Source organism: Echeneis naucrates, chromosome 24 (genome assembly GCF_900963305.1).
Source record: "Echeneis naucrates chromosome 24, fEcheNa1.1, whole genome shotgun sequence".
NCBI lineage: Eukaryota > Metazoa > Chordata > Actinopteri > Carangiformes > Echeneidae > Echeneis > Echeneis naucrates.
The window spans coordinates 666,801-720,699 of NC_042534.1; the positions used below are offsets into that span (position 1 = coordinate 666,801).

Below are 53,899 nucleotides of genomic sequence, written 5' to 3' on the forward strand. Positions count from 1 at the left end.
TGTTATATTTGTTCATTCAAATGTGAATTTTGGGGATTCACTTCCAACAACAGACATTTTTATTCTACATTAAAGGTAATAAACCACAAAAGCTTTTGTATTTATTTCTGACTGAATAAAGTGATTTCAGTCTAATTTCTGCTGTATTTTTATTTTCTTTACTTTTTGGATAAATATGTGGATCCTTCTTTTTCCCTCCTTTATTTTTATTTATTAGGTCTATTTCTGTCACAGTGCTGGTTTTTATTTTCATCATAAACGATGATAAAAGAGTCCAGCTGAGTGAAGAAGACTCAGATCAGTGACTGAAAGATGTAAATGTCTCTAATCCTCCATCATTAAACCTTCCGCTTCTCATCCTCTTGACTGGACCCGCCCCCAACACACAGACACACACAGAGAGACACAGAGACACACACAGACACACACAGAGAGACACACAGACAGAGACACACACAGAGACACACACAGAGAGACACAGAGAGACACACACACACAGACAGAGACACACACAGACACACACACAGAGACACACAGACCGAGACAGACACAGACACACACAGAGAGACACACACAGAGACACAGACAGACACACACAGAGAGACACACAGAGAGACACAGACAGAGACACACACAGAGACACACACAGACACACACAGAGAGACACAGACAGAGACAGACACAGACACAGAGAGACACACAGACACACACAGAGACACACACACACACAGACACAGACACACACTCTCTCTCTCTCTCTCTCTCTCTCTCTCTCTCTCTCTCTCTCTCTCTCTCTCTCCCCCCCCCCGGTCCCCCCCCCGGCCCCCCCTCCCCCCTATTGTCGCCGTTAAATGCTCTCCTCTCCGCCGGTGCAGCAGCTCCGCTCTCCGGCTCTTCATGGACTCAGAGCCCCCCCGGAGGACTCACACCTTCCCCCGTCATGTCTTCTGGCTCCAACGCAAAAACCGGATTCTCCGTGCGGGACCTGCTGGACCTCCCGGACCCGCTGGGCTCCGGGACCGAGGAGACGGAGGAGGACGACGCCGAGGAGGCCTCCCCCTCCTCGGCCGGAGCTGCCGACCTCCAGCTCTCATGTGAGCAGAACCTGGTCCGACCAGATCTTCATCCTGGGTCTGCTTATAATGACCGAACCGCCGAAATCTGACAGGCCTGGTTGAGTTAATTCAACTTTTTAATCTAATAATAACAGTAAACTTGCTGGTTCTGGTTTTCGGTCTCAGGTGAGTCCGGCGGATTCCTCCCAGTTCGGTGTCAGAGTGAAGTTTGGTCCGTTCGGGTCTGAAATCAGAGTGTTCCGGTCCAGACGGTAATCAGGTTCCTTCTCATCTCTTCCTGCAGTTCGTGGTTTCTCCCTGAGGTCCCGAACCGGGTCCAAATCCCCGGACCTGTCCCCGGATGAGTGTCCGGACGCGCCGCGGAGCCGCGGCAGGAAGCGGCGGGTTCTGTTCTCCAAGGCCCAGACCTCCGAGCTGGAGCGCCGCTTCCGGCAGCAGCGCTACCTGTCGGCCGCGGAGAGGGAGCACCTGGCCGGGCTGATCCGGCTCACGCCGAACCAGGTCAAGATCTGGTTCCAGAACCACCGGTACAAACTGAAGCGCGCCCGGACGGTGCGCAGCCAGGAGGCGCAGCAGCTGCTGCCGGGCCGCCGGGTCACCGTCCCGGTCCTGGTGCAGGACCTGGAGAACCCCCTGAGGACCGGACTGGGCCTGCCCCTGTGCGCCTACTCCGCCCTGCTGCACCCCGCATACAGCACCGAACCGGCCGGCCTGCAGCAGCAGCTGGCCCACGTATACCACTGGACCTGGTGAGCCCGCACTGGACCAAGAGACTGATCCGGAGTGGACCCGGACTGAACCCGGACTGGATCCAAAAGACTGGACCCAGACTGGATCCAACTGGATCCAAGAGACTGATCCGGAGTGGACCCAGACTGAACCCGGACTGGACCTGGACTAGATCAGGAGACTGGACCCAGACTGGACCTGGACTGGGCCTGAACTGAACCTGGACTGGACCCGGACTGAACCTGGACTGGACACGGACTGGACCCAGACTGGATACAAGAGACTGATCCGGACTGGATCCAAGAGACTTTTCCAAGAAGTCCAAAAGAAAAAGTGAGCTGGAACATTTCAGGATTGTAAAAAAGGACAAATGATCCGAATGTTCTGGTCCAGATTCTGGTTTTCTTCTCAGATTAAATGTGCTGGTTTTATTTTGAATTCCCTTCAGAGCTGCTTCCTGTCAGCACGCGGACAAAAAGCCTGAAGTGATCAGAGAAGTCGAGCCAAAAGTTTGTTGTTGTTGTTGTTGTCGTCACTTTTACTGGCAGAAGATGTTTCCTGTGTTTTATAAATCTATTTATGATGTTGATGTGAGTTTGTTTTGTAATAAACTGGATATTAATGATTGAATTCATTTCACATCGATCCGGATCAATAATGTCCAAAAACACACCTCAGACAAACCAAACAGCCATTCATCAGGCCTGTAGAGGACCGGGACCAGGACCGGGACCAAGACCGGGACCAGGACCGGGACCAAGACCGGGACCAAGACCGGGACCAAGACCAGCACCGGGACCAAGACCGGGACCAGGACCGGGACCGGGACCGGGACCAGCACCGGGACCAAGACCGGGACCAAGACCAGGACCAGGACCAGGACCAGGACTGGGACCAGGACCAAGACCAGGACCGGGACCAGCACCGGGACCGGGACCGGGACCAGGACCGGGACCAAGACCGGGACCAAGACCAGCACCGGGACCAAGACCGGGACCAAGACCAGCACCGGGACCAAGACCGGGACCAAGACCAGGACCAGGACCAGGACCAGGACCGGGACCAGCACCGGGACCGGGACCGGGACCAAGACCGGGACCAAGACCAGGACCAGGACCAGGACCGGGACCAGGACCAAGACCGGGACCAGGACCAAGACCAGCACCGGGACCAAGACCAGCACCGGGACCAAGACCAAGACCAGGACCGGGACTTCATCCAACATCAAAATCAACTTCTCTTGAACTCAGATTAAAATTCCTGTTTCGTTCAGTCAGAAGAAGTATTTTGCTGTTTTAAACGATCATGAACAGAATTTAGTTCGAACTGTGTTCTGTATTAATGAAGACCAAATCAAATTTGGTTCATGAGTGTTTTTTAAATGAAGCTGAAAGAGTTTATGTTCTGGGATCCACCTCGTTCACGCCGAACATCCCATCCTCACGTCCAGACTCCAGTTTCCATGGTAACCTGATCCCGCTCTGGTCTCGGTCTTTGGTTTCTGAAGAACACAGAGACGTTAAAGACTCTGAACTTCAGTTACTGAAAGAAAACATCTACTGTCAGCTAATGTGTGTGTGAGGGAGGGGTCAAAGGTCAGCTCATCTCAGACATCCGATGACAGGAAATCAGAGCAACGTCTGATATTTATATTTTAGTTAAAAGTCCAGATCATGTGATCTGATTTTCTGAGTTTACTTTTATTTCTTTCTATTTAGAAATAATTGAATGAAATGTCATGAAAGCGGCTCTGCTGCTGACCTCAGAGCTGCCAGCAGGTGGCAGCAAAAGCCTGAAAACTAAAATCACACACCTGATTGTGTCAGCATCCGGAAATACTTCTGTTTTTCTGGAACTACTTTCACTGGCGGATGAATCCCCATTTGGTTCATGAAGACAAGCAGATTTTTCTGTAAAAGTGTGACTGAAATTAAACTACAACTTACAAACTACAGAAACAACAACAACAACAACAACCATCAGGTGTAAACAGTCAACGAACACTGACCTGGATGAGGTGACTTCCTGTTAGGAGGACGTGACACCGTTGCTAAGGAAACAATAAGAACAAAATAATAATAATAATAATAATAATAATAATAAGATGTGATTTAAAAAAAAATATTTAAAATATTACAATTACAGACGACAGCAATATTACAAAGACACACAAATAAAGATATCATGATTAATAAAAACAGTCAAGATAAAAAATATTATTCTCAAGATGAAGAACTTTAAATAAACATTGAGATCAGTTCACTTGACAAACCTCATGATGGCGCCGAGGAGCTCCACGATCAGCATCAGCGGCAGACAGCAGGAGGCCACACACACTCCTCCATGTTTCTCATGTTTCTTAATGCGTCTTTAACTGCCAAGTGGTGCAGAGGCGGCGCCTTGACCTTCGCCGACCTGCAGACCGAAGCACTGAATGATTTCTGAAGAACACTTCTGGACGTGTGACCTCTGACCTTTCCCTGCACGCCGTAACCAGGCAGGTCAGCGCGGAGGCCTTTTATGGACAGAACTGATTTGTGATTTTATTCTCTCGGCGCCGATTCTTCTTCTTTGTATCGTCGCTGTGATTTCCTGCAGCTGAATCAGAAAGGGGTCATTAAGGAGTCTGCAGGACTTGTTACCTTGACAACGGGTCCAGTCCAGGTTCCAGCCTGAGCAGACTCCCAGGTAAAAAAAAAAAAAAAAATAGAGCAATGCTAAATGCTAAAAGCTAAAACTGGACTGTTTTGGTTCCCAGACGTGACGTCACATCGGTCAGTGAATCTTTGTTTCAGGGGCCAGGTGGTCTGGATGGCCCCTCCCTCCTCCTGGCTGGAGTGGGCTGCCGTTTTCAAGAGGCCCTCAGGGGCCCCAGCTGCTTGGCCTCATGCTCCTCCAGAGGGCTGCATTTTTAAGTGTGGGGGGGGGCAGAGAGGACGGAGTCTGCTGAGGCCAAATGAAAGGAAACGAGGAGGAAGGAAATAAAGAGGGAGGGGAAAAAGAAGAGATGTATACAAATAGAGGTTGTCGTGAATGCCCCCCCCGATACCCACAGGTGGTTATGGCTCAGACAACCCGGCCTGAAAAAGTATTCACCAGGTGAAGTTTTCTGTTAGAGAAGAAACACTGAGACAACTCAACAGCTGACCTTAAGCCGACCAATCAGAGCTCACAAGGTGTTTTCCGATACAGCTAGCTCCGCCCATCTGGGAAAAACAGAGAGGAAAAAAGGGCCAAGTTGTTTTTGTGAGGCAGGAAGTCGCATGTTCAAACTTTACTGCTTATTTATCCAAGTTATTTATTAGAACAACTGAACCACAGCAGCTGAAAGTGAGAGAGAGAGAGAGAGATAAAGGGCGGAGCAATCAGGCCAGACAGAGGAAGTGGTCATAACCCCCCCCCACCAAAGAAACCCTCCCCCATAACATAAAAAATTAAAATTAATTGGTGATAGAAAATTCTTCCACAGCTCTGACCACTGGTGACTTAGAAGAGACGAAGTGGCGGGGGGGGCCCATAAACTCATCAGGAAAACGTTTACTGAGGAGCAGGAGGGACATTTTCCCATAGACTTCAATATAAGGGAGGAGGAGAAGGGACATTTTCCCATAGACTTCAACATAAGGGAGGAGGAGAAGGGACATTTTCCCATAGACTTCAATATAAGGGAGGAGGAGGGACATTTGTTACTCTCTTCTGTCCGACTCATTTCTCGACTTCTTTAAATCAGAATTTTGTTGTTTGTGTTTTTGTCGTCCAGAACTTTGTGTGTTGAGCTCAAACACCCGCCTTTGGTCTGAGGAGGGAACGCCACTGGACCACAGGGTCAAAGGTCAAATCTGGACTCATGCTGTTCACAGAGTGAACGCTGAATATTTGTTGTTTCACTTTACTTCCAATTTAATTCTGACAGTTTCAGGATTTTATTTTATCGAGAAGAAAGTTCCTGAAGGAGAAATGTGTTTTAATTTTCTGTGTTACTGAAATATTTTAAAGTTAACCAGATTTAAATCGGTGGAGCTCAAATCGACACCTTGGACCTTCTGAGAAGATTTCAGTGTTTCACTTTTTGATGGGGGTCCTCAGGGAACCCCTCCAGGACCCCTCCAGGACCCCTGCACCACCGTCTGAGAACCACAGGTCTCCACAGTAATCCAGATTCTGATGCTGTATCCGGTCCAGGATCTCGTCGGTTCGTTATAACAGCGGAGAAGAAATAAACCTAAAGTTCGACTAAACTGAACTGAACTTAAAGTAAATAATAAATTAATTAAGGTAGAATCGATGATTATTCATCATTTGGCTAAAATAATAAAAGTCTCTGACAGGATTCATACTCAGCTGTTACAGCAGCTCCAGGTCTGATCCAGGTCTGGATCCAGGTCAGCTGCCCTCTAAAGCATTAGCTAGGTCCGGTCCTGGCCCGGTCCAGGTCCAGTCCTGGAGCTGGGCTTTAACAGAGAGACTCACTTTTAATTGGAGGATGTGAAGTGATGTGTCGGCAGGTCAGCAGGTGATTGGCTGCTCCGACTGTTTACAGTCAGCGGGAGGACCGGACTGGACCGGACTGGACCGGAGCTGCAGGTTTTAAGGTGGATTCTTGTTCAGATAATGACAACTCAATTTTTAAACAGTAGAAGTCTCCTCTGTCATTAAATAATGAAAAGTCCTAAATGTTCTATAAAGAACTGAATCCAAAGTTCAGATAATTCTTCTTTCTTTCATTCTTCTTAAATTACAGATTCTAATAAATTAGTCAGTTAAATATCTGTAACCAACGAAAACCAAAATAAATCAACATTTGATTATCATCTGATACAAAGTTCCTCTTCGGTTTGTTGAGTTTTATCTGAGCTGAAGGTCAAAGGTCAGGGGAAACTTTTTACATTTTGCTTAAATAAAATAAAGGTGAGAAAACATGAAGCTGAAACTGATCCGGATGAGGAGGCCGCAGGAAGGCGGACCCCCCCGGCAGCAGAGCCGGGTCCGGACCGGTTTGTCCCCCGTCAGTCAGCCCGCGTCGCTCCGCCCCCTGGACGGGATAAGGACCACTCCTCTTCCTCAGCTCCTGCAGCCGATCAGCTGGACTTCTTCCCGGGGAGGCACAAGCAGCAAGAAGCCGGAGGGAGGGAGGGGGACGCAGGCACAGATCCAGAGACAGGCAGCAGCGGACCGGAGCGGACCGGACCGGACCAGAGGGGACGGGGTGGCCGCACCATGTCCTTCAGCCCGAAGCACTCCACCCCCTTCTCCGTGTCTGACATCCTGAGCCCGATGGAGGACGGCTACCGCCGGTTCGGAGGGATGGAGCCCGCCGCGGGGAGCCTCGGGCCCCCGCTGGGCTCCTACCGGCAGCAGCAGGTCTCCCAGCCCGGTACGCAGCACCAGCAGCAGCCCCAGCCGCCCCATCTCCACCACCATCACCACCACCACCACCACCATCACCTGTCCTCCTCCTCATCCTCCTCCTCCTCCTCTTCCTCAGCCTCGGCCGCCGGGCTGGGACCCGCCGGGCCCTACCACGTGGCCCCCGGAGTGCCGCAGTTCTCCGGAGCCGTCGGAGGATTCTGCAACGGCGGCATCGGGAACGTCGGAGAGCTGCCGTCCTACCAGGACACGGTCCGGGGCGGGGGGGCCGCGGCGGCCTGGTACAGCAACCCGGAGCCCAGATACCCCACAAGTAAGAGAAAAGTTTGTTGGCCTGCTGCTTTGACACACAACAACACAACAACACAACACAAAATAAAACAGGAGCCTGTCTGACATTTCATTTAAAGCTGGTTATTATTTTAAAGGACATTTTATTTTTTTAGAGTAAATTTAAATCACAGAAAAGATTCTTTCAAAGGCTTTAAATGTTTTTGTCATTTTAAACTCAGTTCCATTAAAATGTGATTTTTTATGAACTGTATGTGAAGGTGGTTTATTATAATTATGATTCACGCCGACATGATTTCTCTTCCCTCAGTCTCCAGGTTCATGGGCCCCTCCGCCGGGATGGTGGGGGGTCTGTCCGGGATCGACTCCTCCACCAAGTCCATGGTGACGCTGCACGCCGCCCCGCGCCGGAAGCGGCGGGTCCTGTTCTCCCAGGCTCAGGTGTTCGAGCTGGAGCGGCGCTTCAAGCAGCAGAAGTACCTGTCGGCCCCGGAGCGGGAGCACCTGGCCGGCCTGATCCACCTCACCCCGAACCAGGTGAAGATCTGGTTCCAGAACCACCGGTACAAACTGAAGCGGCAGGCCAAGGACAAGGCCGCGCAGCAGCAGCTGCAGGACGGCAGCGGCGGCCTCTGCGCCTCCGCCCGCCGCTCCTCCTCCGCGTCCCCGCCGGTCCTCACCAAGAACGGGAAGAGCTGCCGGACCGACTCCGACGTCTCCAGCCAGGCCATGGCTGCGGAGCCCCCCCAGCAGCAGGTGAACCAGCTCTCCTCCACGGACGGCCTGGAGGATCTGTCCCCCAGCCCGCCGATGGGACTCCACGGGCAGATCAACATGACCCAAACGGACGCGGCGCTCATCGAGTACACCAACAGCATGATCGGCTCCAATTTACTGTACGGGAGGACTTGGTAGGGACGGGGGGAGGACGGGACCGGGTCCGGGACCGGGACCGGGCCTGAGGGATGGATTGTTTTCAACTTTCGCTGCGTAAAGTTCTGGTTCTGGTTCTGGTTCCACGGAGCGCTCCGGGACTCAACGGACCCAAAAACAAAGTGTACATGACGGACTGAAGCTGATCTGTTCGGTATTTTTCTCTACGTCTGAATTTCTTTTTGTATTTTTTGATGATCGCTGCTGTTTTTAAAAAGGTCATGAAACAAAAACGACGAAAATCTAAATGAGAGCTTTGATTCTGACAGCTAATTAAATTATTTCAGGTTCATTTCAGAAGTCAAATCAAAGTGAGGCAGAATAAATGATCCTGCAACCTGAGAAATATTTTCTTTGTTCCAGCTGACTTTAATTTGTTTCCGTTTGTTAAATAAAAAGGTATTTTCACTTTTTCTCCCCCTTTATGAGGAAAATATGTAAAAGTATTTTGTGTCTTTTAAAATTAAATTTGGATTTGATCAATTATTTTGCATAAAAGCTCAGACTGATAACCAGAAAACCTCCAGGGTTCTGAATTCTGCAGAAAAAAAATAAAAAAAATCAGCCAATTTTAAGATGTCGGCCTTCTTATTTTTTAATGAAGAGGAGTTTAATATGAAAAAGCATTTCCTTTCCCTGAGGACATGAAGCTCTACATCAGTGTTGCTCTTATTTCTGAAACACATGGAGATTCCTCTCACAAAGAAACAGCCAGGACACTTCGTCCTCCGCTCGCTTGTATTCACAGACTTTTCCTCTTAAAAATCACAAGTTACACAATTAGTTTTGTTTTTTTTTGGAAGTCGGGTAAAAATGAAAAAACTAAATTTCATTTGAAGACAATAAAATGGGAAAAAAAAGATGACATTTCTCCTAAAAATATCCCCGCACCCCCCAATTATTCTGTTTTTTGAGTCCCACATTAATTAGTTTAATTCCAGTTGTATCTCCTGGAGGGGGGAGGAGGAGGGTAACTTCGGCTGGAGCTGTAGCCCTGAAAAACAAAATTTAACATCAGCTCAGTATTTCAAACAGAACAGAAATTTATAATCAGGCCTGTTATTTAATTCTCCATTTCATTTTTACTGAAAAAAAAAAAACCTAACTAAAATCAATGTTTTCTTCATTTATCAAATATCATTTAGAAATCCTGCATTTTTAAATCTGCATAAAAACATAAAAGGTTTAATGGATTTGAATTATTTTTGCTCCTAAAACGACAAAATCATACTCATTTGTTTTTTTCCTTTTTTAAATTAATGTCCAAACTTTTTATGACTCTTTTAGATAAAAAAAAGCTTAATTAAAAAGGTTAATTCAACCAAAATTAACACAAAAAGAAAAAGGTTTTATTTTTTTGTTGCTGCTTATTTCTTTAAAATGTGAAAATAAAACTAAATAAACAGAGAGACTGATATGAAAAAGGATTTTTGCTTCTTAAATATTTGTGTGAATTGACCCTTCAATGTGCCTGAAACCAGTTCAGTGGTTTGTTTTACTGGTTCAACTCTGATCACCTTCACTATTAGAATATTTATCATTACATTAAAATCCTGACAAAAGATTAAAAAAATAAAAATAAACATGGACTTTTACCGAAGCAGGAAGTCTGAAAGAAAACTTCAAATTCAATCAACTTAAAGTCACAAATGTTGAATAACTGAATCTTTATTATTTTGAAATGCTTCCTGCTTCACGTGTCTTCAGATGAGTTAGTGAATGAAATAAAATAATTGTCGGTTTGATCTTTTTATAAAATGTTTCTGTTTTAGATTTCTAAATCGAGTGTCTTTTTGGTTTAATAGGATAAACACGAAACTGAGTATTGAGTTAAAAATTAAACCGATTCTGTTTGATGAAACTTTTACTTTGTGAGAAAAATGACTTTTCTTTCATTTTAATTCTGAGCTGCTGGTGAACACGACACCCTTTAGCCCCGCCCCCAGCCCGGTTTGCCGCCGTTACCTGATGCTGCTGGTTCCGGTTGTCCCTTCGATCGTGCCAGTCGTCCCTGCGGTGATCGAATCGCTGCTGCTGCTGCTGCTGGTGGTAGCCGCCGCCGCCGCCGCCGCCGCCGCCGCCGCCGCCGCCGCCCGGCCCGGCCCCTCCCTGGCTTCGGTTCATGTTCTGCTGGTACGCCGAGCGCTGCGACTGCATGGACCGGTCCCAGCCGTGACCGCCGCCCCTGTACTGCTGCTGCTGCTGCTGCCTGGAGACACACACGCATGACAAAGCTGGAAAGTGGAGCTCTCACTCGTTCACGTCGTCTCTACATGAAAACAGATTTTACAGGTTCCGGCTCTCTCAGCTCCGGGTTGTGTTCTGGTCTGAAGTGGATGTAAAGACCTTGACAGAAGAAGTACCTGCACTCCAAATGAAAAATGAACCAGAGTGGACCTGTTAATGCAGCTAACGCACTTCATCACTGGATAGGAAGCTCCAAATAACACTTTATTCTCTTTTCATTATCTTACATTTTCAGGTCATCACAGAGTGAAGTCAAATACTTTAAACAGGTTAAAAACATTTCGGAGGAGCAGGCCTCTACAACCTCTTTATTAATTTCTCCTTTATTCTGATAGTTTCACAGAGTCAGCTGGACAAAATGAAAGCTGAAGCAGCTCTTTATTTCTGATTAAATTCAGACAGAGTTCCTGCCTGCTTTGTTTACAGGTCCGACTCTGGTTTAAATATTTCTTACTCATCTGATATGCGAGTTTGGGCTGAAAAAAAAAAAATAAAATGATTCATTTATATTTTCTTCATCTCAAGCTTCAGTATTTAACAATTAGAATGCAGCTGACAAAATAACTGACCAATTATCTATTGCCTTATTCATAAATTTAGACAGTTTCAAAGAGAAATGATAAATAACCCGCTCTTGTAAAAGTTATGGGGCTGCAAATCATGATTCTCCTTCATCCTCCATGAATGCGTTCAATAATTCCATTCATCATCAGGAAATTTTCTAAAATGTTTCAGATCCTTAAAAAGGTGACATCCTAAAATGTCTGCCTGATAATTTACCAAAAACACAAAGAAACTGATCACAGAAGACAAAGACAAAAATATTTAAAATATCTCCTGACTCTAAATGATTAATTGATGTTTCTGTGATTTAAAGACATCAGCCATGTTGCTGTTTTCCATCTCATTGATGGACAATTAAAACAATTCATAACAATAATAATTATTAGTATCAGCTCTGAAAAGAAGCTGGAAGGTTTGATTCAGATCTTCCATATTAATTATTAATTTTTAATTATTTTTGCTACCTGGAGTTTTTATTCTGTTAATTAGGAAATCAAACTCTAAATGTTTTATTTCATCACTGATGTGTTCAGATTTCTTCACGCTGGGTTAAGGGCTCTGATGATGCTGATCCTTTAATGCTGCTTTCCAGTGACCTCCCTAAAACCCCCATCGACTTGCGTTTGCTGAGGGATCGAGCTCTCAAAGAGATAAAACGGGCTTTCCTCAGAGACGATCGAGCGTCCGCGCACATGAAAGGGCGGCGAGTATGAAATGGACCATATTCACATATGGCCAGGATCGCCCCCGTCCCCAAAATCAGAAGGGCCGCGTCGCATCCGTGGGACCCGGCCGTTGAGCCGGCGCACCGAGGCCCTCCAAACACGCCGCCGGACAATGTGTCAATCCGACGGCGATATTAAAAGTCTCTTCTGAGGAACAATGAAGAGAGAAGGAACTGAGAGCGGCAGCCCCATCCCTCATTACTGAACCATGTCACACTCAGGCCAGAGCCGGACTTAACTGAGCCCTGGAATCCATAATCCCCACTCTCCAAGTTCCTCCTGCACTTCATTTGGTCCAGTCCTGAGTAGTTAAAGAAACTGTTTTCAGTTGCTGCTAATAACTACTGACCCGAGGTGACATGGAGCCACAATGGGCCTGAAAAGTTGAACCAGAGAACCTGATTAGGACTCTGGAGAGGCCCGGAGCCAGAATCAATAGCCGGTCTGTGCGGACTGGGCAGCATCGGTGCGGTGAGACGCCGCTGCCTCCAACAGCATTAGTGATGCCTCATTAAGTTGCACAAACCTCCTCAAGAGAAATTTGTTTTAGACTGATGGGGAAAATTCTTAATTCAGCAGCAGTGGCAGCAGAGCCCCCCAAAGGAGGGACGGCAGAGCGCTTGTGTGAAAAGGCTGGGGGGGGGGGGGGGGGGAGAGCACAAACTGAGGTCCCAACATGTTTAAGTCTACCTGTGACTGGAGAAAGGAAGCACACGGGGCAAGTGGGAAGGACAAAACCAGAGAAGGTAGATAAAGATAAAGCTCATTTTATGAACACAGGAGGAGCTGAAGAGGGAAAGGGTGTGTTAACCACAAACATTTACCTGTAATAACCAGAACACACAGGGCAGCCGACTCACCTTGGATACTGGTGCTGCTGGAAGGAGGGAGGCGTTCCCAGCAAACCGCTCTGCCTGGAATCTGCAGAGAACAAAAGACGAGATGTTCTGAAGTGGTTCTGCCCAGACGAGTTTGGAGTGTTTCACCCTTTTAGAGCCACATTAGAGATTTTCTGTTTCTTCACTCCTTTTTTCCTCATTAACTCGTCATTTTTAATAATGTCTGCACATATTAAGAAGCAGCTGATTCTGTCTGATCAGTTCAGACTTTCTTTGTTCTGTAATCAGGGAGAGAAGCTCAGAAAACAAGAACTAACTAAAAACACACTGAATGTTTCCTTCTTCTCCAAAGAAAAGTTCCTCTCATGTGTTTGGGTCGTTTCTGTCTTTATCTGATCAGGAGTTCTGAAAATTAATGATGAAAAATCAGCTCCAAATATCTGATTGTCTTTATTCACACAATAAACTCAGAAACAAACAGGACTGATCCAGAGACTCTGATTGGCTGTGACATCACCCACCGGAGCCAATGGGAGCATCTGATGTAGAGACGTGACTCTAGATGTCACCATCAAAGATGGAGGATGAGAACGGACGGATAAAGACACAGAAGGAGTCAGAGTCGGACTGATCCAGATCAGCTGATTCTGTTTCAGGAGGAAACTCTTCCTGTGGACTGACGACGGTGAGAGAAATCTTTCATCTCTGTTTTTACTGCAGCTGTGATGAGAAAGTTTTATCTCAAACTTTTAACACAGCTCAGTTTAAACACTCAACCGGGTGACAAAGTAGAGAGATATTAATCTTTCACATCATCTGAGGTTACTTTTATTGCCTCAAACTGCTGTGAGACTGAAGGGAATCCAGCAGTTTGACTGTTTAGAAACAAAAAACAATGAACGCGACAGACAGGAAGACTAATTAACCCCGTTCGTGTCGACTTTAACCTCAGAGATTAAGAAGAGAAAGAAAAATATCAACTATTTCATTTTAGTCGTGCATTCTGAATGAATCAGTTGTCATGATAAAATTAAGTTCTTTCTGAGGAGTGGAGGGGGAGGGGGGGCGTGGACGGGGAGGGAGGGAGAGAGCAGGAGCTCCACATTTGCATTTTTGTTCAGAAAATGAAATAAGCATTCAGCCGGCAGCATTGTGGACACCTCAAGTACCGCGGTTCCATTGCTGCAAGCCCTTCACAAAGACACACTCTTAAAAAAAAAAAAAAAAAAAAGAGAAGCGGATGGCTTCTTCCAGATTCACTGTTGCCACGGCAATGACCAGCTGCAAGCTGCGGACTTGTTTGTTTATAGGGGCAGGATGCTGAGTGGATCAGCTCAGGGTGGGTGAAGGGTGCCCTGAAAAGGACCGGAGCCTCGTGTTTACAAACCGGAGGAGGAGTCAGTGTAAAAAACAAACAAACAAACAAACAAACAAAAGAAACCCGAACCTGATTAATGATTGATTTCAGTTCACATTTCAGGGACAGTAAACTGAAAGTCGAGTAAAGAAATATGTATTAAGATACACCGCTCATTGGAGTCCCTTTACCTCCGAAGAAAATTAATTTGAAAGGACATTTTCCCATAGACTTCAATAGAATCTGCGTCCTGATTAGGCAGAATAAAGGTTTAGGCTTCCTCAGTATTTACTGCTCAGCCAATAATCTCTGTGGTTGTGTATGCTGAATGAGATATCTGGTATTTATACTGTGTGAATGGCCATTTAGCCAAACTGAATATTACAATCCTAAATATTTTAATAATTTGAGATCCCAGATCTTCGACAAAAACAGAAATTACCTGAAAACGACCTGAAAATAAAACAAAACACACAAGTGCATGTAATGAATCTGAAACCTGAGTTTTAACTGTATAATAAAAAAAATATGAGCTTCTCCAAAAAACATTTTTACTAAAGGAAAGCTGTTTTGCAGTTTTTCAGTCGATAACCTGAAGGGAAGTCAAGTAGGAAATTTTCCACCAGTTCTCTGCTGCTGCTGCAAAAAGCCACAGTTACCAGCCAGCAGGCGGACTGCTGTCAGTGCATTATCATTTTATTTTTGTCATTCAGTTTTCATGTTTGATTATCTCCTCCACCAACAAACCTTAAGTGGACCACCCAGTTGGGCTCCAATTATAAACTCCACAACACTCTGCTCTTCTTTTCCTCATCGCCAGGAGTGACTCAAAAGAGAAAATTACAAGTGGACACCTGTCAATCTCCTTAATTAACAATGATCTGAAAGTGTATAGACCTCCAGTCTGCGTCGGACAAAAGCCAACGAAGGATTACGCTTTAAATCCTTAAAACACGCTGTGTCCACTGTATAATGCAGGGATTACAACCTCGCTAAACAACTAAACGTCTCTCCCCACCTCTTTTCAATTAGTTCAGCGACTATTTGACTCAGCTCCCGTCCAGTCGGTTCAGGTCTGAGGACAGAGCCAGGACACCAACTCCTCTGTCTGCCGGACAAAGACGGCCAACAGATCCTCAAATCTTCATCACCTTCCTCCTTCACACGTTTCACAAACCAATAATCAATTTCAGGAAAGATTAAAACTCCTGAATCAGAGACAGTTGAGGGAGATGTGGCAAGAACATTTTTCTAATCTTGAAATATTTATATCAAAGAAATTAATATTTCTCTCTATAAAAATGAAAAAGTGTAATGTAAACAAAAGTAGCAATGAGATGGTCAAAATTTGCCAAAGTTGGATTTAAACAAAAAAAAGTACTGAAGAAAAGGATTTTTCCTTATAGCGGAGAAAAGTTTTGTGAGGATAAAACCCAAACAGCTGTATATGGTGAGTCCTTGATGGAGCAGCCGGCGTGAGCAGCTATTATGTGCAGTTGTTACTCTGAAGTGGCTGGGGAGTTGGGCCGCTGCGGCCGCTGCATTAAACCGTTACTTTGCTGCCCCAGTTAAAATTTGGTGTCACTGTGTGTAAAGACAATAATGGCCACCAGCAGAGACTCCCCGGCTGGTTATTAAACACCAGCTGGTCCGGCTGCAGCACACAAAGCCCCGCAGCATGTTTCAGAGGCGGCGTGTTGACACATCACCGCAGGAGGTAGCTGTGCTGTCAAAGGGGGAAGTTAACTTTGGTTTCAACCCTCTTCAGAGTGCATCGCACACCCGATCAAATGGGATCCTCCCGGATGCTTTTATCAGAGGGGGCCACTGTGTCCAGCGGAGCCACTCCACAGTCTCATTACTGGCCCCGGACTCCCACAACGCTAATCAGCTACCACCCCCCCTTAACCCAAAAATCACAAAAGCCCAGCACAGCAAAGCCTGTAGTGATTACTGGCCGAGCTGAGGATTGGCCCTGAGAAAGTGTTATCTGGACAATAGCTGCTCCGGGCTCCTGATACAGAATAAGGCCTAATTGTTTAGCTAATCACATTCCTCGGGCTGCCAATATCACAGTCGGTCCACGCTAAGTCCCGTTGTTATCAATATCACACACACACCTACTGAAACACGCTCTGGGCAAGGCCAGGTGTAAATACAGAATTTGGCTGGACCATGTTTGGGTTTATGAACATGTGAAAAAGAAAAGGAAAATAAACAAAAAACAACAGACTGACTGAGCTGCTTGTTCATTCGCACATATGGACGACGTCACTGTTTGCAACTAAAACAACAAACATGTTGTGTTGAAGACTACACTAGAGACCATAAACTCATCAGGAAAATGTTTACTGAGGAGGAAGAGGGAAATTTTCCCATAGACGTCAATACAGTCTGACTTCCCCCTGGATGGTTATTGAACAGAATGCAGGTTTAAGGTATTAAAGCGTCCACTTTAACATTAGCAGGTATCCCTTTCAGGGCTCTGTGCTCAGCCATTTTTTTTTTTTACTTTAAAAATGGAGCTGGTAGACTTTTTCTGTTAGAAATCCAACCAAGAGCAGCACTTGGCAACAAGTGGAAGAAAAACTTTCTTTAAGAAGCAGAACAAGCACTACACCCTCGGAAATGCTCACTCAGTAACAGCTGATGTAGCTGTGGCTTGCGGAAACTAAATAAAACATAAATTCTACTTTCCATGCTGACACACTTCAGCTGATAAAATAAAAATGTGCTCTGTCACAGGATCACAGATGACAGATTTCCAATTATTAAAATAACACTTTCTTTGTGAATGGCGAAAAATATGTATATATTTATATGTATATACAGAGAGAGCGAGCCAGTTAGATTAAAAAAAAGTAAAAATAAAATAATAGTGTCCTGGGCTGCTAATTGGAAAGTTTAGCATTAAGAACAAGCAGCAGAGGCCAGGAGAGATGTTGCTGCAATCTGGAGGAGCTGAAAACCTCCATTTGCATCAAGTGCCACCACAATAGCCACAACTCCCCCGCACACTATCAGTGGGCAGGAGAGATTATTCATCTACTTGCAAATTGGCACATCAAAGTCAAACTGGAGAAGAGCTGGCAGAGGAGCAGGGCTGAGGCCAGGGCCAAGCACAGACCGTGATTAGGAGCCGGGAAACAGATTCTGTCTCCATATGTGACGAGGCGTTCGACCGTCCCTCATGTGACCAACAAAAGGGAACTGTTTAAATCATACATCACTTATCTGAGCCTGAAGGACTGCTTTTCCATTTATGATCGTCACAGTTGGAGTTGGGAACATTTTGCTTAATTCAATGAACAATCAATCAATTATGAGAAAATAAGACCTTAAATGATGACTATTGTTGGTTGACTTCTTCTGTGGCTGAATCAGTGATTAGAAACTAGTAGAGAAGAAGCTGATATTTCCATTTTTCCTGTGTGATTTCTTTTAGCAAACTAGTTTAAAGCCAGTAAATTGAAATTAGAGAAAATTAGAGAATCATTCATATGGTACCACAAAATGTAACTTCACTGTATTTTAAAGTATAAAAATCTGATAAAATTATTTGAAAATCCAGTAAAACCAGATCAGGGAGACAATTAGAAGAGAGATTTCCTCTCTCAATATAAAAACTCAAATATGACAACTGTTCTTTTCACTGCATTGACATGATTCAAATAATATCTAATCTTAATTTGAGAACGAGTCGAAATGTGAATCAAATGAAACTTTGATTTGCACAGCTTCAACAACACAAAATCATTTTGATGCATTGTTCATGACAAGGTTACAACACTGACAATTCACCCGATAGCAAAGTTCCTTTATGACAGCTGAAGTTCAGTCATTTTTAGAAAAAGCTAAAACTAACTCATGCCACACTAGCATCTGTTAACTGTATAAAAACTATAAAAAGCAGTCATATCTTATTGAAGTCTATGGGAAAACGTCCCTTCAATACATTTTTTTTTTTTTAATAAATAAAATTTTTAAATAAATGGGGGTAAGCTCCACCTTCCCTCCACTTTGTTCTTAAACTTCGGCCTCAGCCTTATACTTAACTGGATTTTAAGACACTCCTGCTTTGACGGTTTCACGTTTAAAATTCTTTACCTCATCAGTAGTGATCATCTAGACTGGACTCGCATTTCCTGCAGTAGTGAGGCCGACTTACGTGGGAAAGGCTGGTGTCCGCTGCTGTGTGGAGGTCGGTAGCCTCCCTGCTGGTAGGCGTTCGGTGGTGGAGTGTTGCTGTACTGTCCTCCGCCGTGCTGGTTCCTGTTCATACTGTGGCTGCAGGGTAGAGGAGTGGAATCTGGTTTAATTTGTCCTTTAAACAACCAAAAATGATCACCAAGTACTTTAACATGAAGGTGCATCAGATGCTCCATCTCTTCCAGGCCCAGGAAGGTGCTGAGACCTGGACCTGGTGTGCTCAGCCTCGCCCTCTGTTTGCTGCCCCGTGTTGAGCCAAAGGTGAGCCGAACTTTGCCTTTGGAATTGTTTAAGCTGAGCGTGGGGGCAAATCCTCTTTATTTACTGATCATTCCAGCAAAACTAATTGATGAGGTCACTGATTTCTGAATGAATTGACCAAATGTTTATGTAGTAACCTGCCCCTTCGGCTCCTATAATCTACTTCTTTGCTGCTGTAACATGTGATGATGTTGCCGGTCAAGCATCAACTATTAACGAGTATAACACATTTGTCGGCTCGCCCACCCAATGTGACCACCAGCTGTGACCGCAGATATCACGTGTCAATAAATCTTCGCTTGAGTTAAAATGGCTTAAAAGTGAATTCTGATATTTGCGTGATTTGAGTCGACAGTCCTGCTGATTTATGAGGGTTAGATAACGTGGACACTTTATTTTGCAGCTGTAATGAGAGACCGCCCTGGATGATGATCTCTGCTGTCCACTCCATTATTCGGCCTCACACTACATGTCATCTAATTTTAAAATCAAAGCTACACAGAGAGAGAGAGAGAGAGACAGAGAGAGAGAGAGAGAGAGAGAGAGAGAAATCGAAGCAATTTTCTCCTGGTTTTTCTGCTCAGCAGCCTCAAAGCACCTGCCTGTTTGGCCCCATCAATGCACATAACTGCCTGAATTACTGAATTGACTCAGAAGGAAGACAAAAAAAATTGGAATACATGGTTTTTCTTCAAATCACTGCATAATTAATTCCCAAACACGCCACAGTCGGGCCGAGCCAGATGTTCAATTATTCACATTTCCTTAATGATAATATCAATGTGTGGAGGAGAGAGCTTAGATCATAATCAAGGATGGCTGGTTAATGGGGACTGTTGGGGAGGGAGGGAGTGTGGGGGGTAACAAACATTTAAACTCATTTTCCATTTTAAAATACTGTACAAATCTGAGTCACTGCAGAATCAGGAGTCATTGTTTCACGCTGCTCACCAGAATATCATACAACACACAGCACCTTCATCAGAGCAAAGGCTTTAAACGACTGACTTTCAAAACACTTGACAGCAGGAGGAGGATGATGAGATGATACTCAAAGCTGGAACTAACTTTAAGTCGAGGAGCTTTACATTTTTTGCAAATGTATTTGCAGCTTTATTCGTCTCAACAGAAACTTCATAGCAGGAGACAATATAAATGTAAAAGATGTGACGTCTCCACTGAACACTGACAGACTTACTTCAGAGCCCTGAAGCCGGACTGGCCCAGGTGAGCCTGCTGCCTGTTGGGATTGAAGCCCAGCTGGGGTCTCCATGGCTCCCGGTTCCCCTTCTCCCAGTCACCTGGTTTGAGGACTTTATTGGGAATCCTAAAAACAAACAAACTGAGTTAAAGCTGCACTGGAGAATACTTTTCCGTTTTTATATTATGTTTTAGTAATTATCATGAAGCGTTAGGCTGATCGTGCTGATTTCGGTGGCTGTTATTTTCAAATAGCCAAACAAAAATAACATTACTTCTTGTTTGTACACATTTAGAAAAAAATTGAACTATATCTTTTTAAAGATTTAATTCTTCACTAAGAACTAATGTCTTTGGAGCTGAAAGCAACAGACAGAAGGAGGAGGTCAGAAACCGCTGCATGACAGAACTGGTATATAGTTGGTTTTTAAATGATTTCATGTGATTGTGGGACAATTGGACGAAATATAGGCTAATACCAGACTCGTCCTCTGACAATATGGAGTGGAAAATGAAAGAACCGTTAATGTTTAGAGAAGAATTTCTGCAAAAAATAAGAGTTGAAAGAAGGAAAAAGCCTCACTTGGCTCCAGGCAGGAGGACCGCCTTGAACACAAAGCCATCTGCATACTGTGGATCCTTGAACTTCACTCTGGAAAATAGAGGAAAAAATCATTTTCAACGAGTCAAGAGTTCCATTAGCTCACGTTTTAAAAGAGTTTTTTTTTGTAAGGGGAAAAAAAATCTCCCCTTCAACACAGAGATTTTAAGTTGGTTATGTTTAATGTCGAGGATTATTCTGTGATGAAGTGTTGTGGTCTTCCTCTGAACTACCCTCGCCTGCTTCACGCTGTCATTTTCCTACATTACTCCTGAATGTCTTTTCACCCCGGCTGAATGGCTGCACACTCCTATTATTGTAATGAAAGGGGGCATGCAGATATAGAGCCCAATGCTACGATCTAAAATTTATCTGTTCTGAATCACCAGGAGAGACACAAACCACATCCAAAACCTGGTCTGAGGCTGTTTGTTAGGCTTATATTTTGGAAGGTTTGTTTACTTTGATAGTCTGATCATGTACATTAAATACCACAAATTAATATGCAGCTGACACCAGTTCTTTGAATTACAGGATTCATTTCCTCTCATTTGTGCTTTTATATATCTTTCAGCTCAATATCAGAAACCATTTAATTATCAGATTCACTCATTAAAGTGATGCTGTAGTTATTTTAAACAAGTGTAATGAGTTTGTGTTGTCTATGCTGTGACGCTGAATTGCCGATGCTGGTTTGTTATGTAGATTTCCAGCTGGTGTTTGTCAGATTATGACATCAGCAGCATCTCAAGGCTCCCAGATGTACGCGCGCTCAAAGTTCAATGCTTTCAAACGTTAAAAACAGGCATCCTGCAGACACTGAAATCAACTGAAAATATTAAATATACACTCGGTTCGAAGTTTATTAGCAACAATTAGCTAAAATGGACGTAGTGTAATACAACAAGACTGCAATCCAATCTATGCAAATAACCTTTATGATTTTTTTTATCATATTTATATTGTATAAATGATCCTTTTTCAGCCTTTACTGTGTGAATGCTCTTTGTTCATATATATTTTTGAATATAGCAAAGATTAATAAGATCCAGTGATCTGTCATTAAATCAGAAAAATGTATTAATTGTACCTCTGAAAAGTTGGAAACACAATCGTGTTCTACATCAGCTTCTTCTTTCCTGTTTTCCATCTTTTGTTAATTTAATTTGTTCTTCAGTTCGACCATCAGTGATTATTTCATGACAGATTCATAAAATGATTGAAATATCAATTCTCACCCTATTGAACTGTTGTGGGAAATGTCCCGTAGTGTGGGGATGGGGGATGCCACCGTCCTGAAGAGAAAAAACAAACATTAAACCAAAATGAATGAACAAAGTCAAGTTGGACTTATCACACTGGGCCGCCTCAAAAACAAATATGGGACAAATTGTGAAAAAGAGAGAGTAAAGCAGGTGTTCCTTACTTATCTGGTAGAATGGGGTTGTCATCAAGATTTAATTCACCTTGGATTCCATGGCACAGCTCTGCAGGGATCTCAGTGCCCTGAGGAGACAGAGCTGCTCACTGACCAATGTTGGGATGAAATGATGATGTGCATCAAAACCCCCCCCCCAAAAAATACTTTTTGTCCTGCAACATCCAGACTGTGCTCATCAGTTTTCTGTAGTGAACATATGATCACCATTTCCATTGACATCATCACTGTAACTCCTAAAGAGTCATTTCACATCTCAAGTCTAGTTGCTTCCATTTTACACAGATGGGCCAAGACTGCAGTCAACATACAGCCTTCACAGGCCGAGTCAGAGCAGCACGACTTAGGTCGTCCAGTTTCTGTCCTTTCCCTGATCCACAAGGGATCCGATAAGTGGATCCTCTACAGCCAAACATATCCCAAGATTCACCGCGCAGCAGCACAGAGTCTCGTATTAGACTTAAATGTCAGTATCGGGTATCTGCCAAAGATACAACTACTAAAACTAAAATCCTACTTCCACCAGTATTGATATCTTTTTATCATATATTTTCCTTCTGCTCTATTTGCGCTATTGCTTTATCTTGCACTCTCATGCAACAGCAAAATCTTTGTGCAAACTTTCTGCAATAAAACTGATTCTAAAACTTCAAGTTGTTCTTGGAAAGGAAAAAAATAAAAAAATAAATAAAAGGCTGGTGGGGATTTCAACGTAAGGTGGAACAGATCCACACTGAAAATTTTTCATTTTCATTTCACTGCAGTCTCCACGGTCTACGATGGGAACATACTTTGTCGTTCAGAGGGGACTTCCTGTCTTTGACGACTGTCCTGTATCCATCTAAGAACTGGAGACGGTCTGAAAACTTATTCTCAACTGTAGTTTGTTTTTGGCTTACTGCTGCTCATGAAGACATTTTGACTCATTAAATAAAATAAACAAATGTATAATCAATATCACAAAATGCAACACCTGCAAAACCCAAAAGCACATCTGCAGCATAGCTGACTGATTGACTGTGTGTGTTTGTGTGCGCTACATCACAGTTAATACATTTCCTCCACCAAACAGTCAGGTTGTCAATGTGTCCTTCCTGAGTTAGTGTTGGAAAATGATCACGGCAGTGTTTCTGGAGAACTTTAAGATGATCTCTCAGAACATCAGGCCGTCAGTCTAATTCATCACTTACCTCGGGACATTCTGTGCGGTACAGCTCATGGATGAAGTCAAAGAGCGGGTGAGATTTGCTGATAAACAAAATGTCGCTTCCCAGGCTGTTCCTCTTGACTGCAACAGAGAAACAGAGCAGCTGGTCAGGGAGGGAAAACCAGGGAGAGGAAGGAAGCACCAACTAAATTTACCAAACAACTGAATTTTAGACATTCCTCAGTAGACACAGTAGTAAAAGAACTTTATAACTGATATTAAAGTACAAATATTAAACAGCAGTGGCACAAAACAAAAGTTGAGTGAACAAACATTAATTTTTAGACCTGAACCTCCTGACTCAGACTAGGTTTAAATCTGTGATTTTCACAAACAAAGAAGCAGAGCTGTGAAACACCAACTTTAATTAAAGCTCCAGTTAACTGTTGGGGCTGCTCTCACCTTCCTCGGCCGTGAGGTCGGCGTAGACATCCGCCAGAGCTGCCCTCAGTCGTTGTTCATCCACGAAAGGCAACAAGGCAACACCTTCAAAACAAAAACACACACAATAACTGCACTCGAAGTGACTTCTGAGGGTTTAATATGCCTGGAAACAAAACTGAGTAAAAATTACAATGCTCAAGTGTTTTTTGAGTCTGGATTTGATCTTCTCACCCTGTTGATGTTTAAAAGAGAAAAAGAAAAATTTGAATTTTTTTCCTCCTGTCAGAGCCAAAACCAGAAGAAAAATATAGCAGCTCATTGAGAAGCTGTACAAACACCGACAAATTAAATTGATTTCGACTTGAGGAGCAGTCAAGTCAAGGTGTTGATAAAGCAGTTTGAATAACAGTCCTAACATCATGACGCATAATAGAGATCTCAGTGTCAGACTCACCTTGCCAGGCGTATTTCTTGCCATTGAGATCAATGGCGAAGTCGTCAGGGTAGAAGTCAATGATGGAGGAAACCTGTGTCAAAAAAGAGTTTAACAGAAGCTGAAGAGGCTGACAAAATTACAACTGGCTGCAGTGTACTTTATATGTGGCAGAAGACAAATCGATTAGATTAGAACTTCAATTAATCTTAAATATATAGAAGAGGAAGAGGTCAAACATACAATCTTCATATAACATTTCATTGCTTTTTTCCCCCCAACATTTTTATCCATTTCTGACGCGTCAGTCTCTGGGCCTCGCCTCTGACTCTGGACTCTTAAAGGCAGACCTCCATGTGCTCTTTGATTCTCAATCAGCTCCAGGTTCTGTGTTAATCCAGTTAAAGTCTCAGAGGTCTCTGTCCTCAGAAATGCTCACAGCCTGGATTCAGAAACTGAACCTTAAAACCAGCTGTCAAGACTTCTAGAACTTTGTGATGACAAAGAAGCAGTAACTGCACCTGAGCTCCGTCTGAACCCACGAAAACAAAAGAGCTTGAGAACTTACTGGGCTGGTCATGAGGGTCCTCCATGTTTCAGGCAGGAAATTGCCGCTGGCAGCAGGAAACACTCCCATCAGCTGCTCCAGAGGCTTAAACTGCACACAACAAACACACACCAGGTATTTACACTCATTTGGAAATGGTACGTAATGGTTGTCAGTATCTAAAGATTTAAGTCATGAATACTTCACCAGCCAGTTTATCCCTTTTCTCTATAACCACACAAAATTCAAGTCAAGTGAGATCACAATCATTTGATAGATTAACTTTGATGTTGAACAAAACCAGTCCAAGACCGGTGAAGGCCTCTCACCGGTTTGGTCCCCTTCTCGAACTCGGTAAACATGTCTTTGATGTCTTTGAAGTCGGAGGCAAAAGGGGCGTAGTGGAACGGGAAGTACCATTTCCAGGAAGCACAGCCCTGAAAATCAACAGAGGTACTGACTTTAACACATCAGGAGAAATCCATCCACCGTCCTCCACACAAAATACGATCCCTGACTTCAACAGACGTTTCCACACACGAGGTTACATCCATGAACTCTTTTAGGGCCACAGTAAGGCTTTTGCTTTTTCATTGTTTTAAAAATGTATCCACATATTCAGAATGATCAGATTCTATCTCTGACTCAGTAAAGACTCTCTGTTCACTGTAATCATCACCTGATCATTTTATGGTTTTAGTTACTCAATGTTTCTGCTTCAGACATGATTATTTTTGACTGAAGAAAAACAAAACTTCTGTAATTTCACACCTTCATGATCTGTTTAGAAAATGACCAAAGATTAATAGAGAATCAGTTAATTCATTAAACAAGTTATTTCTATAAGATGAGGCAGAGTGAATGATTCTGCTAAATTAATCCTGGTGATGACACAGAAACTATATTTTTTAAATTGTTTTACAATGACCTTAATTTAGCTCATCAGATAGGAAATAAAATCTAATTTAATATGGAGGTGAAGGTGAGCACGACTTCATTTAATGTTCTGCCAAACTACTCTTTATTCTTTAAAGTGAATAATCGGAAGCAAAGCTTATCATTAAAAAACAAATGATTACTTTATATAACATAATAAAAACACAAAAACAGGAAATTTGAGAAGCTGGAGCAGAGTTACACACTTCAGCTTATATAGAATAAATAAAGATGAAGAGACTCATCAAAACTGCTGGTGATTCAGTTCATCTGAATATATTTTCTTCTATTTGGTGCATACTCAGTGATTTCTTCTTTGTACTACAGGACATTTTTATTTCACGAATCAGAGGTAAAGTCCCAACTAAGAAGGTTGTTGGACAAAATAAAGAAAAAAAAAAAAACCACAGAAATGGAAAGAAAAGCTTTTCTTTGCCCTTTCTCCACCAAAGTTCTCCTGCAGCACAAAGCTTCAAATCCAATCTGACATTTAAAAACCTGAAGGAGCCTGAATCTTGATGAGACTCCAGAATTAAACAACCGTTTGTTGCCACTGCACTTGAAACTACGATGGAGAGAAAAAAAATAAAGAAAAAAAATAAATAAATAAATAAAAAACGGCCCAGAAGCTGGAAAGAGACAGTGAGGTGGAACACTGAAGTGACAAGTGAGGAAAGCATAGCATGTGACACCTGCTGAGCAGGTTCTCCACCTGAGAAATAACCTTGCGGACACAGCGTTTCAACCACTTATACTTCCTGAGCAAACACACATCAAACCAAAGGACGACCTTCACTTCCCACAATCCACCTCTGCAGCGGTCCTCTGATAAATCCACCAATCTACACATCTTGGCCAATCTCGTCTCAAAGCTCACCACCACTCTATTATTAAAGATGGTCATTCAGATGATAATATGGGACTTTACCATGATAAAGAGGTGGAGGAGGCTCCCGGCTCCACATTCAAATAATGGCACAGATCATTTATGGTAATACGATGCCGCGTTTTGTCTTGAGGAGAAACTCATTTATGACTGTCGCCGAAGGGTCAAAGACCACAAACCAGGACAACACCAAAAATAAATTAATTAAAAAAAGTATGTTTCATTTACTGTCCTGTTTCAAAACAGAAAAAGAAATAAAGCTGCTCCTTCGGGTTAGATTTTACCAAATCCTGGTTTTATTTAGTCTGAGTCAGGATGATTATTTTTAGATTTTAATTTCCTTTTTTTTTTTTAAAACACTATAAATGTGATTTTTGTTCCTCCCCGTATAAAGAATATTTATCTTTATAAATACAGAAAAAGAAAACAATAATAGAATAAATAAATAATTGTGGCATCTGTCATATGGATACTGGGCTTGGCCATGTCGAGATTTTAGTAATGTTCAGATTAACTGTTCAGAAGCCATTTTAGCTTATAAAGTCAGAAAACTGGGGGAGAAAAAAAAGACCCAACAATCAACCCCCCTCCTGTGTTTATTATGACAGTGATTTGAGTGGGAAAGGTTATTTTTGTTCATATTTTCACTGATAAGACAACTATTGTCTTAGATCGATAGGGTATTTTGGGGACTTTTACTGAACAATCAATTTTCTGTACCGTTTGTGCTGCCAACAAAGCGGAGGGTGAAAACAAAGTGGGGAGTAATGAGTTTGTTAATATGAAGATGATGTGACAGAGGGACATCAGAGAGGAAACTGAATGTGATGAACGGTCCAAAATTGTGGTCAGTTTTGGCAAATATGTGGAGTTGAGAATGGAAAGCTGTTGTGGAATCAGGTTCAAACTCTGGGGTTCGATACTCTCAGCCATTGGCTTCTTACCTTTACAAGATAAACATATCCAAGAGCCAATTTGGTGTGGGTTTGATCAGTCTACTGCTGGATTAACACACTGACAGCTCCACCCATAAAGGATGCAGCATGATGCTGTTTGTATTCCATGAACTGAGCTTTCCAAGCACCAATGAGAGTAAAGAAGCAGGAAAACTCCTCCAGTTGTCGGTTAAATCAGTGGCAAAGTAGATCTTGTGTGACAAACAAATCCATGATGAACTGAATCTGTCTTCTAGAAACATGTTTTTAAGGCAACAAATGTTACCGTTGTCAGGGTTGCAAAGCGGAAAACACAAAAGGCCTGACAAAGTGACGCAGAACGAAGCGTAAATCTCTGTCACTCCGCTCTTCTGTGTTTGGTATGAACCCAGCTCTCCCTTCCCTCGTCACTTGGCCAGAGGTGTGTGTGATCATAACTCTGCAGCAGCAGACAGAACCGTGAATGTGTGGCAGCAGAGCGCAGACACGTCTCCGTCCGCTGAGGGCTTGCTAATGAATTCATCCAGAGCAGCCCCCTGAGACGGGCTTCGGCTTGGCGAGCATGTGGAGTCGACGCGGAGCGAGCCTAGACGGCGAGCACAATCAGCCTGAGACAAATCCCCCCGGCTCAGCCTGAGGCGCCCCGGCTCTTCTGGAGAGGGCCTGTGGCTGATTATTTCATTTCAAGATAAAGATCAATATTTTACAACAGTAAAATGATTTAGTGTATAATCGCATCACAAACACGGAGACGCCAGGCGCTTCAGGACAGAGGAATATCCACATGGAGGAATTCTTGACTTTTATGATAAAAAAAAAAAAAGAGAAAAACCTGTCGCTCAGTTGATGTCTGTTCTGTATAAAGTTGTTTTAAAGAGGTTTCTTTCACACATGATTCTCACTGTAATCAGGGATAGTAGCTCAGAAAACAAGGAGAAAAAAAAATATTTTCCAGATAAAAACTGTCAACTAAAGTTGAACACAAAGTTCCTGAGGTGTTTGGGTTGTTCTAGCTGTTCAAAGCTGATCTGAAGTTTCTATCTTTATCTGATCAGGAGTTCTGCTCATTCTTTGGAGCAGTAATTACGACAGCTTGGCTTCAATGTGGTCTTTGATTCTGAATCAGGTCCATGTTCTGTATTAATAAGAGTGGAAGTATCAAAGGTCTCAGTCCACAGAGAAATACTCACAGCCCATTTGAGGGGTTGAGTTTCAGTGTGTGTTCAGCTTTCTTGGAGGAAAGTCAGTACCTGGTAATAGTAGCGCAGCACCCAGCAGAGCCCCTCCACATACGACCGAACCACCTTCTTCCTGAAGTCTTCGTCCATCACGTCCACATCAAACTTGGTCTTGTAATATCTCTGCTTCCAGCCCTCCTCCCACAACCTGGAGCACAGACACATGGTTAGATTTCACAAGATTTTGTTCAGCCATTTATTTAAAGCTCTGACATCAACAACAGGATATATCAGTTGCCAGATTTCAGAGAAACACAAAAGAACAGGCTGGGACTATTTGAGTTGGTATGGCATGCACAGTTGTGACATCATAAAGTCCCAGGAGTCCTGATGGCTGAATTTAAGACTCTGAATACAGCCTGTGAGAATATATTTGTGGACTGACACCTTTAATCAAGTCCAATCAAGTTCTCTATTAATACTGTGAAAGTGCCAAAGACCACATGGATGTCGACCTTTAACATCTACCTTTAGACCCTTTAATTCCCTCTAACACATTTGATGAATCCAAATTCAGTGTTCCAGGTTTTTTTTCCTCCAGACTTTAAGAAACTCCAACTGATGCTGATGAGCTGACCAACCATCTAAGTCACAACTCCAGAACCCGTGAAATCCACCATGAACGACAACGGGGTGACTCTTATAAACAGGGAGACACAAAACGCTTAATCTACAGCTTCATGGTTTAATGAAAAAGAAGCTTACATTTTTCACTGGAGTTCAAGTCAGCATTGAGTGTGTAAAAAGCCGTTTTCAGCACACAACTGTGATGATACTGTGGCGTCAACGTGATAACTACACATACTGCACTGCTCAACATAATCAGTACTTACTGGATGAGACAATCAGATGACTGTTGTGGAAAATCTAAATGGTTCATTAACATGAACAATGTTCATGCATTGGCTATATATAAAAACTGCTTTGACTTCCTCTCTGCTGCTGGAATAGTTTAATGGCTTTGACTTCTTGGTAGATTTGGGGCAGCAGCGGCGTTCTGCTCACATAATCAAAGCTGTTCGGCATCTGTGTGGTGGATCCTCAGAGCGGTCTGCAGGGAGCGCTGACTCCTGAGAGGAAAGCCTCCATGAATACCAATTTGGCCCGACGGATTTAGCAGCTTTGACGTGCGCATCACAGAGGAATTTATTCGAATATTCCTGCTTTCCATATTAATCACGTGCAGAGGAAGGTGGGAGCTGTTCAGCAGAGGGCTGAGTGTGTGTTTGAGTGTGTGTTTAAGTGTGTGTGTGTGTGTGTAGGGGAGGTGGCAGGGAGTTAAACAGCTTGTGGTGCAGCCCGGTGGCATTAATGAGTACTTCTCTCTGCTTCTGTTTGTTAACACCACTTTCACTGACGGAGGCTGGTCTCCAAAGATTCACTTTTATTAACACACACCTATACACACAGCACAGACCCAAATGTCAAGAGTTTCTTTGTTCTTATCACCCAAATCTGGAATACCAACCATTTGAGGGAGTCTCTTGGCCGATTAGAAATATCGACACAATAAATTACTGATTCACAACTGGTTCGGTTAAAAACAAACAAATGTCTGTCTCGTAAAACTTTTCTCTGTTTGGCTCTCAGCCCCAAATCAATCAGACCATGTGGTCTTTGATTCTAAATCAGGTCTAGGTTCTATGTAGTCTGCTAAAAGTCTCAAAGGCCTCAGTCCACAGACCAGGACCATCTCGTGATCATCAATACTCTCAGAGTCTGCCACCCTCCCTCTCTCCCTCCACCATGTCCCCCCTTCCCCCCCCACCCAGATTTACCTGACAACGTCTTCTGGCTCTGGCTCGCTGTCGCTGTCCTCAGCTTTCCGCTTCACCCCCCTGTTTTCGGCACCTTCACTGGGCCCTGCAGATGACTGCACACGAAGATGAACAAAACAAAGATGTTTATCCTTCACCTTTGAGGTGATGTTGCAGTGATTTAATTATCAATTAAAAAGACAACAGGCATTAACATTTTTTAGTAGGCACTGCACCATTTTCAGAAGATTTAAATAAAAACTCTACATGATTAAACAATTTAGATATCAGTCCATTTTAGTTACAATATAAGAGCAAAGACATTGCACAATAATTTTTGTAAATGTGAAAAACTTACATTGCCTCCATTCCTCATCATGGCTTTCAGAGACTGAGCAGCATCCTGCAGGAAAACAGCAAAACTCAACCTGGATGCAATCTTTTCATGAGCAGGATGCATTAAAAAAGCTCCCTGTCTGACAATCCCTGTACCTTGTTGTGTTGCTCCCTGGAGTGCATCCTCATGTCGTAGGCCTGATGTCGGGCATTCTGGACAGGCTCAGGTCGGTCTCTCCTCCCCAGGGCATGAGGGGCAAACTGGCCCGTGGTCAGGTAGGCAGGGCCTTGTTGCTCTGCCTGCAGGGAAAAAACAAAAAACAGACATACATCAGGGCAAAATAATAAAAAAAAAAACTTCATCTCCTATGATTCATTTCTGTATAATTTGTTGAGAAACCTAAATTTGTCATTGAATATGGACTCATGTTTTACTCACCTTCATCCTCTTTCGTTTTTCTTTCATTCTTCTCTTGAAGCTTTCCTGCAAGAGAAAATAAAAAAATTAAGTCATCAGCCAGGATTGATGAAGACAAATATTGCTCCTGGTATTTGATATCACACAACTCAAAACTTTGTGAAGAACAAACTCTTACATCGTCCTCTTTGCGTTTCTTAAAGATGTTGTCCTCGGCCACGCCCACAGCCTGCATGATCATCTCCACCCGCTCTAGGTTGACGTAGCCGTTCTGTGTCAGGTAGCCCTGCAGCACACAGACCAGGTCACACTGGTGAACCAATTCTACTTAACTCAATTTATTTGTTTCCTACATTTCCCATAATGCATGTTCTCCATCATTAAAAGGGCATTGCATCCTTCAGACCAGGGATGATACTCACTCCAGTTTTGTGCACCACATCTTTGTAGATGTTGACCAGTCGATCAATTGCTCCCTCTCTGTAAGACAAAACAAGTGAGACGTGACTGGAGAGGTCAAACTAGGGACTATGATATAATACACAGAACTTTGAAATACAAACTATCGACCCTTGGAGAATCAGTGCTGAGATTTTTTTTCTTACGTATACCAATACTTCAGAACAAAAGAATAATAGAACATCAGGATGAGACATTGACTAGACACTAAACACAACTCAAATTTAACTGTGACAGCAGCATTTGGGAATTTGGCAGCTTCAGTTTTACTCTGGCAGTGAACCAACCAGCATTCAGGGCCTTATTTTATGGTTCCACAAATAACGAAGAGCAGAGAAAAACAGAACGCAAATCTGACTCTCTCCAGCATATTTTAGGATGATCAGTGTTGGAGGTGACAGTGAAGTGGTAGCAGGATTACCATCACTGTGAAAGTGAGTAATCAGGCAGTCTTCTGTATGAGAGCATTGGAAACACCTGCTCCATCTAAAGCGGCACAACACAACTGTTCTGCATTAACTCCGGGTCTGTGACGCTTAAAGAAACCTCAAGTACGATTCCACAAACCGTGAGAAAACTCTGTGAGAACATTCATTATACCGGTTCAGTTTTTTTTTTTTTTTTTACCTAAACCTGTTAGCTACACCTGCTGCCATTTTTTCTGACACAGATCCTGGAGCTCACCTGATTTCTAAGGACGGCAGGTGAGGCAGGAAGTCATTTCCAACAAAGAAGCACATGAAGACCCAGTCATCTACACTCCTCTCAAAGTCGAAGGTGAACGGCAGACTGGCCATGGTCAGCTCTCTGGCCAGGTACTGAAAACACAAGAAGGTGAACAGGGTTAACGAGTCAACCTGTGAAAAGCCACAGAATCCAGGGTGAGAACAGTTTAACTCCGTCTTCACTGATGTTCTTCAAAATTATCAACAAGAAAACATTTTAAGCTCTAAGGTTGAAAATGTAAGCTGGAGGAGGGGCTTTTCTTTACTCATACCAATACTGAACATATAATGAAATGTGCTGCTTGCATCTATCAGCTGTACTAAAGGACCCATAAACGAGGGAACTGACCTCACGCAGCACACAGAGTCGGATGAATATGAACTCCTGCTCGGCCACTGGCATCGTATCTGCGAACTCATCGTGCTAACAGAGAAAGAGGAGAATAAGTTTACAACACCTGAGTGTTTCTTAATTGTATAAATCTTACACAGAAGCTGATGTCAGAACAGGAAAAGGTCACAGGACTGGGCTGTCCTCACCTGTCCCTGCTTCTCTCGGGCTGTCCCCTGACAGTCTTTGATTTCATGGCCCATCTGTCCACAGAGCGAGCAGGGGCGCGGTTTGTTGGGTTTAAACTCCTCTCTGATGATGGTGAAGTTTGGCTCGTGGGTAGCCAGGCCCAGCATGATCAGGTCAGCTGATCAGTCACAAATCGAAAAGACAGATATTAATGCTCAACTGAGATTAGCAGCAGGTATTTAAACGTGGGTGAACCTGCTGAAAAAAACTGATTGGTGCCATCCTGAGGGCTCAAGTTAGATGAGGAGTCTTGTTTATGTGATTGGTGGAGTTACAGACTTACCATCGGCTCCACACAGGCAGTGGTGTGTGTTGGGGTCGTGGTGGGGCTGACCTGTGAATCACAAACATACAGGAAGTTCAGACTCCACTTGATTTTGAACAATAGATAAAATTCTTTGAGTTTGACTGAAGGTTTATTTTGTTCTAAAAGTCCAGAGTTTGGATTTATGTGTTTGTGTCCTGCTGCATTTTATGTGTTTTGATGTGAAGGTGGTTTTACTGCCTCTTTACCTCTCTGTCTCCTAATGAAGTCCATAATCTTGTGTTCACCTTCACCAGGAACGCTGGCATCAGACAGGAAGACCTGCAACAGACAGTCAGAGTTAAGTTTGAACACAAAAACAAACAATAAACGTGTTGTTCTTATTCATACTGAACAATGTTTGGTGGAAGTCATTCTTAGAAGTATATACACTTCTGTAAGTTGCTGCTTTTTGCCTGAGCAGCTTTAACACTCACTGTGACATTCCTCCATCCTGGATCATTGCTGAGTCGATCTGCGACGTAGTATCGGAGACAATGTGCCAGGTTGTCCATAAACTCTGTTCCCTCAAGGCAGAAAATGTCAAAATATTCAATTACAGACAAAGTCAGCTATTTTGTTCCTACGAATAAATAATGAACACGAAAGCAGCGAACTTACTGGAGTGATGCAATTGCTGTCGAATCGTTCTTTGATCTCCTCAGGAGGAAGATAACCTCCTGCAGAGCAAAATGAACGCATGAAGATTAGAAAAAGAGCAACATGCTGAATCTGAATGTGTCTTTCATGTCTGGATCTCTGGATGCCAACACTAAACCAGACAACCATTTCCTGTTTTGAAGGATTCACACACCTCTGCTGATGATCTCCTCCCTCATACGACTTTTCTCCTCCGTCAGCTCCACCCCTTCTTTGGAGGCACGAAACCGCCGGGAGCGCTGCTGGTTCATCTTGGCCCGAGGAGCCTGGTGGGGGACATAGCAGGGTTTTAGTTCTACAGATGAATCCAGGTCGGTCCTCAAAACCATTTAATGTATATTATACGTTTCTCTACATCAACTGAAAAAACATCAGATTATAATACATTTCTAATTTATTCAGCGACATCGATGGCATTACGTAGCCTTACTGAATAATGACTGACCATAACATTGATTTTAGCATGAAAAACAATATTTGAATGATTGAATAAGGGATAGGAGAGAGAATTATTTTCCGCTCCATAATAAAGGGAGGTGTCACCTAAAGCAGACTTTACTCAGGCTGCAGGTTTCTCTTCCTAAGTCACTCACCACTCCATCGATTGCCATGTAGAGAACTCTCCTGGGCCGGACAATATTAAACAGGCGATCGATGTACTCGAAGATGGCGACCATCATCTCATCTTCATTTTTTGGAGCAGGTCTGTGGAAAACAAGAGAACCTGTTTCCTCGTGGCTCATTTATACAGATTTATTAAAATTCTACTGCCATTTCAAAAAGCACTGCTGTATAAAACCTGATTTATTGTACATTTTTCATTTTGAGTATTGAGGCAGCAGTCATTTAATATATATATATATATATATATATATATATATATATATATATATTTTTTTTTTTTTTTTTTTTTTTTTTTTAAACAGGTACACCTTCTGACTCAACTCCTAATGGTTTTTGACAGATCAAAATATCAATTGATGGCTATCAAATCTGAGAAAATTGCAATAATTTTATAATACCACAAACGGGCAGTAGCTGAATGTCCTTACTTATCTTCTGGATGTGTGCAAGGATGAATGATTCCATTCATGTCCAGGTACAAGTTGTCAAACTCCACCTCGTTGGGGTTCGGTTTCGTTGTGTCAACAGGGATTCGGACTCCATTACACTCTCTTCCCTGTATAGGGAAAAAAATAAAGTTGCTGCATCAGCACTGTGATAGATAATTCATTAATGAGTCAGTTGTTTGACCACTTATTGAGCGGTCAGTGGAGCATGAAGTTAAGTCTACACTGATGGAATCCTCAGAACTGTATTCATTTCACACTTCAATCTGAATCTTTCATGATATGCGACCTGCTTTATAATGTTTTTTGTTATTTTAATCCTGATAATCTCACTGGATGGCCTTTGGTATGATAACGTGCTGGGGGTAAACTTGTCTTTCCTGATTAAAAAAAAGTGAAATTAAGATAAAGGTAGAGTCGTTTAACCAACAATTTGGTTGATTATCAAAAAAAATGGACGAATTTGTGTAGAAGCACAAAGAAACAGTGAGTGTCCTGTTGTTTTTGTGGGCTGGCTTCATTTCAGTGATTCTTTAAACGATATTAACTGTATGATGTTTAATTTTTTCGGCGGTAAAAACGGAAGCTTTTATTTGTGCCGGTTTGTTTACACTCACGACTCCAACAACTTTCCTTCGACTGACCGGAGACGACCCGAAAACAGCCAAATCTCACCAGATAATAACAATCTGGGACTAGTCGGATTTAAATTCGGTGACAACGGCTGGTTGGGTTTGTTCAAAGATAAATAAAATAAACGACGAACGGCTGAAACATCCGACACGACGCCGTTAGCGCGCCGGTTGCTAACTAGCATGCTAACTAGCTTACCTTCTCCTCCACACAGTGAACGATGATTGACGGATATTTCCGGCTGAGCCAACGGAAAAACGCCGGGACTCCCATTTCCGCTGCGGTGTCTCTCCTCTATTTTTTTTTTTATTTAAAAATGTGAACTCGTACGAAAGCGTTAAAATTGCTCAGTTAAAACACTAAACACGCAGATGGGCGCTACAGCTTCGACTACATGCTGCTAGCCCGTGGACATTGTGTACTTCTTCCGGGTTATGTCGTCTATTTCCGGGTCAAGTCCGGCCAACAGCGGAACTGCATGAAAACTAATTAATAATAAATAAATAAATATTTGAAACATCAGGGTTAGGGTTAATCAAACAATGAGTCCAGAAAAAACATAAAAATAATTAATTTGAATCTTAATTTAAGTGTAATAATATAATAATCGTGCAAATATGCTAACTCTCTTTATTCCTCTGGCCGTCAGGCTTTTAAATGTTGCGGTATTCTAACCTGTGAGCCATAACTTGTGTTTTTTTTTTTTTAATTAATTATTTATCCATTTATCTTTATTCTTTTAGTAACTGTATGTTCACTAATTTGTTCTGGTGCTCATGCTGATGTGTTGTCAGTTGATTGATTGGTAATTGTGGTTGTTCTGTCTTTGTGTGACTAGTGGAAACTGGAAATGGAATCTTACTATGGGGATAAATAAAGTTGTCAAAGTACCAATATCACAGATAATGTGTATAAAACACGAAACAGAAAATATTACAGGTTCAAATATTGTTGTTTTTTTTTTTTATATCCTTTTTTATCCTCCTCCTATTTTTGGCAATTTGGTTTTTAAATGAAATTTTCTCTCATGTCAATCAGACTAAACTGAACTTAAGATTTTCATATTTACAAAATGAACAGAAGCAATTAATAGTAATTAATAGAGGTTGTTTCATAAAATGGTGGCCTGAAAGACCTGAACATTTCAACAAACATGTATGTTGGAACATGAGCCATAACAGGCAGCTGCAGGTTTGAGGCTTTGAGCTGACAATAATCTAATGGAGCATTTTACATACAAGCACATACATTTAACCATAATTTCACCACCAGCATTGTCACTGTTGGTGCTTCTCGACAGAAAAATATTGAATTTAAAATATTGCACCGAGGAATAAAGCAGAAAATGTGTGACAGGTGTGATCCCTGTGGTCTTAGCTGAGACTCATCTGAATGTTCTCTGTAATTTCATTGTGTTTGAATCGCCGTCGTTCACAGTCTGATCTTATGTAATGTTCCTTTAATGGGAACTCTCTGCACAGATGCCCTTTCACTTCCCAACCTAGCAGCACCACATTTAAGGTGAATTAGGTTTTTTTTCCCCTCCCTCCTCGCCTCACTGTTTCAGTGATTCAGTGGGGGTGGTGGTGGAGCCATTAGCCTCCCCTCTTCAGTCAGGGCGGATCTGACATCAACACTGCAGTATTATTACTGCAAAGAGGTGCTGATGGAAAACACTTGGCCTACTCTGACGGGCCATTTCCATAAACATTTACGCTGGAGCTGCAGGTAATAGGATGAAACCATCATTTCAGTGTTTGTGGAGGGAAACAGGAGGTGATGCAAATCACAGATGAAATGAACCCCCCACCACCACCCTGAAATCTGAAATCTCCCTCAGACAGAGATAATGCAGCTCGGGAATCTGACAGGAAACACATTTTACATTCATGTGCATTCATGTAAACACACATACTGATGTTGGGGTTTGGAATCATTTCCATACAGACCTTGTTATACATATAAAAAATGGAAACAGCTTTGAAGAAAAGTTCAGTTGGGGACATTTCACGGATAAAAGCTTATGTTTCTTCAAACTGGGGAAATGAAGTCATTTTCTCAGTTTGCATAGGAGATTATTTATTTCAGTGAAATCTGCCTTCTGCTGATTTAGTCCAGAGTGAAGCAGACTGAAGGAGGGAGAGCGCCCTCATCTGGTCATTATCTGTCATTATTGTTCCAGCTGCAGACAGAGAAACATGTCACACCTGTCATTATTGTGATGAAGTCTATCGGTTCGTTATGAAGTCACTTATCAATTAAAATATCTGTGTAGTCCACAAATATATGATGTACATCGATACTCATTCAGTTCTGTCAATAAATCAACACGATGAACAGTTCAGTGTTTGGCTTCAAAAGATTGGAGACAGAAAAATTGAGGCTGACAAATCATTTCTGTTAGTTAACACTCCCACATCACATCGATGAGATGACTGCAGGAGGACCAGTTTTTTATTCAAACAGCATTCATTAACTGTGAAACTCACTTCACTGATGTTTCCTCTGTAACGAGACTCTGAGCTGCCAGAGGCACCACGAGCAGAAACACAACACATCAAAAAGGAATCCGTAAATGTATGAAAGATAGATTTTACCCGACCTCATCTGTTAAAAGAACGAGACGCTTCCTGTCTGACTTTCACGATGCTGCTAAAATTTTCGCTCTTAATCTGGGCCCTCAGACTGGATTTGTGTGTTTTTGCAGTCGCTCAGCTCAGATAAGATCTTCTGACTGATGGGAGTTCAGAAGGAATCTCTTTTTCCGTCATGTTGGTCCAATTCAAACTGCACTGCAGTTAGCTGAACCGTTAGCTCTCCTTCCTCCTTCTTCCCGCCTTTCATTAGCTGATCCCTTTAGCCTGCACATGAAAAGCTCAGCGGGAATTCACATGGTTTAATACAGCAAGTTTGTGTCTCCGAGGTTGTGCTGTGTCCTCGGAGGCTCACAGAATGTCTTCACATCTGAGCCTCTTTGAGCCGGCTTCTGCCCATTGTGCTGGAATAAATTGGAATAAAGACCTGCCGGGTGTGGATTTTTTTTATCCCTACAATGAAACACATACACTTGTGTTTTACTACTCATTTGTGCTGCCTTTTAGCTTATTTTGCCCCAAAACTGTGACACTTATTTGTGGAAAAAGCTTTCAGGAACGACAGGGGACTCTGTGATTGGTGCCATTTGGGTTTTTTGTTTTGTTTTTTTATTTATTTAGCTTGTTTTAGTCATCACTGATGGAAAAAAACTTCATTAATGATCCAGCTGAATCCAGGAACCATGTCAGGAAAATGCTCCATTAAAACTTCTACATTTAACATTTTACTAACAGATTAGTAACTCACTGGGTCAGTTGAGGTGACGAACCCTCCAAATACAGAAACTTTCCTGACACAAAACTTGTGTTCAGTATCGCTCCGTAGTGAGAGAATGGGTTCTTCCTGTTGATTCAAAGGTCTGTCTGTTTGTTTATTCATATTAAAAACGTCCATGATCTCCATTATGGGCGTGCAGGGTTATGTTGACGGAGCATGTTTTTCGCTCTCACAGCCACAAACCCAAACAGTAATAGGATCAGTGGTGAAGCTACTCACGGTGACTAATTGAAAAGGCCGCTCTGCAGCACTGACGTGGCGGCTCTGAAACACTCTTGGCAGAGGTAAAGCGGTTTAATTGAGCTAAATTTGTCTCAATTAAGGCGCTCACTTAAAAGCGAGAGACAGCCCTGGCAGCCGGCCTGGTGAAGGTTCTGTACCTGCACATTAGGGGAGTAGGCATTTTAATAACAACACCCCCCCAGCCTCACTGGAGTGGGACTCAATTATTATTAATGGAAGTTCACCACACATTTTCCAAGGGAGTCCTTATCTGCCGACGATCTGCACACAGCAGGTTCAGTTACACAAACACTGAAATAATCTTATCCATTCTGGTGGAGCCAAACCAGGCTGATCCAGCTGGGGGGGGGGCATCCTGGACCAATAAACACCCAATGGGTGGATCCTCCAAACAAAGATGGCCGTTTGATCAGGAGCTTGTACATCAGAACCTGAAGGATCCTGCTGCTGGTCTGAAGATAAAACTCTATTCTTTGGTATGGTGTCCCCACTGGGACAAACTTCACTTATTTGGATGAATAGCACTCAGTATGTTCATTCTTCAGAAATCTTTATCATAAATAATTAACTGAATTTCTTTGGTGACGATGAGTGCGCTACATTTCTTTCCTTCCCATAATTCATTTCACGGCTCTGCCCTTGGATAAATCTGCAGATTGCTTGATTTCCTTTTATTCTGTTGACATTGATCAAAATAACAGCCTGCAGGATGAAATAATGAAAACTGATTCAGATCTGGTGTGAAATTGAACTACACAAAGAGCAGAACTGTTCAGGCTTTGGAAACAGAACAGAGAGGAAGGACACCTCAGGAGTTCTGATAAAAAGCCTCCAGCTGATGTGAATATCTGCATCAATTCAACTTCTTCCTGTTTATCTAATCTAAAACCTGCGAAACAGAAATATAACAGGAACCATTTTGTCCAATCTGCATTTTATTCCATTTGTGTTAAAATAGATTCCCAGATCAAATTTTGGTTCATTTATTTCTGGATGATTGTACCGACTCTGGAGGGACCTGAGCCTATTTGGATTGGCCACTTTTAAGATAAATATATGGATATATCTTGTGTTTAATGTGTTAGTATGAAGAAATGATTGCCTTCTTTGTCTCCTCAGTGAGGTGTGAGTGCCCCCCCCACTCCACAGGTTCTTCTGGTCCACTTCAGGTGAGAGCTGCAGTCCACACAGTCTTGTCACGGCGGTGGTGTTTCATAAAGTTGCGGCTCTCTGACTTGTTGGCTGTTGCTGCTCTCTGGTGGTGAAAAGCATCAGCAGAAGACTCATCTTTTTTTTTTAATCAGTTCAGACTTGGATCATTCAGCCGTTTATTAGCTCAGAATCAGACTCAGGCAGCGACAGGAAGTTTGACCATTAAAAGAAAAATAGACGGGACAGTTTCCGCCTTAATTCAGCAGCTCTGGAGGTTAATAATTCTTATTCTATGTGAAACCTGTGAGTCTGCTGTGTTGTGCCCCCCCTCCCTGACCACAGTCAAACATCTCTTCTTCATCTGGAGTACCTTTACTTTCTGCAGCAGTTGTAATTGAGAACTTTTCCTCTGCGGTTCTACAGACTCTTTGTTTCATAAAGGATCCGTCTTCTTCCACATCTGAAGGAAAACTTTCTCAATTGGCTGATTTGTTATTGTTGGAAACAGCGAAATGTGTGAATGTGTGTCTGTTTGTGGGTCTTTGACTGTCCTCAGTGGGGCCTTAAAACGTTGCAGGCAGCACAACATTGACAGAAAAACTAACACAACTTGTGATAATGAAGTTATCACAATTTTTGATCTGGCTGTATTATTCGTCCGGCCCTCCGCCTCATGCTGCGACATTCAAACGCAGCTCGCCGTCATTAGCCTGGGAGATCTTTGGCTGCCACATGAAAGCTGGCTGATCAGCGGCAGCAGCGCCGCAGGGGGTCCTGTGCCGGAGGACGTACATAGGCCTACGACCGCCACCATGCCTTCTCTTGATTCCCCTGAGCAGGAGGCCATTTAACAGCCGACTTACAAATGACCTGGGCTGGTCTCGTTAGAAGTGAGGCGGAGAGGGGGCGGCTCAACCACGGCAGAGCCCCCGCTGCCGCTCACACGACTCATTACTCAAACAGATAATACAGCCAGAGGCGCAAAGGACGACGGGGAGAAGTCGCTAATGAGAAAAAGAGCAGATACTACACAGAAGAATTAGATGACTGAGAGAGACGAGTGCTGAATGAGGAGTTTCACCTGAGCTGGATCTGGATTAATGTTTTCACATGGGCAAACAAAACGATCACCCCAGAAATGTTCAGAGCTGCATTCAGGCTTCTCTGATCTTCATCTCTTTGTGTTTCTCTGTAATCAGGGAGTGATGTTTCCTCCTCCTCCAAAGAAAAGTTCCTCTCATGTGTTTGGGTCCTTTCTGTCTTTATCTGATCAGGAGTTCTGCTCAGTAATGATGAAAAATCAGCTCTTTATTCTGTCAACACAATAAACTCACAAACATACAGGACTGATTCAAATCTGAACTAACCCCATTCAGGAGGACCTGGTCTGGTGGTTTGTTGCTGAGCTCAGTGAACTTCAGGAGACTCCAAGAACAAAACATCACGTCTCATTCCTTCAGCACTGACAACATTGAGTTTCTTCCTTTTCTTGTTTAATAATGTTTCTTGGCGACGTCAAACCTGTTTTTATGTTCATATGTGCCTTTTTCTCAGCAACACATCAGTCTGCAGAGTGAACGCAGTTTTTAACTAAATTAAAGTCAACTCTTTGTCAAACAAGACCATCACAGTAAAATGTAACTGGTGCCTCCCAGCAGGGAGCCATCTGCAAACATTAACAAACAACAAGCATCAGCTGTGAGCGTGTCGCTCAGGAAAACACACATTATTCTGTGAAGTGTGCAAAAAAACACTGATCGCTGAAAACTGTTTAATCAAATCTGCCGTTCAAAGAGAAAGAAGAAAAAAAAAGATGAGAATCGAGAACCGTTTAGATCAAAAGCTACATTTCAAATCCAGAACATCTGCTTGGAGCTGCTGCGTTGCCTACTAATTTGTCAGCAGCAAGAATTGAGCCGCTTTTAGTTGGATGTCTAAATCTGCCCCCCAGGGGGCAACGGGGCAGACCACCAACGCATTTGTAGGCCACCATGCTGCGTCAACATGGCAAAACAAAAGCACAAAGCTGCAGCGGCGGGTGCTTTGTAGCTCTTTAATGTGGCGGCCAGCCGTCCTGCTGACGTGTGGCCTCGCCCTCCTGGAAGCCGCCGTCACCCCGCCAACGACCGCCAAACTATCACTCATTTTTTTCCCACCGTGGTTACTCGCCATTTGAGGTCTGTCTTGGTCGCCTTGTTGTGTTTTTCCTGAAGCGAGTCGGAGCTGTCAATCCAAAGTTCTTTGTTGTTCTTATGATGACATTTTAACATTTTAAAGATCATTTTGATTCTTAATAAATGCATCTTCTTAAAAAGTTATTTGTTGGCTGTCGGCCATCTTGGTTTTCTTTTTTGAAACCAGCTGAAACCAGATTTGGAGGAGAAGGTGGATCTGACCTGCTCTGTCCTGATTGGCTGGAACAGTAGCCCCATAGACTTCAACACAGTCTGCCTCCTTTACAGCCAGTGAAGTCTCCCATTGGTGGTCAGTATAGATATGACAGGTACGACAGCTGTAGACCAGAAAGCTTTCAGGTCAATCAAAGAATCAGCGTCAGAACAGGAAATGACATAAAACCCTTTTTCCACTTTAAGACTCCCGTCCTCTTCATCTGAGCAGAAAGAGGCCGATCGGACACAAACATCATTAAAATAAATTAAGTTAAAAATGTAATGTCACAAATAAAGTGGGCTGGAAATAGGTCCAATGAAACTCCATTAAAAGGCTGCACACAACATCAGAGCCCCTTCTTCCTTTCTTCATGGAGGTCATGGTTAATCCATAGGAGGGGGTTCTTGCTTTGTCCTGTCACACTCGGGGGGGGGGGGTCAGAGGCTCTGAAAGGCTGCAGCTCAGTTTAACATCAATTAGCTGAAAGCTGCGACCCCCCCAGAGCTGCTGTGTGTTTGGAAGCATACACACAACTCGCATTTATACTTATGTTAAATTTACTGCGAGGCTGAAATCATCCAAAATGGCGAGGTTGTGATCACTGATCAATAATCAGTCCCCTGAAGGAACGACCCCCCCGGGCCAATTTCAGCCCTTCTTTGAGTTCCCCTGTAGGTCTGCAGAGCTGTGTTGCCCAAACGGCTTCATCGGAAACACCATGACAGCCGTTCACGGTTGCTAGGCAACAGGATGTGGCGCTCTGTGACACAACAGTACCAAGACTCCATCTTGTCATTTATCGGTCAGTTTTTATTGAAGCTATATTTGGAGCAGAGGGTGGATCTGACTTGCTCTGGACTTTCTCCTCATCAGGGCTTACAGCCTGTCAATCACACCGAAGCCCCGCCCACTAAACCCCTCCCCTTTCCCTCTGAATGGAGCATCATTTAAAAATGAACATCATGTTGTGTAGAAGACTGAGACCATAAACTCATCAGGGAGGAGGAGGGACATTTTCCCATAGACTTCAATACAACAGTCACTTTTTACTTCCTCCACTAAAATGCTGTTTGTTGGTCCTGTTGACTGAAATTTAAGTGTGTAAATTTTGCAATAAAATAAAAATTAACTTTTTTTAGAAAACTGATGAAATGAAGTTTCAGCTTCGGTCATTTTTCTGTCTGTGATCGCGGCTGAACCACGAGCTCAGGAAAACCCGTGTTCAGGTCCATCTCTCTGGTGAACTGCAGGTCGACCGCCTCGCCCACGACCACCTCGGCGGTGGTGAACACCTCCATGTCGCCCAGCACGTGACCCCCCACCGTGCGGCCCTCGCTGTCCGACAGGGAGACGTGGAGGTGGGCGTCCGGGTTCAGCGTGCCAACCAGGGAGACGATCTCATGGCGCCCGCTGAGGTGGATCACCTGAGCGGGAAAACCAGGACCAACCAACATGGAGGACAGAGTGAGTGATTTCTACTTTCAGCCCGGAAGAACTGGATTTAGCAGTTGGACTTTGAGCTGAGTTAACGCTGAAAAGGAAAAGTCGGAACAATCGTCTCTCATCTGCATCAAACCCATCTCACCTCATTCGTGCATGTTGCCGTGGCGTTCGCCATCCGGAGCGTTGCCTTGGTGATGCTGCCCACGCAGGTGATGATGAACGGCGCTCGCAGACGCTTCTCCTCCACGAACGCCTGCAGAGATCCCAGCAGCTCCTGACCCGGGTGGAGCCGGACCACGTGGACCTGCAGGCCGGATCCTCCTCCAGATGAACTCTGGGAAAAGAAAAGCAGCTCTGATCTGATTGGTTCTTTTTGCATTTCACCATTTTCACCATTCAGTTTGTTTTTGGTAAAGTCATTCATCCACAAACCTGCATTATATGTTGGAGGGCAGAAGTAGGTCAAAGGTCATGCTGCCTGCTCTCCTGATAAATAAAGTCGGCCTTCATGATGAGTTTGGTAAAATGATCCTTTTTGTTCTCTGTTGTGTTTAACGTCTGAACCGTCTTCAGTCATTTTACTGAAGTCGTGTGTGTAAATGTTTTTTGTATTAATTGTTGTGTGTGTGCAGAAGAGTTCGGTTCTGGTTCTGTGTGTTCATCCAAATTCTCCTTTTTGTTCACCGTGTGTGTGTGTGTGTGTGTGTGTGTGTGTGTGTGTGTGTGTGTGGTCCATTCAGATCTTTAAATGGATCACTGTGCTTAACCAAACACCTCCGTGACCTCTGACCCCTCTGTGTGTGTGTGTGGGCGGGGGGCCATGCCAGCCAGCAATAATGAAGCTCACAGTTTGACAAACAGCCAGAGAGGCGGAGCTAACATCAGCTCACGCCGTGTGATGTCACAGTCGCCTTAATGAGCCTCATTAAAGGTCACATTAAGTGATTTGAACAGTTTTATTTAAAAGAGTACACTGAAAACAAAGAAGTAAAACTAAAACCCACAAGTTTTATGTTCATGTCTGATATTTATGTTTAAAGTTTAAAGTTCATTTTGACTATTAAATGTCCCATTCAGCTGCTAAAAATAAATCTAGTTACAGAAATAATAAAAAAAATAAAATTAAATGGAGGACAAATTGAAAGTTGAATAAAACAGGAAGTTAAAGAGTGAAAAAAATAAAATAAACATGACTTCAGTTTAAAATGAATGTTAAATATTACTACTGTAGACTGATTTACCTTGTAATTTGAATCATCTGGATGTTTTTCTCTGTATAAGATTTAAATAACGAGCTTCATCTTGTTTCTGAGTTGTTGCTTTATTTGTGTTTCTGTAATTTTCTTTTTAATAAACGTCTTACTTGCCTACACTCACAAACACACAGCAGCTGTTTTTGTTCTGAATTTACCGTTTTAGAAGAATTCAAACTTCTTCATTCTTCAGTAAAGTTCATGTATAACAACACAACACAACACAACTCTTTGTGTTTGTTGGAGACAAACGTGAGGACAGAAGAAAGAAGCTCAAAGCTTTTGGAGGCCGCAGATCTGAGCAGCAGCTCCACAGTCTGCTTCACCCAGCTGCAGTCTTCCTCTCAGATTCAGAGCAAAAAAGGCTGTAAAGTGTAAAAACTCACCATCCTGCATGAAGCTCCGGTTCTGACCGAACTTTAATCTCAGCGGCCACGTTGGGATCGTTCTGAGCACGCGCAGTAGAACCAGACTCTGGACTCTAATCCTGATCCTTCACTGCCACCTGGTGGTGAACAGAAAGACCTGCAGCCTGATGGCGACCCAGTCAGCCTTTTTATGTTTTATATTTAAATGGTTTATTACTCTTCATAAAAAGACCAAAATATTCAGAGTTTGGTTAAAAAGAGGAAAACAGATAAACTCAAAAGGAAGAATTCATTTTATTTGTTTCCAAAGATGTCAGTGATGTCGGAGGGTGATTCTTATTTTTCCTCATCAGTCTGATGAATGTCTCACTGAAGTTCTTCCTTTTAACCCCAGATGGTGCTGTGGTCTGAAAAATGAGTCAGGCAGCAGCAAACTGATCCAAACCTTCAGACCTGGACCTGCTGGACCTGCTGGACGTCTAAACCTTCAGACCTGGACCTGCTGGACCTGCTGGACCTGCTGGACCTCTAAACCTTCAGACCTGGACCTGCTGGACCTGCTGGACCTCTAAACCTTCAAACCCAGACCTGTTCTGTAAAATCCATCATGTTCTTCACAATGTGGAGCCTTTCAGAAAAAAATGTTGGACCTTTAAGGAAGTATTTAAATAACAGAACTCAGATGCTGAAGTTGGAATTTGATGTTGTCATTCAAAAATCTCTGATAAATGAACTGTGGATTTTCCAAATGGAGGTTTTAGGAGGCAGAATGTGAATCATCCATCCACACAGATAAATCCCAGACCTGCTGATGTGTTTTCAGTGTAATAATGAGCAGATTAAATCGGTATCGGGGCTCCTGGGAGCCAACGAGGCCACGCTCCGGCGATTATTTGGAGTGCAGGCTCTCGGATGTATTCCCCCTGTGAAGGCCTGATTATGATCAGGTTACAGCGTCCATGACAACAGCAACAGTCCGCTTTTTACCGAAGACAAAACTACATCACACACAAATCTGTTTGTTTTTTAAATCTATGACGAACCTGCATCTTCAGTAAACAGGAAGTGAAATCAAATGAAACATGAGAGCGACGGTTTGTCTTTCACCGGATTCTATAAAATGAATCTTCACTTTCCATAGATGAGCCAACACACACACACACACACACACACACACACACATTTCCCATGAGGCACCTGACACATGCAGCTGCCTGCAGCTCTGACATGTTCATACACGTCATTCCAACATGCTGCCAAGTGGCATCCTGGACAAAACACCTGCACACACACACACTGTAGCAAACTTTGTCCACCAATGCAGAGTTTGTTGTGCCTTCACACATGTGTGTGTGTTGCTGTGTGTTTGTTTGTGTGATCTTAAACAAACAAACTTAATTTAGTTCTGAAACGATGGCGTTTCAAATAGAGGACGAAGTCTGGACACACCACCGAGCCTGTTGAATAAACTCCAAACTCATCAAGGCCTCAGTGTGTGTGTGTGTGTGTGTGTGTGTGTGTGTGATAGTTCAACGTCATCAAATTAGGTTTCTTCTGAAAAACAAGATGGCCGACAGACAGGTGACCCTGAACGGGTCACTCTGCTGAGGCACGATGAGGCGTGTCGGTGAACACGCCTCTCAGCCTGAGACGCTGAGGGGACTGATCTACCTCCACCACTTGATGACATCACAACCACAGGTTATCCACAATGCTGCTCTCTGAAGGGCAGCCCCCCCCCGCCCCCCCATGGAGGTGTGACCGCTGCAGAGATTGGGGTGAGATCACAGTCTAATCAGATCGCTGTATAATTAACGGACTCGTCCCTCCATTAACAGGCAGGACTGAAGGCGCTGCAGCGGGGGATTCTGGGAGTCTGACAGCTTTTAGGAGGGGGGGGGGCTTTGGGGGGTCCGTGGCAGCAGGGGCTGCTGGGAGCTGCTTGTGCCGTGGAACGATGCCTGAGCTGCCTTCTACTGCAGCGGACACAAGCTGCCCCCCCGAACACACACACTGCCAGCCGCACCTTTGTCTGGCGTGTCCACATGCATCTGTTCTGCATGGCAGCGTTGGCACTGACAGCCTGCTATTGTTGCAACCAGCCCCCCCCCACTCCTTCGAAAGAAAGACCCTCAGCTAACCGCCCCCCGCCTTCAGCAGCCACCACAGTTTGGGGTAATTGCTGGTCCTAATTGGTTAACACAAGCACGCACACACACACACACACACACAGATATTTGCCAAAAATAGTGATTACACACTTGAATCGTATTAAAGTGTCTTCAGTTAAAAGCTGCAGACGGATGAGTGACTTCGGCTTTCACACCTACTGAGGACGAAGAAACGCTGATGAAGCACCGACTTCCTGACTGATGCAAAAGGCCGTGGAGGGAAAACGGATTCAATTGAATTATAAATGTGAAGCTTCTTTGACGTGAATGATAACAAAGTTTTAGTGTGTGTGAAAAATCACATAAAGCAGCTTTAAAGTTACTTTAAAAACAAAGAATCAGGCTTCTCTGTTTTTTCATCTCTTAGTGTCTTTATTTTTTTAAAAACTCTCCTCATCTTCAGACTCAGAAAACAGGAAATAACTACAAACAAACTCTGAATGTTTCCTTCTCCTCCACAGAAAAGTTCCTCTCATGTGTTTGGGTCCTTTCTGTCTTTATCTGATCAGTTCTGCTCAGTAATGATGAAAAATCAGCTCCAGATATCTGATTGTCTTTATTCAGACCAAATGAAGGTTTCTTAGTCGGGGAGTAAAAACAGATGTGCTTCATTTTTATTGTGTGAAAACATATTAAAGAAACAATGTTAGGAGATGAAGGATTTTTTTCGGGAGGGGAGGATGTTTTTTAGAGATGTCGGGAAAATGACTGCGTTTTGGGGTAATTTTGGAAAATTGGGACATTTTGGGTGCGTGTGTGTTCCAGTTTTGGAAGCTGTTTCTGTCGAAGCTTTCGTGGTTCGTAGGGAAAACATTTCTGGCCCGTTCAGGAAGTTTTCTGTCTCTCACTCGATACTGAGTCCTTCTTTCGTTGTTCCACGGGTGCAGCAGCTCCTCTGCCCCGACCAGGACAGATCCTCAGGAATCTATTGCTCTCAACATCCCATATATTTGAAATTTCTATCAGCTGCGGATTCTTTGAGGCTGAACTCTGGTCTGATTACAGACCGGGGTTAAGGAGCGGTGACCTTTTTACCGAGAACTCATCCTGCACGCCGTCTGAAATCAATAGGCAGCTCTGGAGGCTTTCACACATCCATCTCCTCTCCCAGATCAATCCCCCTGCAGTCCTCTCCAGCCCTCAGCAGGAGTGCCGGGGGCTTTTAGGGCTCAAATTATGTGGTAGCACTTCTGCTCCTGATGCTGGTTTAGAGGAAGTAATATGCCGACTTCAGGGCTTTCTCATCACGCCAAAAATTGCGGTTGGTATTGATGCCGTTATTAGTGTTCCCCTCAGCAAAGACTTCAGCCATTAAAGCCTGCGGTCGGCGCGGCACAAGATGAAGCCTCAATCTACTGAGATTGGCGATGATAATAGAGCCGCTGCGAGCCTATTAGAGCCCAGTGTGGTTCAACCGCCTCCACTGCAGGTGAGCTGAGGGGGGGTCCACCCAGTCCACCTAGACCACAGAAGTATCAGAGGTCTCAGTCCACAGTCTGGGTTCAGAACCTGAACCTTAAAATCAACCGTCGGGACTTCTGGGACTTTGTGATGTCACAGCAAAGCAGCCACAAGCCCCGCCCACCCGCACCAACCTCACAGGATTTGGTTTCTGCTCCGTTAGAAAACATCTGATGGACCTGTGCTGCCGTCGAAGGTTCAGCTGACTGACGGAGAAGAGAGAAAACAGACATACCTCCACCCTCAGTGCAGTTAAGTGAAGCTTGCATTGTGTTTTTACAGTGAAGACCCCCCCTCCCCATCTCCCCCCCCCCACCCCCCCACCCTCTGCTTTCCCTGCTGCCTGGCTTAAACTAATCCCATTATCAGTGAGGCGGCCTGACGCTGATGTGGCCTGCTAACTGACCACCTGCTCTGAGTCTGGCCACCAAATGCACGCTGCAAAAAATGTCGGCTCAAGACGAGTCAGAGCTGCAAGAAGTCGGATGCAGCGTCGTGCTCACATGTTGTTAAAACCACCCAAAGGTGAGCGTTCATGTGACGAGTTCTCCTGAATCTGTGCGACATTAAATAACAACTTCTCATCGACGCAACGCAGAAAACTACAAACCTTTCATGAATTCAATTTACATTTAAGTCAGTTAAAGCTGGTGAATCTGTGTATCAGAGACAAAACAGAGAAATAAAAACATTTATCAATAACTGCCATCAGAAGCAGGACGAGTTTTTCATCCCCGTGAGGCTCAATGGAAAACAGGAAGCTCCTGGTGAAGTAAATGTATCCTCACTGTGCATCATGTCTAAAACCGTCTGGATCTTATTGCCCTTCCTGGGGGTATTTTTTGCAGTGTGCTCTGGCTCACAGGCCCAGCAGCCTGCCAGCCGATCAGCCTCCACGCCGGCTCTGCTGCCCGTGAGGTCGTGCTCTAGGCCGGACAGCATGTGGCGTGGATCCCCCCGGAAAGTTTCACAACGCAGCACAATAATGCCGAGTCACTCGGAGCGACGCTAATCCAGCTTCCCAAACAGTGTGAGCGGCAGGTAGAGGAAGATTAGTGCAACCTGGAAACGCTTCTTTGTGTTCGCCACGACAAATGAGCAGAAAATCTCTTTTAACGAGAAATTTCATCTCCATTTCAGGACGAGGTTTCAAAATTTTCAGGATGTTTAGATCGTAAAGATGGTTTTTTGGAAGGAGATCTGTTGAATTGACTTTGTTTGTTTCATGATGATCGTTCCCAATAAAACATCCAAATATTACCCCGCTGAAAGCATTTCACATCAGAGAGTTAAAATGTTGAAATGTTTCTTCATCTGGTAGGATGGACGTTGTGTTTCCTCCTTTAGCTCCAGTTTTGGTCTCCACCACCTCTGGAGGGAAACAGCTTAAAGCCTTTTGTTTAAACTTCAGATTTACCGTTAAATTCTAATATTCTTCAGATGTTATTAATCTTATTTCTCCTCTCAGATTCAGACATTTACATCTTTAATGGCAGCACCCTTTTTACATTAATGTGTTTCATCAGAACGTCTTGGTCGGGTTTCTTCAGCAGCGGTGATGTCAGCCGTCCTTAGGGCTCAGCTCTAAACCGACACTGATTAATAATTTATGGATCATCCCATTATGCCACTTTACACAGTTCAAAGGCTGCGCATTTGCATCCCAATTTGTTCACTCTGGTATAAAGACCTTTTTGCATCAGTATTTCTCGTATAAATGGAATTTGGGACGGTCTGTCTTCACATCAGCGGATAAAGAAGATTAAAATGTGGGCATCCTGTGCTCCCTCCCTCCTTCCTCATCTCCTCGTCTCCTCCCCTCCCTCCTCTCTCCTTCCATCTCCAGCTCAGCCTCGGGGCTTTGATGTGTCTTGTGATGCTGAGGAGGGCAGACATGAAATACATCCACAGAAAGTCGACAAAGCATCACGGTTTTTATTTTTCAAATCTAAAGACGACAACGAGGACTGACTTTACTTGAACACGTGTTTGTTGTCGCTGGTCCTTTAAACTGTATCTGTCAGATGTTTTATTATTTCACCTCTGAAACTTGACATTATTTATAATATTTAGGAATCTGATGGAAACAGATCTGAGTGTGTTTTAAAATGATGAGCTTTAAATGACTATTGAAGGATATTTTACTTTGTGGACTTAATAAGCTGATACAGGAAGTACGATGAGCCTGAAGGCTCGATGCTCTGTAATTTAAGCCCCGCCCCCTAACCCCTCCCCTCCTTCCTGCTCTCTTTCAGGACATTTTCCCATAGACTTCAGTGTCTTTGGATGAACTGAGGAATAAATCAAAACTGTAAAAAAAAAAGAAGAAATGAATCATTTTTTATTTTTGACTGTAAACCTTTTTTAAGAAAAATAAATCAACCAGATTTTTTTCCAGAACTAAAATAAAACATCACAAACGAATCAACAGGCGGGAACGTTGAGAGACGTAACATCCTGTTGAAGCTGCAAACATCTGCCTGCTGCTGACAGGGTTTGGTTTCCAGGCTGTTTTTGGTGTGATAACGCTCTGAGCGGTGTACGTTGGGGGGTGGGGGGCAGACAAAAGGCCCGAGTTGAGCCGCCATTGTTGGCTGCAGCCGCCTCACCACTTTTTTTTTTTTTTTTTTTGTGAATCCCTCCACATCGGCAGTATCCGGGCAGATATGTACAGTCTCCCTCACGTCTCATTTCAATTGGCCTCCATCTGTTTTGTGTCTCCATGAAAAGGTCTATTATGATCCTCTGCTCTTTGTACAAATGGACCGCTAAACGGAGAGGGACCCCCCCGAAACATTAGACCTGGATTCCAAGGAGCTCGTCCTGCCACCACTTTAATTATCCAACGCCAGCAGAGGATCTTAATTTTAAGGAGTTTTAAAATGCTCCATCTTTAGATTCCCCTCAGAAAAGAAGTGGGTGGGGGGCGGTGGTTCTTTATTAACCCTACAGTGACTAGCTAATGTGAGTGAAGTGGAACCACCTGGCGGGGGGAACCGTATCGTCAGCTGCCGCTGAAGGCCGGCGGACGGAGGACCAGGTGCTGCGCTGCAGCCTCTTAATTGGTGCCATGTAATAGTTTGCTTCAGTGCACCGTGCGGCTGCAGGCGAAGATTAAAAAAAGCTGTTGCTGCTAGCGAGCACACAGAAGTCCATTTTCTTTCACCCCCCCAATAATCCCCCTACTGCACCACAAACGCACACAGCCGGACAGACACACACTCCTTCAGTGTCGGAGGAAGGCTGGTGCATCCTGGTCGGGGCTGCTCAGGAGGAGAACGTGCACGAGGCCCAAACCGTTCTGTCAGTGTTCTTCTGCTCCTCATTTCAAAGGCAAAGACCTTTTTTATTGAGGGAATGACGAAAAGGAACTTTTTGAAATACGGACACAGTCTATAAAGTTTCCAGAAGGATGCAGAATTCACTGAAATCTAATATTTACTTTACAGACAACACATCATGACGTTTTAGTGACGGCTTCTTGCCCATATAACTCATATTTAAGCTTTATTTTGCGTTTATTTAAAACCTCTAAGTGGTTTTGACTGTGGAACTGGTCCTGGGGGACTCAGCCCTGATGTTACTGATGGTAGATTGTGCGCTCAGTTGTCGTAGTCAGACTGTAACATCATCTTCCTCAGTGTGACTGTGGCCACAGATGGAGCTCAGACACTGAGGCTGCGTTCAGGGACCCTCAGCCTCCCCGCCGCTCCGGCTGCCAGGTAACCGTCCACAGGGCCTGACCGCCTGATCCCCTTCGGGGCCCCGGGGCCGGGAGGAGCTGGCAGGCAGCAGGAGCCCGGCTGGGACCGAGACAGCAGCAGGATTATTGTACTTAGAGACGACACAACAACACAATGAACAACACACTGAACACAAACACTTAAGCTGAGGAACGAGGCGACGGACGCTCTGCTTCATTTCATCAGGTGTCCAAACCAAAAGAGCAAAAGCTTTCATTTTCAATTTTCTTCTTTCTGAAAGTTTTCTTGTTTTTGTCCGATTAAATCTGAAGATACTCAGCTACAAATGATGTGAAAGCTGGAAGCAGAACACGATTTAATCGTTAGTCTGATAAATGCTTTAAACTACAAGTTCATTTTCCAAAAAGATCTCAGTCCTCATGGAACCGGACCAGGAAACAATATTCTAGCACATTAGCTCAACAGAGTAGAGCTGAGGCTGATGGGAAATGTTCTGCAGGTCAACCAAAGTAATAAATTTAATTAAAAATACGAACAGGGAAAGCTCATAATTTTTTGGAGGTGAGCTTTTCATTAAATGAATAAATAAATGAAATGAAGTCTAATTTAAAATCTTATTCATCATTATTTACTGACCATAGACCATATAGTTCTGCCTTCATCACCTCATTTTTTGATAGATTGGATTCTGTTTTGGATCCAGAAGAGTTTCTTTAAAAGTCCTGAAACTCAGAACTTCAGCAGGAATAAACCTGTGAGAGTCGAAGCGTTTGTTTGCGGAGCTTTGTTTTCTGACTGCTCTCCAACACAACTCTGTCACACATGACGGCATTTAATCAGGAAGAGCGGGAAACACCCAGGAGAGGAGGGAAAATAAGGAAACAACAACGAAGCAGAACGACGGGAATTGAAATTGAACTGGTGGTTTTGTGTTGAACCCTGCGAGTCTTCCGTGGTGTTTGCAGACGGATGAACGGGATTCAGGCGGCTTTAACA

The 53,899-nt window shown here is 43.6% G+C and overlaps 4 protein-coding genes across 4 annotated transcripts; 2 read left to right on the top strand and 2 right to left on the bottom strand.

Annotated features, from left to right (window-relative positions):
• The first annotated feature begins 856 nt into the window (after positions 1-856).
• Positions 857-1,948, top strand: nkx2.2b (NK2 homeobox 2b). Its single transcript, XM_029496866.1, has 2 exons — positions 857-1,094; positions 1,360-1,948. The coding sequence occupies exons 1-2, from the start codon at positions 941-943 to the stop codon at positions 1,827-1,829; spliced, it is 624 nt and encodes a 207-aa protein (XP_029352726.1). The 5' UTR covers positions 857-940; the 3' UTR covers positions 1,830-1,948.
• Positions 1,949-7,022: 5,074 nt separating this feature from the next.
• Positions 7,023-8,378, top strand: nkx2.4b (NK2 homeobox 4b). Its single transcript, XM_029496718.1, has 2 exons — positions 7,023-7,485; positions 7,774-8,378. The coding sequence occupies exons 1-2, from the start codon at positions 7,023-7,025 to the stop codon at positions 8,376-8,378; spliced, it is 1,068 nt and encodes a 355-aa protein (XP_029352578.1).
• Positions 8,379-8,975: 597 nt separating this feature from the next.
• xrn2 (5'-3' exoribonuclease 2) lies at positions 8,976-35,759 on the bottom strand. Its single transcript, XM_029496717.1, has 31 exons — positions 35,544-35,759; positions 34,695-34,822; positions 34,236-34,347; positions 33,797-33,908; positions 33,604-33,662; positions 33,420-33,509; positions 33,192-33,264; positions 32,962-33,012; positions 32,639-32,796; positions 32,448-32,522; positions 32,058-32,191; positions 31,337-31,394; positions 31,093-31,200; positions 30,936-30,980; positions 30,653-30,796; positions 30,519-30,563; positions 30,182-30,276; positions 28,416-28,551; positions 24,738-24,845; positions 24,430-24,519; positions 23,883-23,955; positions 23,447-23,530; positions 23,028-23,125; positions 21,826-21,905; positions 21,638-21,694; positions 20,382-20,450; positions 19,797-19,925; positions 18,297-18,415; positions 12,793-12,853; positions 10,362-10,605; positions 8,976-9,390 (listed from the first exon to the last, which is right to left on the bottom strand). The coding sequence occupies exons 1-31, from the start codon at positions 35,616-35,618 to the stop codon at positions 9,328-9,330; spliced, it is 2,973 nt and encodes a 990-aa protein (XP_029352577.1). The 5' UTR covers positions 35,619-35,759; the 3' UTR covers positions 8,976-9,327.
• A 7,678-nt stretch (positions 35,760-43,437) lies between these two features.
• LOC115038137 (bifunctional protein GlmU-like) lies at positions 43,438-45,672 on the bottom strand. Its single transcript, XM_029496986.1, has 3 exons — positions 45,586-45,672; positions 44,089-44,280; positions 43,438-43,927 (listed from the first exon to the last, which is right to left on the bottom strand). The coding sequence occupies exons 1-3, from the start codon at positions 45,586-45,588 to the stop codon at positions 43,673-43,675; spliced, it is 450 nt and encodes a 149-aa protein (XP_029352846.1). The 5' UTR covers positions 45,589-45,672; the 3' UTR covers positions 43,438-43,672.
• Positions 45,673-53,899: the final 8,227 nt, after the last annotated feature.

Coding starts and splice junctions, on each gene's coding strand:
- nkx2.2b (XM_029496866.1), top strand. CDS start 941: ATGTCTTCTGGCTCCAACGCAAAAACCGGATTCTCCGTGCGGGACCTG. Junction 1,095..1,359: donor TGCCGACCTCCAGCTCTCAT/GTGAGCAGAACC, acceptor CTCTTCCTGCAG/TTCGTGGTTTCTCCCTGAGG.
- nkx2.4b (XM_029496718.1), top strand. CDS start 7,023: ATGTCCTTCAGCCCGAAGCACTCCACCCCCTTCTCCGTGTCTGACATC. Junction 7,486..7,773: donor GGAGCCCAGATACCCCACAA/GTAAGAGAAAAG, acceptor CTCTTCCCTCAG/TCTCCAGGTTCATGGGCCCC.
- LOC115038137 (XM_029496986.1), bottom strand. Junction 43,928..44,088: donor CGGCAACATGCACGAATGAG/GTGAGATGGGTT, acceptor TTTCCCGCTCAG/GTGATCCACCTCAGCGGGCG.
- xrn2 (XM_029496717.1), bottom strand. CDS start 35,618: ATGGGAGTCCCGGCGTTTTTCCGTTGGCTCAGCCGGAAATATCCGTCA. Junction 34,348..34,694: donor TGCACACATCCAGAAGATAA/GTAAGGACATTC, acceptor TGTTTTCCACAG/ACCTGCTCCAAAAAATGAAG. Junction 31,395..32,057: donor CTGCCGTCCTTAGAAATCAG/GTGAGCTCCAGG, acceptor TTTGTCTTACAG/AGAGGGAGCAATTGATCGAC.